The 72089-nt window shown below is 45.2% G+C and overlaps 4 protein-coding genes across 21 annotated transcripts; 1 reads left to right on the forward strand and 3 right to left on the reverse strand.

The window, feature by feature from the left end:
- Positions 1–34207: 34207 nt before the first annotated feature.
- LOC125552700 (pentatricopeptide repeat-containing protein At2g41720-like) lies at positions 34208–36345 on the reverse strand. Its single transcript, XM_048716351.1, has 2 exons — positions 36034–36345; positions 34208–35293 (listed from the first exon to the last, which is right to left on the reverse strand). Exons 1-2 carry the CDS (start codon positions 36343–36345, stop codon positions 34292–34294), a joined length of 1314 nt encoding a protein of 437 aa, XP_048572308.1. The 3' UTR covers positions 34208–34291.
- Positions 36346–36531: 186 nt separating this feature from the next.
- Positions 36532–40863, forward strand: LOC125552702. Of its 18 annotated transcripts, none has more exons than XM_048716356.1 (10): positions 36539–36818; positions 37331–37465; positions 38093–38235; positions 38712–38775; positions 39064–39151; positions 39295–39378; positions 39795–39867; positions 39952–40088; positions 40171–40281; positions 40679–40863. In XM_048716356.1, the coding sequence occupies exons 1-6, from the start codon at positions 36724–36726 to the stop codon at positions 39301–39303; spliced, it is 534 nt and encodes a 177-aa protein (XP_048572313.1). In that variant the 5' UTR covers positions 36539–36723; the 3' UTR covers positions 39304–39378; positions 39795–39867; positions 39952–40088; positions 40171–40281; positions 40679–40863. The 18 variants fall into 18 exon arrangements, 13 of the variants coding, with proteins under 13 accessions (XP_048572318.1, XP_048572321.1, XP_048572316.1 ...); XM_048716358.1 differs by having other exon boundaries at positions 40171–40196; XM_048716362.1 differs by having other exon boundaries at positions 40177–40196.
- A 9242-nt stretch (positions 40864–50105) lies between these two features.
- On the reverse strand, positions 50106–50793 carry LOC125552709 (histone H3.2). The gene has a single exon (XM_048716382.1). The coding sequence runs from the start codon at positions 50708–50710 to the stop codon at positions 50300–50302; it is 411 nt and encodes a 136-aa protein (XP_048572339.1). The 5' UTR covers positions 50711–50793; the 3' UTR covers positions 50106–50299.
- Positions 50794–52952: 2159 nt separating this feature from the next.
- On the reverse strand, positions 52953–53692 carry LOC125552707 (histone H2B.1-like). Its single transcript, XM_048716380.1, has one exon. It carries the CDS (start codon positions 53608–53610, stop codon positions 53146–53148), a length of 465 nt encoding a protein of 154 aa, XP_048572337.1. The 5' UTR covers positions 53611–53692; the 3' UTR covers positions 52953–53145.
- Between the last annotated feature and the right edge of the window lie 18397 nt (positions 53693–72089).

Here is a 72089-nt window from a genome sequence, read left to right on the forward strand (position 1 = left end):
ACTAGTGGTAATGTTAATGATAATGTTCATAATGATGCTCAACCTAGTAATGATAATGATATAGAAATTGAACCTGCTGTTGGTCTTGATAACCCACAATCAAAGAACCAATGTTATGATAAGAAAGACTTTGTTTCTAGGAAACATGGTAAAGAAAGAGAGCCTTGGGTTCAGAAACCCATGCCTTTTCCTCCCAAACCATCCAAGAAAAAGGATGATGAGGATTTTGAGCGCTTTGCTGAAATGATTAGACCTATCTTTTTGCGTATGCGATTAACTGATATGCTCAAAACCAATCCTTATGCTAAGTACATGAAAGATATAATTACAAATAAAATAAAGATATCGGAAGCTGAAATTTCCACCATGCTTGCTAATTATACTTTTAAGGGTGGAATACCAAAGAAACTTGGAGAACCCGGTGTACCAACTATACCATGCTCCATTAAAAGAAACTATGTTAAAACTGCTTTATGTGATCTTGGAGCCGGTGTTAGTGTTATGCCTCTCTCTTTATATCGTAGACTTGATTTGAATAAGTTGACACCTACTGAAATATCTTTGCAAATGGCTGATAAATCAACTGCTATACATGTCGGTATTTGTGAGGATGTGCCTGTTGTAGTTGCAAACGTTACTATTTTAACGGACTTTGTTATTCTTGATATTCGCGAGGACGATAGTATGTCTATTATTCTTGGAAGACCCTTTTTGAACACTGCAGGGGCTGTTATTGATTGCACTAAAGGCAATGTCACTTTTCATGTTAATGGTAATGAGCATACGGTACACTTTCTGAGGAAACAACCTCAAGTTCATAGTATCAACTCTATTGGAAAAAATCCATCGATTATATTTGGAGGTTTTGAATTTCCTCTTCCTACTGTCAAGAAGAAATATGATATTCTTATTATTGGGGATGTGCATATCCCCGTTGAGGTAACATAGTGTTATTCGAAATTTCTCCGATTCCATGTTATTCAGAATGAGTTCGTTAACAAGACTTGATCAACCTTGTTAGTGGATTCCTTTTGATGATCATGAGATGGATGAAACTAGAAGGCACAACCTTCTGTACCCCACTTTTACTTTCTGTTATTTATACTAAATAAAATGAAAATAAATATTTTTCTGTCTGTTATCTGATTATCCGTGCAATATAAAAATACCTCGAAAATAAAAGTTCTCCAAATGCCCTGAAATTTAAATATGATTTTTTTCTTGAATATTTGAGAATATTTGGCACTGAGAACACAACAGGGGGGTCAACCACCTGCCCACGAGGGTGGAGGGCGCGCCCTACCCCCTGGGCGCGCCCCCTGCCTCATGGGCCCACGGTGGCCCTCCTCCACTTATCCTTTCACCCATACACTTCTTCTTCCTCCCACAAACACGAATATCCAGCTCAAGCACGAGTTCTAGCTCATCTTGCTGCCATTTTTGATCTCCTTGCTCAAAGCACCTCTCACAAAACTGCTTGGGGAGATTGTTCCTTGGTATGTGACTCCTCCATTGGTCCAATTAGTTTTTGTTCTAGTGCTTTATTCATTGCAAATTTTTGCTGCTTAGGTGACCCTATTCTTGAGCTTGCATGTCAAATTTATAATGTCAAAAGTAGTTTCGATGCATGATATAGGCTCTAGGCACTTGTAGGAGTAGTTGCTATCAATATTATTGAGTTTGGTTTACTTTTATTTTGAAGTTACTAAAATTTCAGAATTTTTCAGAAAATGATGAGGAGACTTTTAAGGGGCTCATCGAGCCAAAGCTCGAAGGAAAAGGTACTGAAGCCTAAGTATAATCTGTCGCGCACCACGGAGGTTCGGGCATGTGAATGGCCTTCCGAGGATTTCTTGAGAGCAGCCAGGATTTATGAAGATTTTCATGAATTGGCTAAGAATGCAGGCCTCACCGCTTTCCTCCACGACCATTGCGATCAGTATCTCTTACTCACAAATATCTTTGTGCAAAACTTTCATTTCCACTCTAGGAGCGCACCACCTACGGTGGAGTTTTATTTATACGATGAGCATAAGGAGATGTCACTTTATGATTTTTGTCGAATTTGTTTAGTCCCCTTTGAGGGCAAGACAGAAGAACCACATCGTGATGATCTGGAGGGGTTTATTGATACTATCACTGTAGGGGAAACAAGGAAGGTTTCCCATGCACGAATCACTAGCATACATTTTCCTATTTTACGTTACTTTGCATTATTTGCTAGTTGTTGTTTAATTGGTCGCGGAAACTGTGGAAACCTTAGTATCCCTGATATTATTATTTTGCTCCACAGTTTATACGGTGATAACTCTGTTAGTATGGGCGGCATTATTGCCAAACAGTTAAGTCTGAACCGTACAAAGGGGCCCGTCTTTGGAGGCATCTATGCTTCACGCCTAGCTGCACATTTTAACATACCTATTAGGCATTATGAGAAGGAAGAAAAGGTGCTGCCTCGTGTTTATCTTGATTATAAAAGTATGGTGGCACATGATTTTATTGTTAAGAATAGGGAAGGAGAGCTTAAATATCAATTGTTCTTTAATAAACATCATCATGAGACTATTACCCTGCCTGCTCCTTCTTTGTTTGATTTATCTGTAGGCCAATACCTTGTTCCGTTGAAGGCTATTCACGCCTACCGGAACCCTGCACCAACCGTGGAGCCAGAGCCGGAACCACAAGTTGATCCTTCACGACAGTCTAATTACCAGTGGGATCCAGAGATGATTGTCAGCCAGTGGCAATCGGAGTCTTCCTCTTCTTCTTCTCAGTATGACCCCAACTATTATTATGGATATCCGCCAGGCCAGCCGTGGCCATAGACCAACTTAGGCCAAAAGCCTAAGCTTGGGGGAGTACGTATTTCTCACCGACAGTACATTTATGTTCACTCACTCATTGCTAGATGTCGGTGCTCATACTTTTTCATTGTATCATCCATGCTAGTTTAATTTCCTTTTTATGCTTTCTTCTTGTGTGTTTAATAAACCTTAAGAAAAAACAAAAAAATCAGTTGTAGCTTTTAGTTAGTTTAATTTCCATGCTTGTAGTAGTAATTAAAAAGAAAACCCAAAAAGATTTCCTGTTCTTCTTTTGCTTGTTGGGAGCTTTCCCGTGTAAATAGTTTTATTTCTTTTCTTTTCTTTGGGGGTCGATAGGAGAAGACCATGATGAAATTGTTGAAGTGGCTCTTATATGCATAATTGTTGATCTGACAAAAGAGCCCATATTGCCTTGTCTTCTCCTGTTTATTGAATGCCTGCAGATTCCAGCTTAGTCCAATGCACGTGCACTATTATTATTATTCACATCATTCGATCATGCAAGTGAAAGGCAATTATGATGATATATGATGGACTGGCTGAGATGAGAAAAACTGGCATGAACTCGACCTCTTTTGTTTTTGTAAATATGATTAGTTCATCGTTCCTGATTCAGCCTATTATGAATAAACGTGTTTGCAATGACAACTAGAGATCATAGTTTCTTGTGCCATGCTTGATTAGCTATGAGTTATAATGGTTTACCTTGCGTGCCAACATGCTATTGAGATAGTTATGATGTGGTATGATAGGGTGGTATCCTCCTCTGAATGATTTAAGTGACTTGACTTGGCGCATGTTCACGCATGTAGTTGAAACAAAATCAACATAGCCTTCACGATATTTATGTTCATGGTGGATTACATCCTACTCATGCTTGCACTCGGTGTTGATAAATTTTAATGCATGTTAATGACTGTTGTCGCTCTATAGCTGGTCGCTTCCCAGTATTTTGCTAGCCTTCACCTGTACTAAGCGGGAATATTGCTTGTGCATCCAAACTCCTTAAACCCCAAAGTTATTCCATATGAGTCCACCATACCTACCTATATACGGTATCCACCTGCCGTTCCAAGTAAATTTGTATGTGCCAAACTCTAAACCTTCAAATAAATATCCTGTTTTGTATGCTCGAATAGCTCATGTATCAACTAGGGATGTCTGTATCCTCCATGTTAGGCGGGTTATTCTCGAGAGGAGTGGACTCCGCTTCTCACTCACGAGATAAATGGCTGGTCACCGGGATGCCCAGTCCCATGCTTTATGCAAACTAAATCAAAATAATTGCAAACAAAACTCCCCCTGGGACTCTTGTTAGTTGGAGGCACTCGTTGTTTCGAGCAAGTCATGGATTGATGCTTGTTGGTGGAAGGGGGAGTATAAACTTTACCATTCTGTTTGGGAACCGCCTATAATGTGTGTAGCATGGAAGATATCGCCATCTCTTGGTTGTTATGTTGACAATGAAAGTATACCGCTCAAAATATTATTCACCTCTGTTTCAAAACTGAGCTCTGGCACCTCTACAAATCCCTGCTTCCCTCTGCGAAGGGCCTATCTATTTACTTTTATGTTGAGTCATCATCCTCTTATTAAAAAGCACCAGTTGCAGAGCACCGCTGTCATTTGCATTCATTACTGTTAGTTTACATTGAGTATGACTTGACTGGATCACTTTTACCATGAATTACAATGTCTAGTCAGTCCTTGGTCTTTAAAGGTGCTCTGCATTTATGTTTTGCGGTCTCAGAAAGGGCTAGCGAGATACCATCTTGTTGTATCATATTATGATTGTTTTGAGGAAGTGTTGTCATCCGAGATTTATTATTATGGCTCGCTAGTTGATTATGCTATTGATATGAGTAAACTTGAGACCTATGCGTTATTGTGAATGTGGTTAGTTATAATCTTTGCTGAAAACTTGAATGTTGGCTTTACATATTTACAACAACAAGAGCAAACAGAGTTTGTAAAAGTTTTTCTTTATCACTTTCAGTTTATCAACTGAATTGCTTGAGGACAAGCAAAGGTTTAAGCTTGGGGGAGTTGATACGTCTCCGTCGTATCTACTTTTCCAAACACTTTTCCCCTTGTTTTGGACTCTAACTTGCATGATTTGAATGGAACTAACCTGGACTGACGTTGTTTTCAGCAGAATTACCATGGTGTTATTTATGTGCAGAAACAAACGTTCTCGGAATGACCTGAAACTTCACGGAGCAACATTTCAAAAAATATGAAAAATACCTGCAAAAGATGAAGGCCAGGGGGCCCACCACGAGGGTGGGGGCGCGCCTGCCCCCCTAGGGCGCGCCCCCCTACCTCATGGGCCCCCGTTGCCTCTCCGACTCCAACTCCATATATTGTGTTTCGGGAGAAAAAAATCAGAGAGAAGAAATCATCGCGTTTTATGATACGGAGCCGCCACCAAGCCCTAAAACCTCTCGGGAGGGCTGATCTGGAGTCCGTTCGGGGCTCCGGAGAGGGGAATCCATCGCCATCGTCATCATCAACCATCTTCCATCACCAATTTCATGATGCTCACCACCGTGCGTGAGTAATTCCATCGTAGGCTTGCTGGACGGTGATGGGTTGGATGGGATCTATCATGTAATCGAGTTAGTTTTGTTAGGGTTTGATCCCTAGTATCCACTATGTTCTGAGATTGATGTTGCTATGACTTTGCTATGCTTAATGCTTGTCACTAGGGCCCGAGTGCCATGATTTCATATCTGAACCTATTATGTTTTCATCAATATATGAGTGTTCTTGATCCTATCTTGCAAGTCTATAGTCACCTATTATGTGTTATGATCTGTTAACCCCGAAGTGACAATAATCGGGATACTTACCGGTGATGACCGTAGTTTGAGGAGTTCATGTATTCACTATGTGTTAATGCTTTGTCCCGGTTCTCTATTAAAAGGAGGCCTTAATATCCCTTAGTTTCCGTAAGGACCCCACTGCCACGGGAGGGTAGGACAAAAGATGTCATGCAAGTTCTTTTCCATAAGCATGTATGACTATATTCAGAATACATGCCTACATTATATCAATGAACTGGAGCTAGTTCTGTGTCACCCTAGGTTATGACTGTTACATGATGAACCGCATCCGGCATAATTCTCCATCATTGATCCATTGCCTACAAGCTTTCCATATATTGCTCTCCGCTTATTTACTTTTCCGTTACTATTGCTATCTGAAAGCACAAGTGCTCCCTAGGTGGTTTTGATAATTGATGACAACATATCTCTTGTTGGACTAACATTTCAATCTAGCATGTTTCAGATAAGTTCAACAATAGAGTGGCATGGACTAAAGGTTGTGGGAACTCCTTCAAGATGCTAGGGACAAAGGATTGGCTAAAGCCTCAAGCTCAAGACTCCTCATTTTACATTTTAGTGATCCAAGATCACATTGAGTCTTTAGGAAAAGCCAATACTATTAAGGAGGGATGAGGTGTTGCTTAATGAGCCTCTTGCTTCATGTGCTTAGTGATATGCTCCAAAACCCTCAGCTACTTTCCCACTTCCACATTTGACCTAAACCCTAAGCCAAACCCGGTCCTACCGATTTTTCCTATCCGGCGCCACCGAGTTTCACTTGTCATAAGCCACTGCCAAACCCTAATCATTTCGGTCTCACCGATGGGATCTCGGTCTCACCGAGGATGGGCTTGCAAACTCTCTGTTACCCATTGCAATATTCTTGGTCCCACCGAGATATGCAATCGGTCCCACCGAGTTTGCTTGACCAAATCTCAGTTTCACCTATTACCCAAATCGGTCTCACCGAGTTTGAGTAATCGGTCAAACCGAGTTTTGGATTTACCCTAACCCTAGCACATCGGTCCCACCGAGTTGATCCAGTCGGTCCCACCGAAATCTCACTAACGGTCACTAGGTTTACATTTTCGGTCCGACCGAGTTTATTGATTCGGTCCCACCGAGATTGGAAAACTGTGTAACAGTTGGATTTTGTGTGGAGGCTATATATACCCCTCCACCTTCTTCTCATTCGAAGAGAGAGCCATCAGAACACACACATCATTCAAACTCATAAGTTCTGAGAGAGAACCACCTACTCATGTGTTGAGACAAGACATTCCATTCCTACCATATGAATCTTGATCTCTAGCCTTCCCAAGTTGCTTTCCACTCAAATCTTCTTTCCACCAAATCCAAATCCTATGAGAGAGAGTTGAGTGTTGGGGAGACTATCATTTGAAGCACAAGAGCAAGGAGTTCATTACCTACACACCATTTGTTACTTCTTGGAGAGTGGTGTCTCCTAGATTGGCTAGGTGTCACTTGGGAGCCTTCGACAAGATTGTGGAGTTGAACCAAGGAGTTTGTAAGGGCAAGGAGATCACCTACTTCGTGAAGATCTACCGCTAGTGAGGCAAGTCCTGTGTGGGCGATGGCCATGGTGGGATAGACAAGGTTGCTTCTTCGTGGACCCTTTGTGGGTGGTTGCTTCTTCGTGGACCCTTCGTGGGTGGAGCCCTGTGTGGACTCGCGCAACCGTTACCCTTGGGTGGAGCCCTGTGTGGACTCGCGCAACCGTTACCCTTCGTGGGTTGAAGTCTCCATCAACGTGGATGTAGGATAGCACCACCTATCCGAACCACGGGAAAAACATCCGTGTCTCCAATTGCGTTTGAATTCTCCAAACCCTTCTCTTTACATTCTTGCAAGTTGCATGCTTTACATTCCGCTGCTCATATACTCTTTGCATGCTTGCTTGATATGTATTGTGTGTGTTGAAATTGTGCCTAAACTCCACTTAAACCGAAAAAGCTTAAAAATTGCAACTTGAGCATTATGTGTCTAATCACCCCCTCTAGACACATCTACTTCTAGATCCTACAAGTGGTATCAGAGCTTTGGTCTCCATTGCCTTGGTTTAATCACCATTGGAGGAAGATGGATGTGTCTACATTAGGGAGTCTTAGACATAGAATGCCTATTCTTGAGGGAGAGTATTTTCATGAGTGGAAAAATGAGATGCTTGTAATCTTCAATCAATATCATTTGAACAAGTATATTGCTAGCCCTTCTTCACCCCATATTGATCCCTTGCACACTACCCTAGATGAAGATATTGACATGATTCGCAATCTTAGAACTATTGAGCTCATCATTAGAGGATTGCCCAAAAATTTGATTGCTAATCTGCCTACTCACAATTGTGCCTATACCATATGGAAATTTCTTGAGGAACGATTTCCCAATCATTCCTTGAAAACTTTGGATGAAATTCTCCATAAATCTATTGCCTTGAGTAAGATGAACTCTAGTGATCCTAGTTTTGGTAAATGTCTTCTTGAACTTGCCAATCTTAAGCATGCTAAAGGAGATGTTGGAATCATTAATGATATCATATTCAAAGCTATAAGAATTCACAAAAGTAACCACTTTGATCATTTATCTAATGAATTACCCTCTCTAGGAAATGATGAGTCACAAGATCATGATGAACATGAATATTATAATGATGATGATAGTGACTTCGATCTTGATGATGCAATGAGACATTTTGGTCTTATGGCAAATCTTCGGGGATATGAATCAGGAGGAAAGGAATGGGTTCTTGATAGTGGATGTACTGATCATATGACCGGAGATGAAGAGATGTTTCGTGAGCTTACTGAAAACAACGGCCCTCGAAAATATGTCACCTTTGGTGATAATTCAAAGGGTAAAGTGGTTGGCCTTGGTAAGGTGGCCATCTCACATGATAGTTCCATTCAAAATGTCATGCTTGTTGAATCTCTTGGCTACAACTTACTTTCAGTATCTAGACTTGCTGATTTCGGTTTGAATGTCCTATTTACTGAGGTAGATTGCCAAGTATTTCATCGAGACAATCATAAAATGGTCTTTACCGGTATGCGTAGAGGTGATCTTTACATTGTCGATTTCTCTAAAAAGGCACAACCTAAAACTTGCTTTGTTGCTAAATCCTCAAAAGGTTGGTTGTGGCATAGACGACTAGGTCACATTGGCATGAGAAACCTTGACAAGCTTATTAAAGGAAATCATATCCTTGGAGTTAACGATGTCATATTTGATAAGGATAGACTTTGCAGTGCTTGTCAAGCAGGTAAACAGGTTGGAGGAAGACATCCCGTGAAGAACATCATGACCACAAGGAGGCCACTCGAGCTACTTCACATGGATCTTTTTGGTCCCAACGCCTACAAGAGTCTCGGTGGAAATTCTTTTGGTCTAGTTATAGTTGATGATTTTTCAAGATTTACGTGGGTGTTCTTTCTTAATGACAAGTCGCAGGTCCAGAAGATCTTCAGAAACTTCGCTAGGAAAACCCAAAATCAGTTTGATGTGAAGATCAAGAAGGTTCGGAGTGACAACGGAACGGAGTTCAAGAACGCAAATGTGGACACCTTTCTTGACGAAGAAGGGATTTCACACGAGTTCTCGGCTACGTACACACCTCAACAAAATGGAGTTGTTGAGAGGAAGAACCGGACGCTCATCGAAATGGCAAGAACGATGCTTGATGAATACAAGACGCCAAAGCACTTTTGGGCACAAGCGGTTGAGACAGCTTGTCACGCAACAAATCGCTTATATCTTCACAAGCTACTCGACAAGACGGCATATGAGCTCCTCACCGGTAACAAGCCTCAAGTTGGATACTTTCGAGTATTCGGCTCAAAGTGCTACATTCTTGATAAGCATCGTCGTTCAAAGTTTGCTCCTAAATCTCATGAAGGTTTTCTACTTGGTTATGGCTCAAACTCTCACACTTACCGTGTCTACAACAATTTCACCCGAAAGGTTGAAGAGACGATAGATGTGAAGTTTGATGAATCTAATGGCTCGCAAGTAGAGCAATTGCCAATTGATGTAGGAGACAAAGACTCTTCAGAAGCAATTCAAGACTTGTGCATTGGCAAAATTCGTCCAACCGAGTTGAAGGAGAGTACTTCATCCGTCCAAGTGGAAGCTTGTACTTCACGACAAGGTGAACCAAGAATCGACACGGAAGCATCCACAAGTGGGACACATCAAGATGAAGAAAACGAGGAAATACGTCAAGACGAACATCAACAACCTCCTTCTCCACCACGACAAGAGAACGACGACGTCAACAATGAAGAAAGCCAAGAAGAAGAACAAGATGAAGAAGATGTTCAACAAAGACCCAAGCAGAAGCTCTCACGAGTTCGAGCAAGAATTTCCAAAGATCATCCCGTCGAGCAAATCCTCAATGATATACAAACCGGGAGAATCACTCGCTCAAAAACTCGTTTAGCTAACTTTTGTGAAAACTATTCATTCATCTCTAGCATTGAACCAATGAAGGTTGAAGAAGCATTGGAAGATCCGGATTGGATAAACGCTATGCATGAAGAGCTACATAATTTTGAGAGAAACCAAGTTTGGACATTGGTTGAGAAGCCCGACAACAACCACAACATCATTGGTACCAAATGGGTGTTTCGCAACAAGCAAGATGAAGATGGACAAGTGGTTCGCAACAAAGCATGTCTCGTCGCCCAAGGGTACACACAAGTCGAAGGTATGGACTATGGTGAGACGTATGCTCCCGTTGCTAGACTTGAGTCCATTCGCATCTTACTTGCCTATGCTAATCACCATAATATCACCTTGTACCAAATGGACATTAAAAGTGCTTTTCTAAATGGTGAAATAGAGGAGGAAGTTTATGTCAAACAACCTCCCGGCTTTGTCAATCCTAAGAAACCAAATCATGTTTACAAACTTCACAAAGCTCTTTATGGTCTTAAACAAGCTCCTAGAGCATGGTATAAATGCTTGACCAAGTTCCTTACTACAAGTGGTTTTGAAATTGGTAAAATTGATTCTACTCTTTTTACTAAAAGGGTTAATGGAGAACTATTTGTATGCCAAATTTATGTTGATGATATCATATTTGGTTCAACTAACCCTCTCTTTAGTGAAAAGTTTGGAAAGCTAATGTCAGACAAGTTTGAGATGTCTATGATGAGTGAACTCAAATTCTTTCTTGGGTTGCAAATCGAGCAAAGTAAGGAAGGTACATTTGTCTCTCAAACAAAGTACACCAAGGACTTATTCAAGAAGTTCAATATGCAAGAATGCAAAGGTATGTCTACACCCATGCCTACTAGTGGACATAATGATTTGACCAAAGATGGTGAACCTGTTGATCAAAAGGTTTATCGCTCTATGATTGGTTCATTGTTATATCTATGTGCTTCACGTCCCGATATTATGCTAAGTGTGTGCATGTGTGCACGATATCAAGCTACTCCTAAAGATTGTCATCTTAAGGCTGTGAAAAGGATAGTGAGATATTTAATCCATACACCAAATTTTGGCATTTGGTATCCTAAGAGGTCTTCTTTTGATCTTGTTGGCTATTCCGACTCGGATTATGCCGGAGACAAGGTTGATAGAAAGTCCACTTCGGGTACTTGTCAATTTCTTGGTAGATCTCTTGTGTCTTGGTCTTCCAAGAAACAAAACTCGGTATCCTTATCCACCGCCGAAGTTGAATACATTGCCGCTGGTTCATGTTGCGCTCAATTACTTTGGATGACTCAAACTCTTAAAGATTATGGGATTTATGTGAAACATGTTCCACTGCTTTGTGACAATGAAAGTGCTATCAAAATTGGTCATAATCCTGTACAACATTCTCGAACTAAGCATATTGAAGTTCGTCATCATTTCATTCGAGATCATGTTGCTAAGGGTGACATCAATCTTAAGCATGTTCGCACCGATAAGCAATTAGCGGATATATTCACTAAACCGCTTGATGAGAAAGTGTTTTGCAGGTTGAGAGGAGAATTGAACATCATTGATGCTTCGAACTTGGAGTAGAAACTCCATTGGATACATGCAAGACATGAGCTTATGACTAATCCATGATATATCTCTTATGATAACTATCTTATGTCTTGGATATATTTGCACCTTGCATGTTGTCTAACCCATGTAGGTGCTTGGTTGAATCTAATTCCATGAGATTGCGACTCACTCATATCCTGAGCGATCTCTACATCACCAAGACTCTACACAATAGTGGTTGAAGACAAGGAAGCACAAAACCATGAAACATATCCTTTGACAAACTCTATGATTAAGCTTCATGATTGTCATTTTTGGATACACAAGTGCTCTTCCTTGCAAGAACTAACCCATGTAGGTAGATGAACTCAAACTCCAAGTGGTGCTCCCAACTCTTGATGAACTACATCAACCTTAAGCACCCACACAAGTTCAACTACATGAGCAAGAACCACATCACCACCCAAGGTATGTTATTCCATCTTAGAGAAGCTTTACTCCAAGACATGAGTCAAAGCAACTCAACAAGATGTGAATACATCAAGATGCTTAAACGAAAAATGGTAACCCCATTTTGAGCTTAAACGATGAGTATGACCTATGATCAAGTGTTCTAACTTGACTCCTAAGTCAATATACTCTAACATAGGTGACTATGTCACCGCCCAATTCTAGATGAAGTTCTCTTGTGTTCCTTTCTGAGTTATTGCATTTGTCCCTTGCATATTTGTTTCTTTCTTTTTCATTTAAAAAAACTTCATCTAGAAACCTTTTACCCTTTTCTTTTTGATTTTTGTTCTGCATATTTCTGCATCAAATTCCTTGCAAATCTTTCAGCTAATTAATTGCAAATCTTTGTGAGATCTTACTTGACTAGTGAGCTGAGGTGACAAGTGTTTTTCTCTGTGATGAACTCGGTTTCACCGAATAGCCATTTTCGGTCCAACCGAATCCCTTCGGTACTACCGAAACATGCCACTCGGTGCCACCGATTTCGCAACAGGAAAAACAGTTTGCCATATATTCTATATTTCTTCTGATCCAGCTCCACTCAATGAATCTTGTCCTCTACAAGCATCACAGTTTTATTCCCTGCTTTATACTGAATCTCAAGGACCAAACCTATTCGACGGATTCCAGGAACAACCTTCTTGGAAATTGATGTCAAAGGGGGAGAGAGAGATCACATCAAAGCTTATCATCAGGGAGAGAGAGATCACATCAAAAGCTTATCACCTAAGGGGGAGAGAATACTCAAGGATCCCATATATTAAGGGGGGGGAAGAAATCTCCAAGGGTGAGAATACTCAAGGATCCCAGATGCTTGATGTTCAAGAGGAGAGATGCCACATGTCTTTTTGGGGAAAAGACATGTTCATATGAACTCATTTGAATTTAATTCTATTCATATCCTTCAGCTCTGATTTTCTGTTTCCTATCTTCTCCCAATATCCCATGTAAGATTCAGGGGGAGCAAGACACCTAAGGGAAAGAAATCAGTCAAATTCTTTGCATATCTTTATTCTTGGGGACATGTTGAATTCAATATGGTACCTTGTACTCACTCTCTACATGTCATCCCAATCTTGGTATTCTTGTGGTTTCTTTTGTTTGCTCTGGCTAGTGGACATACCTGTGTTATCTAACCTTGTTTGTGCAGGTTCATTCCATCCTAAGCCAACTCAAGACCACAAGGTAAGTATATGCATCAAAATCATGAGTATGAGGAGTTCTTGCTTATGTACATACTGTTTGCAAGAAGGACTCATGAGCATGAAGGTATTTTCCTTGATAATCTTTTGCTCTGATGCATATGGCCAAGATACATGTAACAGTTTGCCTACTCTATCATGGTTATGCTCTCACATGCCTCTCTATTTCATATTTACATGAGTGCATACATGTAGGGGGAGCCTATGCTTGTTACATGTCCTTCCAAAGCTTTACTTGTTGTTCTTTATATCTTTATCTAAAGCTTTGATGTATGTTACCATCAATTACCAAAAAGGGGGAGATTGAAAGCACAAGTGCTCCCTATGTGGTTTTGATAATTGATGACAACATATCTCTTGTTGGACTAACATTTCAATCTAGCATGTTTCAGATAAGTTCAACAATGGAGTGGCATGGACTAAAGGTTGTGGGAACTCCTTCAAGATGCTAGGGACAAAGGATTGGCTAAAGCCTCAAGCTCAAGACTCCTCATTTTACATTTTAGTGATCCAAGATCACATTGAGTCTTTAGGAAAAGCCAATACTATTAAGGAGGGATGAGGTGTTGCTTAATGAGCCTCTTGCTTCATGTGCTTAGTGATATGCTCCAAAACCCTCAGCTACTTTCCCACTTCCACATTTGACCTAAACCCTAAGCCAAACCCGGTCCTACCGATTTTTCCTATCCGGCGCCACCGAGTTTCACTTGTCATAAGCCACTGCCAAACCCTAATCATTTCGGTCTCACCGATGGGATCTCGGTCTCACCGAGATGGGCTTGCAAACTCTCTGTTACCCATTGAAATATTCTCGGTCCCACCGAGATATGCAATCGGTTCCACCGAGTTTGCTTGGTCAAATCTCAGTTTCACTTATTACCCAAATCGGTCCCACCGAGTTTGAGTAATCGGTCAAACCGAGTTTTGGATTTACCCTAACCCTAGCACATCGGTCCCACCGAGTTGATCCAGTCGGTCCCACCGAAATCTCTAACGGTCACTAGGTTTACATTTTCAGTCCGACCGAGTTTATTGATTCGGTCCCATCGAGATTGGAAAACTGTGTAACGGTTGGATTTTGTGTGGAGGCTATATATACCCCTCCACCTTCTTCTCATTCGAAGAGAGAGCCATCAGAACACACACACCATTCCAACTCACATGTTCTGAGAGAGAACTACCTACTCATGTGTTGAGACCAAGACATTCCATTCCTACCATATGAATCTTGATCTCTAGCCTTCCCAAGTTGCTTTCCACTCAAATCTTCTTTCAACCAAATCCAAATCCTATGAGAGAGAGTTGAGTGTTGGGGAGACTATCATTTGAAGCACAAGAGCAAGGAGTTCATTACCTACACACCATTTGTTACTTCTTGGAGAGTGGTGTCTCCTAGATTGGCTAGGTGTCACTTGGGAGCCTCCGACAAGATTGCGGAGTTGAACCAAGGAGTTTGTAAGGGCAAGGAGATCGCCTAGTTCGTGAAGATCTACCGCTAGTGAGGCAAGTCCTGTGTGGGCGATGGCCATGGTGGGATAGACAAGGTTGCTTCTTCGTGGACCCTTTGTGGGTGGTTGCTTCTTCGTGGACCCTTCGTGGGTGGAGCCCTATGTGGACTCGTGCAACCGTTACCCTTGGGTGGAGCCCTGTGTGGACTCGCGCAACCGTTACCCTTCGTGGGTTGAAGTCTCCATCAACGTGGATGTAGGATAGCACCACCTATCCGAACCACGGGAAAAACATCTGTGTCTCCAATTGCGTTTGAATTCTCCAAACCCTTCCCTTTACATTCTTGCAAGTTGCATGCTTTACATTCCGCTGCTCATATACTCTTTGCATGCTTGCTTGATATCTATTGTGTGTATTGAAATTGTGCCTAAACTCCACTTAAACCGTAAAAGCTTAAAAATTGCAACTTTAGCACTAAGTGTCTAATCACCCCCCTCTAGACACATCTACTTTAGATCCTACACTATCATCACTACAAAATACCAAAAATATTACTTTTACTACTGTTACCTTTTACTACCGTTACCACTACTATCATATTACTTTTCTACTAAATACTTTGCTGCAGATACTAAGTTTCCAGGTGTGGTTGAATTGACAACTCAGCTGCTAATACTTGAGAATATTCTTGGGCTCCCCTTGTGTCGAATCAATAAATTTGGGTTGAATACTCTACCCTCGAAAACTGTTGCGATCCCCTATACTTGTGGGTTATCAGTGGTAAATTCTTAACATCTTCAGCTTTATACCTTTTTCTTTCATAGATTTCTTTGCCTCTTGCATATCTTCAGGACTGAGAAATAGAATACCCCTTTTCTTCGGAGTTAGCTTAGGAGTTGGTTCAGGAAGTGTCCAATTATTTTCATTAGTCAACATATTATTCAATAGCAATTCTACTTGATCAATAGTTCTTTCCCTGAAAATACAACCAGCACAACTATCCAGGTAGTCTCTGGAAGCATCAGTTAGTCCATTATAAAATATATCAAGTATTTCATTTTTCTTAAGAGGATGATCAGGCAAAGCATTAAGTAATCGGAGAAGCCTCCCCCAAGCTTGTGGGAGACTCTCTTCTTCAATTTGCACAAAATTATATATTTCCCTTAAAGCAGCTTGTTTCTTATGAGCGGGGAAATATTTAGGAGAGAAGTAATAAATCATATCCTAGGGACTACGCACACAACCAGGATCAAGAGAATTAAACCATGTTTTAGCATCACCCTTTAATGAGAACGGAAACAACTTAAGGATAAAGTAATAGCGAGTTTTCTCATCATGAGTAAACAGGGTGGCTATATCATTTAATTTAGTAAGATGCGCCACAACAGTTCCAGATTCATAGCCGTAAAAAGGATCAGATTCAACCAAAGTAATTAACTCAGGATCGATAGAGAAATCATAATCCTTATCAGTAATAAAGATAGGTGAAGTAGCAAAAGAAGGGTCATATTTCATTCTAGCATTCAAGGACTTTTCTTTAAGCTTAGCTAATAATTTCTTAAGATCAGATCTATCATTGCAAGCTAAGAAGTCTCTAGAAGTTTCTTCATCCATAACATAACCCTCAGGAACAATAGGCAATTCATATCTAGGGGGAGAATCTTCATCATCACTTTCATCAATATTATCAGTTTCAATAATTTTATTCTTCCTAGCCCTAGCAAGTTGTTCATCAAGAAATTCACCAAGTGGCACAGTAGTATCAAGCATAGAAGTAGTTTCATCATAAGTATCATGCATAGCAGAAGTGGCATCATCAATAACATGCGACATATCCGAATGAATAGCAGGTGTAGGTGTCGCAAGTTTAGTCAAAACAGAAGGTGAATCAAGTGCAGAGCTAGATGGCAGTTCCTTACCTCCCCTCGTAGTTGAGGAAAAAATCTTGGTTCTTTGATCTTTCAAGTTCTTCATAATGATAAGCAGATATAAATCCCAAGTGACTCAAAGAATAGAGCCTATGCTCCCCGGCAACGGCGCTAGAAAATAGTCTTGATAACCCACAAGTATAGGGGATCGCAACAGTTTTTGAGGGTAGAGTATTCAACCCAAATTTATTGATTCGACACAAGGGGAGCCAAAGAATATTCTCAAGTATTAGCAGCTGAGTTGTCAATTCAACCACACCTGGAAACTTAATATCTACAGCAAAGTGTTTAGTAGCAAAGTAATATGATAGTAGTGGTAACGGTAGCAAAAGTAATATTTTGGGGTTTTATAGTGATTGTAACAGTAGCAACGGAAAAGTAAATAAGCGAAGAACAATATATGAAAAGCTCGTAGGCAATGGATCAGTGATCGATAATTATGTTGGATGCGATCAATCATGCAACAGTTATAACATAGGGTGACACAGAACTAGCTCCAGTTCATCAATGTAATGTAGGCATGTATTCTGAATATAGTCATACGTGCTTATGGAAAAGAACTTGCATGACATCTTTTGTCCTACCCTCCCGTGGCAGCGGGGTCCTGTTGGAAACTAAGGGATATTAAGGCCTCCTTTTAATAGAGTACGGGACCAAAGCATTAACACGTAGTGAATACATGAACTCCTCAAACTACGGTCATCATCGGTAAGTATCCCGATTATTGTCACTTCGGGGTTAACGGATCATAACACATAATAGGTGACTATAGACTTGCAAGATAGGATCAAGAACTCACATATATTCATGAAAACATAATAGGTTCAGATCTGAAATCATGGCACCCGGGCCCTAGTGACAAGCATTAAGCATAGCAAAGTCATAGAAACATCAATCTCAGAACATAGTGGGTACTAGGGATCAAACCCTAACAAAACTAACTCAATTACATGATAAATCTCATCCAACCCATCACCGTCCAGCAAGCCTACGATGGCATTACCCACGCACAGTGGTGAGCATCATGAAATTGGTGATGGCGGAAGGTTGATGACGACGATGGCGACGGATTCCCCTCTCCGGAGCCTCGAACGGACTCCAGATCAGCCCTCCCGAGAGAGATTAGGGCTTGGCGGCGGCTCCGTATCATAAAACGCGATGAATCCTTCTCTCTTATTTTTTTCTCCCTGAACACGAATATATGGAGTTGGAGCTGAGGTCGATGGAGCATCAAGGGGCCCACGAGGCAGGGGGGTAGGCGCTCCCCCCACCCTCGTGGACAAGGTGTGGTCCCCCTGATGTGGATTCTTCCGCCAGTATTTTTTATATATTCCAAAAATAATCTCTGTTGATTTTCAAGTCATTCCAAGAACTTTTATTTCTGCACAAAAATAACACCATGGCAATTCTGCTGAAAACAGCGTCAGTTCGGGTTAGTTCCATTCAAATCATGCAAGTTAGAGTCCAAAACAAGGGCAAAAGTGTTTGGAAAAGTAGATACGACGGAGAAGTATCAGTGTCCCCAACACACCCAATACAATGGTAAATTGTATAGGTGCACTAGTTTAGCGAAGAGATGGTGATACAAGTGCAGTATGGATGGTAGATATAGGTTTTATAATCTGAAATTATAAAAAGATCAAGGTATCTAATGATAAAAGTGAGCACAAATGGTATTGCAATGCTTTGAAACAAGGCCTAGGGTTCATACTTTCACTAGTGCAAGTTCTCTCAACAAGGATAACATAATTAGATCATATAACTATCCCTCAACATGCAACAAAGAGTCACTCCAAAGTCACTAATAGCAGAGAACAAACGAAGAGATTATTGTAGGGTACGAAACCACCTTAAAGTTATTCTTTCCGAACAATCCATTGGGCCATTCCTATAAGTGTCACAAACAGCCCTAGAGTTCGTAGTAAAATAACACCTTAAGACACAAATCAACCAAAACCCTAATGTCACCTAGATACTCCAATGTCACCACAAGTATCCGCGGGTATGATTATACGATATGCATCACACAATCTCAGATTCATTTGTTCAAACCAACACAAAGAACTTCAAAGAGTGCCCCAACGTTTCTACCGGAGAGCCAAGACGAAAATGTGTTCCAACCCCTATGCATAGATTCCCAAGGTCACGGAACCCGCAAGTTGATCACCAAAACATACAGCAAGTGAATCAATAGAATACCCCATTGTCACCACGAGTATCCCACGCAAGACATACATCAAAGTGTTCTCAAATCCTTAAAGACTCAATCCGATAAGATAACGTCAAAGGGAAAACTCAATCCATTACAAGAGATGGAGGGGGAGAAACATCATATGATCCAACTATAATAGCAAAGCTCGCGATACATAAAGATCATGCCAAATCAACAACACGAGAGAGAGAGAGAGAGAGATCAAACACATAGCTACTGGTACATACCCTCAGCCCCGAGGGTAAACTACTCCCTCCTCGTCATGGAGAGTGTCGGGATGATGAAGATGGCCACCGGTGATGGATCCCACCTCCGGCAGGGTGCCGAAACAGGGTCCCGATTGGTTTTTTGTGGCTATAGAGGCTTCCGGCGGCAGAACTCCTGATCTAGGTTATTTTTTGGAGGTTTGGGGATTTATAGGAGAGGTTGGTGTCGAGAACAAGTCAAGGGGCCCACGGGAAGTCCACGAAACACAGGGGCACACCTTAGGGGGGTGGGCGCACCCTCCACCCTCATGGGGCCCACGGTCCTCCTCTCTGGTAACTCTTCATTCCAGCATTTTTTATATTTTCCAGAAAAATCTCCATTGATTTTGAGCGCATTCCGAGAACTTTTATTTCTGCACAAAAACAACACCACGGTAGTTTTGCTGAAAACAGCGTCAATCCGGGTTAGTTCTAACCAAATCATACCAAAATCATGTAAAAATATTATAAACATGGCATGAATACGTCAAAAATTATAGATACGTTGGAGACGTATCAGCATCCCCAAGCTTAATTCCTGCTCGTCCTCGAGTAGGTAAATGATAAAAACAGAATTTTTGATGTGGAATGCTACCTAACATATTTATCAATGTATTCTTCTTTATTGTGGCAAGAATATTCAGATCCATAAGATTCAAAGCAAAAGTTTAATATTGACATAAAAATAGTAATACTTCAAGCATACTAACAAAGAAATCATGTCTTCTCAAAATAACATGGCCAAAGAAAGCTATCCCTACAAAATTATATAGTCTGGCTATGTTCTATCTTCATCACACAAAATATTTAAATCATGCACAACCCTGATGACAAGCCAAGAAATTGTTTCATACTTTTGATGTTCTCAAACTTTTTCAATCTTCACGCAATACATGAGCGTGAGTCATGGACATAGCACTATAGGTGGAATAGAATATGGTGGTTGCGGAGAAGACAAAAAGGAGGAAGATAGTCTCACATCAACTAGGCGTATCAACGGGCTATGGAGATGCCCATCAATAGATATCAACGTGAGTGAGTAGGGATTGCCATGCAACGGATGCACTAGAGCTATAAGTGTATGAAAGCTCAAAAAGAAACTAAGTGTGTGTGCATCCAACTTGCTTGCTCACGAAGACCTAGGGCATTTTGAGGAAGCCCATCATTGGAATATACAAGCCAAGTTCTTATAATGAAAATTCCCACTAGTAAATGAAAGTGACAACATAGGAGACTCTATCATGAAGATCATGGTGCTACTTTGAAGCACAAGTGTGGTAAAAGGATGGTAGCATTGCCCCTTCTCTCTTTTTCTCTCATTTTTTTGGGGGGGGGGGCTTCATTTGTTTGGGCCTCTTTTTTATATTTTTTCCGGAGCCTCATCCGGAATTTTGTGGGGGGATCATAGTCTCCATCATCCTTGCCTCACTGGGACAATGCTCTAATAATGAAGATCATCACACTTTTATTTACTTACAACTCGATACTTAGAACAAAATATGACTCTATATGAATGCCTCTGGCGGTGTACCGAGATGTGCAATGAATCAAGAGTGACATGTATGTAAGAATTATGAATGGTGGCTTTGCCACAAATACGATGTCAACTACATGATCATGCAAAGCAATATGACAATGATGGAGTGTGTCATAATAAACGGAATGGTGAAAAGTTGCATGGCAATATATCTCGGAATGGCTATGGAAATGCCATAATAGGTAGGTATTGTGGCTGTTTTGAGGAAGGTAATCGTGGGTGTATGGTACCGGCGAAAGTTGCGCGGCACAAGAGAGGCTAGCAATGGTGGAAGGGTGGGAGTGCGTATAATCCATGGACTCAACATTAGTCATAAAGAAATCACATACTTATTGCAAAAATCTATTAGTCATCGAAATGAAGTACTACGCGCATGCTCCTATGGGGATAGATTGTTAGGAAAAGACCATCGCTCGTCCCGGACCGCCAGTCATAAGGAAGACAATCAATAAATAAATCATGCTCCAACTTCATCACATAACAGTTCACCATATGTGCATGCTACAGGAATCACAAACTTTAACACAAGCATATCTCAAATTGACAACTACTCTACTAGCATGACTCTAATATCACCATCCTCATATCTCAAAACAATCATAAGGAATCAAACTTCTCATAGTATTCAATGCACTTTATATGAAAGTTTTTATTATATCCCTCTTGGATGCCCATCATATTAGGACTAAATTTATAACCAAAGCAAATTACCATGATGTTTAAGACTCTCAAAATAATATAAGTGAAGCATGAGAGTTCATTTATTTCTTCAAAATAAAACTACCACTGTGCTCTAAAAAGATATAAGTGAAGCACTAGAGCAAATGACAAACTACTCCAAAAGATATAAGTGAAGATCAATGAGTAGTCAAATAATTATTTAGCTATGTGAGAACTCTCTCTCATTTAAGTATTTCAGATCTTAAGTACTTTATTCAAACAGCAAGCAAAACAAAATAAAATGACATTGCAAGGATAGCACATATCATGTGAATAAGCAAAAACTTAGGCTCAACCAAAACTGATCGATAGTTGTTGAAGAAGAAAGGTGGGATGCCTACCGGGGCATCCCCAAGCTTAGATGCTTGAGACTTCTTGGAATATTCACTTGGGATGCGTTTGGCATCCCCAAGCTTGAGTTTTTGTGTCTCCTTAATTCCTTTCATATCACGGTTTCCCTAAATCTTAAAAGCTTCATCCACACAATACTCAACAAGAACTCGTGAGATAAGTTAGTATAAATCCATGCAAAACCTTATCATTCTCTACTGCAGAAAATCACTAAATTTATAATTTGACATTGCATACTAAATGCCTCTGCATATTTAACACTCCTATCATCAAATAGAATCACTAAACAAGCAAACATATGCAAACAAGGCAGTCATAACAGCAATCTGTCTAAACAGGATAGTCTGTAAAGAATGCAAGAGGAATCATACTTCTTTAACTACAAAAATTATGAAAAATTACCACACTATAGATAATTTTTTTTACTCATTTTGTAAAAATTTCAAGATTTTATCATGTTCTGACTATTCACAAATATTCAAAACATAACAGCAAACTTTCTGTTTTTAAACAGCAACATATAGACTTGCAAAATAAGCATGGTAAAGGCTATACTTGACCTTTTTATTGAACTAAAAGATGCAAAACATTACTCTAAATAACAGAAAGAAAATCCTAATAAAATAAAATGACACTCCAAGCAAAACACATATCATGTGGTGAATAAAAATATAGCTGCAAGTAAAGTTACCGATGAACAAAGACGAAAGAGGGGATGCCATCCGGGGCATCCCCAAGCTTAGGCTCTTGGTTGTCCTTGAATATTACCTTGGGGTGTCTTGGGCATCCCCAAGATTAGTCTCTTTCCACTCTTTATTTCATAGTCCATCAAAACTTTACCCAAAACTTGAAAACTTCACAACACAAAACATAACAGAAAACTCGTAAGCTCCGTTAGTATAAGAAAATAAATCACCACTTTTGGTACTGTTAAGACAGGATTCATATTTTTTTTCTCACTTGATGCCTACTGTACCCTATCATTTCTACAATTTATATTAATCAATATAAGCCACAGAAACTAGAAAACAAGCAAACTATGCATTGAAAACAGAATCTGTCAAAAACAGGACAGTCTGTAGTAATCTGTAACTCTCGAATACTTATGTAACTCCAAAAATTCTGAAAAATAGGAAAACCTAACCAATTTGTTAATTAATCTTATGCAAAAAGAATCAGTATTTTATCATGCTTCTGCTAAAAATAGAATTGTTTTCCTGAGCGCAAAAGTTTCTGTTTTTCAGCAAGATCAAATCAACTATCATCATAGATCATCCCAAAGGTCTTACTTGGCACTTTATTGAAACAAAAGCTATAAAACATGATTACTAAATTAGCCTAATCATGTGAACACACAAAAAAATAGGTATAAATATTGGGTTGTCTCCCTACAAGCGCTTTTCTTTAATGCCTTTATAGCTAGGCATGGTGATTTCAATGATGCTCATATAAAAGATAGGAATTGAAACATAATGAGAGCATCATGAAGCATATGACTAGCACATTTAAGCCTAAAACACTTTCTATGCATAGGGATTTTTTGAGCAATCAACTTATTGGAACAAGAATCAACTTGCATAGGAAGGTAAAGCAAGCAAAACTTCAAGATTTTCAACATGTAGAGAGGAAACTTGATATTATTGAGATACGTAGAAGCATATGTTCCTCTCTAATAATAATTTTCAGTAGCATCATGAATGAATTCAACAATATAACCATCACATAAAGCATTATTTTCATGGTGCACAAGCATAGAAATTTTATTACTCACCACATAAGCAAAATTCTTCTCATTCGGAATAGTGAGAGCAAATTCAACAAAATAACTATCATGGGATTGAAAATTGAAATCAAGATGACTAGTTTCATGGTTATCATTATTCTTTATAGCATACATGTCATCACAATAATCATCATAGATAGGAGGCATTCTTTCATCATAGTAATTTTGCTCATCAAAACTTGGGGGACAAAAAGTATCATCTTCATCAAACATAGCATCCCCAAGCTTATGGCTTTGCATATCATTAGCATCATGCATATTCAAAGAATTCATACTAATAACATTGCAATAATGCTCATCATTCAAAGATTTAGTGCCAAACATTTTAATGCATTCTTCTTCTAGCACTTTGGCACAATTATTGGAATCCTTATTCTCACGAAAGATATTAAAAAGATGAAGCATATGAGGCAACCTGAATTCCATTTTGTTAGTTTTCTTTTATAGACTAAACTAGTGATAAAACAAGAAACTAAAAGATTCGATTGCAAGATCTAAAGATATACCTTAAAGCACTAACCTCCCCAGCAACGGCACCAGAAAAGAGCTTAGCTGATGGGGTGTTAGTGTCGCTTACCTAGCCTCCCCAGCAACGGCGCCAGAAAATAGCTTGATGTCTACTACACAACCTTCTTCTTGTAGACGTTGTTGGGCCTCCAAGTGCAGAGGTTTGTAGGACACTAGCAAATTTCCCTCAAGTGGATGACCTAAGGTTTATCAATCTGTGGGAGGCGTAGGATAAAGATGGTCTCTCTCAAACAACCCTGCAACCAAATAACAAAGAGTCTCTTGTGTCCCCAACACACCCAATACAATGGTAAATTGTATAGGTGCACTAGTTCGGCGAAGAGATGGTGATACAAGTGCAATATGGATGGTAGATATAGGTTTTTATAATCTGAAATTATAAAAACAGCAAGGTAACTAATGATAAAAGTGAGCACAAACGGTATTGCAATGCTTCGAAATAAGGCCTAGGGTTCATACTTTCACTAGTGAAAGTTCTCTCAACAAGGATAACATAATTAGATAATATAACTATCCCTCAACATGCAACAAAGAGTAACTCCAAATTCACTAATAGCGGAGAACAAACAAAGAGATTATTCTAGGGTACGAAACCACCTCAAAGTTATTCTTTCCGATCAATCCATTGGGATATTCCTATAAGTGTCACAAACAGCCCTAGAGTTCGTAGTAAAATAACACCTTAAGGCACAAATCAACCAAAACCCTAATGTCACCTAGATACTCCAATGTCACCACAAGTATCCGCGGGTATGATTATATGATATGCATCACACAATCTCAGATTCATCTATTCAAACCAACACAAAGAACTTCAAAGAGTGCCCCAAAGTTTCTACCGGAGAGTCAAGACAAAAACATGTTCCAACCCCTATGCATAGATTCCCAAGGTCACGGAACCCGCAAGTTGATCACCAAAACATACATCAAGTGAATCAATAGAATACCCCATTGTCACCGCGAGTATCCCACACAAGACATACATCAAGTGTTCTCAAATCCTTAAAGACTCAATCCGATAAGATAACTTCAAAGGGAGAACTCAATCCATTATAAGAGATGGAGGGGGAGAAACATCATATGATCCAACTATAATAGCAAAGCTCGCGATACATTAAGATCGTGCCAAATCAAGAACACGAGAGAGAGAGAGAGAGAGAGAGATCAAACACATAGCTAATGGTAAATACCCTCAGCCCCGAGGGTGAACTACTCCCTCCTCGTCATGGAGAGCGGCAGGATGATGAAGATGGCCACCAGTGATGGATCCCCCCTCCGGCAGGGTGCCGGAACAGGGTCCCGATTGGTTTTTGGTGGCTACAGAGGCTTGCGGCAGTGGAACTCCCGATCTAGGTTATTTTCTGGAGGTTTGGGGATTTATAGGAGAGGTTGGCTTCAAGAACAAGTCAGCGGGCCCCACGGGAAGTCCACGAGGCACAGGGGCGCGCCCTCCACCCTCGTGGGGCCCACGGGCCTCCCCTCCGGTAGCACTTCGTTCCAGTATTTTTTTATATTTTTGCAGAAAAAATCTTCGTTGATTTTGAGCGCATTCCGAGAACTTTTATTTCTGCACAAAAACAACACCACGGTAGTTCTGCTGAAAACAACGTCAGTCCGGGTTAGTTCTAACCAAATCATACCAAAATCATGTAAAAATATTATAAACATGGCATGAATGCATCAAAAATTATAGATACATTGGAGACGTATCACTGCTGCATCACAAGATCTACGGATTTGTCAGTCTTTCTTCGGCATGGCAGGTTCTTTCTCACAATGACATCAACGTGCTTCAGCGCTCTCCGGTGTTCGCTAGGCTTTCAGAATGCAATTTCCCAGATGTCAACTTTGAGATCAATGGCCACCAATACAACAAGAGATACTATCTAGCTGATGGTATCTATCCTCGGTGGTCTATGATTGTGAAGACAATCTCCGATCCCTAAGGAGAGAAGAGGGCTAGGTTTCCAAAGAATAAGAGGGTGCTAGGAAGGATGTGGAGCGTGTTTTTGGTGTGCTCAAATCTAGATGGGCTATTATTCGACACCCTGCTAGAACATGGAGCACTCGGACTATGTGGGAGGTGATGACTGATTCCCATGCACAACATGATCGTAGATGACGAGCGTGATGAGAGCCTCCATGACCAAGGATGGGATTTTCAGGGTGAAAATGTTGAGCCTGAGACTGGAACAACAACATATGCACAGTTCATTCAATTTCATCAAGAAATGTGTAATTAGACAACTCACATTCAACTTCAAAATAATTTGGTTGAGCATATGTAGACTCCATACGGAACCAATAGTTGTATGTACTCTTTTTCTTCCAATGTCTTTGGTACAATTTTAAATTCATTTGGTTGTAAACTATGTGATATTTCTTTATTAGTTGTATAAACTATGTCACTTTTATTTGTTTAATAATTTATAATGTTCCATTCACATGTTATATTTGGTCGTGGAAAATTTGACTAAAAACAGACGGGCGGACCAAATGGGTCGACCAATTGGGCGCACTGCCCAGAAATGCACGAACAAGGGGCGGATGCCACCCCTACTAGTGACCCAAGTGGACAAAAGGTGGACGAAATCCATGTCAATTTGAGTCCGCACGTTGAAGTTGGCCTAAAACTTTTTCTGCAGTTGTTGTAGAATTCAAGTGGGGAATGGGAAGAATGAAGGAAATATGCCCTAGAGGCAATAATAAAGTTGTTGTTTATATTTCCTTATATCATGATAAATGTTTATTATTCATGCTAGAATTGTATTAACCGGAAACTTAGTACATGTGTGAATACATAGACAAACAGAGTGTCCCTAGTATGCCTCTACTAGACTAGTTCGTTGATCAAAGATGGTTAAGTTTCCTAGCCATAGACATGTGTTGTCATTTGATAAACGGGATCACATCAGTTAGCTTAGCACTATGATCGTTTAGTTTATTGTTATTGCTTTGTTCATGACTTATACATGTTCCTATGACTATGAGATTATGCAAATCCCTAATACTGGAGGAACACTTAGTGTGCTATCAAACATCATAACGCAACTGGGTGATTATAAAGATGCTCTACAGGTGTCTCCGATGATGTTTGTTGAGTTGGCATAGATCGAGATTGGGATTTGTCACTCCGATTGTCGGAGAGGTATCTCTGGGCCCCGTCGGTAATGCACATCACTATAAGCCTTGCAAGCAATGTGACTAATGAGTTAGTTACGGGATGATGCATCATGGAACGGGTAAAGAGACTTGCTGGTAACGAGATTGAACTAGGTATGATGATACCGAAGATCGAATCTCAGGCAAGTAACATACCGATGACAAAGGAAACAAACGTATGTTGTTATGCGGTTTGACCGATAAAGATCTTCGTAGAATATGTAGGAACCAATATGAGCATCCATGTTCCGCTGTTGGTTATTGACCAGATATGTGTCTCGGACATGTCTACATAGTTCTCGAACCCGTAGGGTCTGCACGCTTAATGTTTGATGACGATATGTATTATGAGTTATGTGATTTGATGTACTGAAGGTTGTTCGAAGTCCCGGATGTGATCGCGGACATGACGAGGAGTCTCGAAATGGTCGAGACATAAAGAATGATATATTGGACCATGTTATTCGGACACCGAAAGTGTTCTGGGTAGTATTGGATAAAACTGGAGTGTCGGAGGGTTACTGGAACCCCCCCCCCCCGGAAGTTAATGGGCCACCATGGGCCTTAGAGGAGAGAGGGCCGGCCACGAGGTGGCGCCCCTCACCCCCTGTCTGAATTGGACAAGGGGTGGGGGCGGCGCCCCCCTCCTTCCTTCCCTCGTTGGATTAGGAAAGGGGGGAACCTACTCCTAGTAGGAATAGGATTCCCCCCCTTGGGCGCGCCCCTTGAGGCCGGCCGGCCCCCTCCTCCCCTTCTTTATATACGGGGGAGGGGCCACCCCATAGACACACAAGTTGATTTCTTAGTCGTGTGACGTGCCCCCTCTCCACAGATTTCCACCTCAGTCATATTGTCATAGTGCTTAGGCGAAGCCCTGCGTCGGTAACTTCATCATCACCGTCAATACGCTGTCGTGCTGATGGAACTCACAGTCGGGCTCAGCTGGATCAAGAGTACGAGGGACGTCACCGAGCTGAACGTGTGCAGATCGTGAAGGTGTCGTGCGTTCGGTACTTGATCGGTTGGGTCATGAAGACGTTCGACTACATCAACCGTGTTACTTAATGCTTCCGCTTTCGTTCTACGAGGGTACGTGAACATACTCTCCCCTCTCGTTGCTATGCATCTCCTAGATAGATCTTGCATGATCGTAGGAATTTTTTTGAATACTGCGTTCCCCAACAAAGAATAGAGAACACACTACTCCTAATGTCGCGGTGCATGAGATGGGAAGAGCTCCAGTAGGTGAACGTTGGAACAATGGAATAACCTGAACGTTGTGTGTGTTGATTTTGCATGTGGTGAAGAGGAGGATAAACTGATCTGGACGCTCTCTCCTTCAGGGGAGTTCAATGTCAGTTCTTCTATTTGGCGATGCAGAATGTGAAGAGAGTGCCCAAGATCATCCCCATACCCAACTTGAATCCGGCCCAAACGTCCGGACTAACCGGCAGTCCCCATATTTTGTCTATATCTGGGGCGGATATATGGAGGCATTGGACGCGCTCTGCATCGCCGCCACGTCAGACCGGTCCGGTCTAGCCCACGCTGCGCCACCACCGTCCTCACAAAAAACTCATTCGCTCGGACGAACCCTAGTCACTTTCAGTCCTCTCGCCATCTTTGCTCCCCTCTCGTCTCCTCCACTTCCTCTCTCCCAATCCATCCGCCCCTCCATCATGGCCAAGTCCGGCCATGACTCCGGCAGCGAGGAGGACGCCGGCTCCGGCAGCGATGCGTCGCACGAGGAGCTCGCGGTTCCGCGTCGCCATCCAGCACTCGTGGTTGGACACCGGTGGGAGCTCGAGCTCCGTGGCGTCCGCTACCAGCTCCTCCGGGCCCCGCCACCACAATGTGGCCCGCGCTCGCTCGTCCCACTCTGCGCTGCTCCAGATCCGGAGCAGGGCGAACGTCTCCCCTTCCCCTCTGGCGCTAGCACCGCTCGGGCAGCGTTCGGTGGTCGTGCCCGTGGCTCCCCTGCGGGTGCACCGGAGACGGAGGCCAAGGCTGCCCGATGCGAGCTGCGGCGGAACCCGCCTCTTCCCACCAGCACTCCCACTCTGTCCCCCTCGACTCGGAGGAGGCGCTCCTCCGCGAGGTCATGCGCCGATCACTGACCACGGCGGAGTTGGACACCAGGTCCCTACAGTGCAAAAACACGACGACACTCCTGCTCGGGCTCAAAGCATCTGAGCGCCTCGCGAGGGAGAAGAAGCTCTCCACCGCCAAGGTGGCTCGTCACGCGAGCGAGCAGGCCCGCGCCATCAGCCGCCTGTCCGGCTACTTCTCCTTGCCATCGAAGAGCAGCACCACCAACACAGACAAAGACGACGACGATCCTCCTGCCACGAGTGCGTACACGGAGTAGATGGACTACTGCGGAGGTGCCACAAGGGCAAGGGCCCGGTCAAGAAGTGGTGATCACGCCCTCTCCACATCGTTTATGTTTATTTTGTTTGTAGTTTAATCCGGTGAACAATGTGTTTTGGGTCCGATTATGTCTGTCCGATGAACTGTGTAGTTTTATCTCGATGGATGTTGATCTACGTTGTTTTGTTTACGTTGTTGCATGCATTGTATGGATTTCGTGCGGGCATATGGGAACTACGGTTGTGGACAGCGAGAAATGTGATTGTCCGGTCACTGCCAGCGGGCGTGTCATCCGGACGCGTCCGCGGACATATAGGGACTCATATTAGGCAACTCCGCCGATGTATAGGGACTCATATTAGGCAACTATGGTTGTAGATGCTCTTATAGATTCATGCGGTGTGTTAAGATCTCCCTGGTGTGTTAAGACCCACCTGTCTTGTTTATGGATGCGGTGAAAGCATCAATCATCTTTGCCCTTTGGGCAGGTATGTTAGGAATGCAAGGCAGTGATCAGCACTTAAAAACCTGCAGCTGGTGCTCTTTGGGCAATATGGAGAGTCAGGAACTTAGCTTGCTTCCAGCCCCAATGGCCTAGCAACCTGGGTGCTGTTGTTTTTTGGATTTGCCGCCGTATTGAACATTGGAGTGTTTTGTAGGGGAGGGAGCACGCAAGACAAAATGCTGGAACACATCACTGCTGAAATCTTCAATGCTGGGAGATTCCAAGATTGTGCTAAAACCTGTAGCTTTCTCTTCCTGTTGTTGTCGTCCTTGGTTTTTCAGTCCTGTAATGTTACATGGAATGTTTCCTTTTCTCCTCACCCTCCTCCCACCTGGTTGTCTATCCTTTTTCTTCTTATGGTGGTCTTTTGCTGCGTGAGGTAGTTGAATTGATGTGATTGGATGTAAAAACTTGGTTTCTCTTATGGAAATCGGGGGCAATCCTTTTACTAAAAAAACACGTCATGATCATGATCATGACATATCCAAGAGAACTACTTGATCACCATGTTCCCAAGTCAGTAGATGACATTGACTGCAAATGCCTGAACATCACACCTGCATCTTTACATTGTAGCATGGTTTGATAAAAGGAAAGGAACACGGTTTACATTGTAGCAATGCAAATCAACCTACAACTTCATAAAGGCATTGATATTCTTTTGGGACCACACAAATCTGAAAGGAAAATTTGGTTCTGGACAGTGGACACTGCACTTGGTTGGAATTGTTGCCGCATCTGACTAACTGGGCCAACCTGCCTGTTGTCTGTCCCACTTCTCTTCTCTCTTCTAGTTGTTCCCTCATCTCTTTTTGAGGGGATGTAAGACATTTCACACCCCTTTTTCCCTCCTAAAAATGACGATTTTGATAATTCAGTCAACGTGTTGTGCAATGCGCATCTTATCCATCAGCAAACGATAGATCGTTGTTATTAAGGTGTCCCATCTTGGACGCTTGGGTGACAAGCCGCCCTGGCAGCGCCTTACAATTTTGCCCACCTCGCTTAGTCGACGCTTAGGCGTCAAGGAGGTGGGTGCTCACCTTAGTATGCATTACCGCCATGAGCACAATGTGATAGATTATGTGATGATTTAACAGATCCAGTGTGAGGACCCAATTATGCCAAACCTAAAGTATACTTGAGAACCCATACTTCTATGGTTCTATCTAGGAATCATTTGTTTCCTCGAGTGTTATTCGGTTTCTACACGCCATTTACCTCTGTAACTAACCGAGTTGAAGTCAGTTATTGGCTTGTATTCTATAACTACCAGAGCTATTAAATATCTGAATGTCTATCTCACCTAGAGCTTGATGTCTTAGATTATGAGAGGTCAAGAATGTCAGAATTATTTGTCTGAATCTTTAAATTCGAACAGATGCAAAAATATTACTCGGCCAATATCAAATTATTTATCTTCTCATCCAAACGGGGTCCATTTTTGTTTTCTTTGATATTAACCATCTACATACAAAATAATGGCACAAGCAACCATTATTGCGCTCAAGTCTGGAGTTGCATATATACTAATTCTATGTTATTTTTTCTCACAAATTTGCAATGCATTTTTATCCTTTTTGTTCTTCACCAAATTCTGCACCATACTGGTAGTTAATGCATGCTGGATTGCGATTAGTCCTATCCTGCTGCAAAATACGTTCCATGGAAAGGATTAAGATTTAAGGATATAACTAATGTTATATGGATAGATTCTCTCCATTCATCCATTACAAGTATACAAGGCCACCTTGTAATTTGGGTCTAATTTTGTCCATAGATTTTAGCAATAAAATATATGTTTATGCCACAAAAAATATACCATTGGAAACTTCTTTCAAATACGACTCTAATGGTATACTTATTGTGGCATATAACATATATTTTCTTGATCAAATCGATGGTCAAAGTTAGACCCTATGAGATGGTTTGTGTCATCTGTGGTTCCATCGAAAGTGACTGCTTAATACTGAAAATACCCACGAATTAGACCCTAGAAGAGTTAAAACAAGTTAGCGGAACTAAAGACCAGATATTATCTAGTATCCCTTCCTTCAGCATGATACCGAGTATTTAACAAAAAACTATCACAATTCGTGGAACCATGACTACAAACTACCACTTTACAAATTTGTGCGGAAAACTACCATTTTCTCGTTAATCCTTGACTAAAAACTACCATATCTGAAAAGTGTCCGATTTGACTCTTTTAAACGCGTTTCTGACTAGTTGGGCCCACACATAAGCGGGCTAAAAAAGCAATCGGGTCCCTATTTTTTTTCAAAAAAACAATCCAGTCCTGTAGCAGCGGCAGCGGCAGGAGGAGGAGGATGGTGGTGAAGAGCGGAGGCGGCGGCGGCGCGGAGGAGGGGGCCGCGGACACGGGGGTGCGACGGTGGGTGGAGGTCGGCGGCGCGGAGGAGGGGGCCGCGGACACGGCGGTGCGGTGGTGGGTGGAGGCCGGCGGCGGGAGGCTGGTGCTGGACGGCGGGCTGGCCACGAAGCTCGAGGCCCACGGCGCCGACCTCAACGACCCGCTCTGGAGCGTCCAGTGCATCCTCTCCTCCTCGCACCTCATTCGCAAGGCAAACCGCCGCCGCCCAAACACCCCATGTGTGATGTTCGCCGGCCCTCAGCTGTGGCTGTGGCCAGCCATGGCCGCACAGGTTGCCTGCTTCTGCTCCCGCTCCTCACCATCACTACCGCGTCATCGGCGGCGCTCCCGCTGCTCGTGCTTCTCTCTCTCAAGTCCTCCCTGAACGACCCGGCCGGCGCGCTCAGTCCATGGATGTATGCCGCAGTGGCCTCCGCAGGCGCCACCCGGTCGCTCTCCCCTCCGTGGTGCGCATGGCCCAGCGCCGTGTGCGATGCGGCCACTGGCGACGTCGTCGGGGTCGATCTGTCTTGCCACGGGCAGCCATGGCTGGCCACAGCCACGGACGGGGGCCGGACTGGATTGCTTTTTTGAAAAAAAAACTAGGGACCTGATTGCTTTTTTAGCCTGCTTATGTGTGGGCCCAACTAGTCAGAAACGCGTTTAAAAGAGCCAAATCGGACACTTTTCAGACATGGTAGTTTTTAGTCAAGGATTAATGAAAAAATGGTAGTTTTTCGTACGAATTTATAAAGTGGTAGTTTATAGGCACGGTTCCATGAATTGTGGTAGTTTTTTGTTAAATACTCCATGATACCACACAAACAAAGCAACAACGTGGCTTATATACTAGGTCCTGGCTATATAGCAACCTCTTTCGTACGTCTTAATCCACCAATTACCAGCCAACCCATCTAAAGATAACCAGCCGGCCAGCTGGAAACGATACATATTTATTTGACCTTGGCAACTAAGAGAGGCTAGCAAGGAAACTATAGAAATACGGCTTCTTGATGACAAAGGTGTCCCACAAGGAAAAAGAAGAATCTAGCTCACCTCAGATTATCTTCCTAGCTAGTTGATTATGTTACTATGTTTGCTATGTAAGTACATCAGATGGTTTGACAGTAGCAAAGTGTAGTTTATCTTACTGGTTTTAGTAAAAGGGTCTCATTTGGTCAAATGGACCGGTGAAGTACTCCTAAGTATGTTATTACATGAAAAAGAAAAGAATGGAAGTGTATTTATGCAAAATACTTCAGACAAGGGCTATCAAAATCATACTATATGATGCAAAGGCCGGGGTTATCCCCTTTTCGGGGAAAATAAATAAATCATACTATCTATCAGAATATATTTTACAATCAGGAGGGCTGGCTTTAAGAACTTCGAGCCTAACAAGGTGAAATGTGATAACACCTTACAACAAAAAACATGATAATGTTCCTGTAAGATACAACAACTACGTACCTAAATGGCATGTTAGGAAGCAAAAAACCTCTCACTGGTCTGCAGAGTGAGGGTTAAAACCCATCCCCACTACACAAACCGCCACATACTCTATACACTACAGCTTTGTGACATCTTGGTTAAATAGATAAATAATCAACATGATACTGTGCCTGTCGAGAGATCGTTCCTAAACCCAATTAGAGCTAGGAAAAGTGGCACCAAGATCTGATGTTGATAGTTCGATGCACTTTATTTATAACTTCTGGAAATACCAAACAAAGGAAGCCAGTGTACATACTTTTTTGGAACATCATGCAAATCCAGCTTCCCTCATATCTTTTATGGTTGCCTCAAGTGTTTGATGCAAGTCAAACCTCCGAAATCCAGCAACTAATATATCATAGCTAGAGCGGGTGAGCATGTACAAACTTCGGATGCGGTTTAAAAAGATCTCCAACCTATCAAAGGCCCTGTGACGAAAATATGAACAAATAACAGCCTCAACATCCTCTGGGCACAGAAACATCATGCCATCATCCAACATCCGGTCTATTGCATGTTTCATATCTGACAAGAGATCTGCACTAGCATAGAACCTGATAATTCCACAATGCAGTTGAGTTACAGAACTAAAGTGTGCTTCCTTTTGTATTAGGGCGAGCAGCTGCTCCATTACATCAATTTCACCTCCATCCAGGCATAGTCTTGTTAGTCTGTCAACCAGAGCTTTATTCAACTCCCAGTTGCCATCACTGACAAGTTTTATGAAACTTCTGACCCTATTAACCTCTTCTGTTCTATAAAGCACCTCAAGCTTGGCCTCCAAAATAGTACAGGTTGGCTTCATTTCAAATGAAACCATTTCTCCGAAGACCAACTCAGCATCATCTAGCTTGTTCAACAGAATAAATCCCACTATCAAAGATTCGAAAGCTTGAGTACCCGGAATAAACCCTGCATTCTTTGCAGCCAAGTACCAGTTCATCATAGCATCGCCACTTCGGAGTCGCGAAAATGCAGATATGAATGCATCATATGTAGCACGGTCAGGTTTGGAGTCCTCTATTCCTTCCATGGTCTCGTATAAGGTCACTGCAGCAAGGAGATCTCCGACAGACAAGAAAGTGTTAATAAGAGCATTAAAAATGCCAGTGTTCAGTTGAATTCCCTGTGCCTCTGCGCACTCAAAGACTCTCATTGCAAGAGCTGCATTCCTTGTTTCTCCACAGAAACGGATTATTGTCGAGTAGGGTTCACAATTATAACTATTAACCCCTTCCTTTAGTAGCTTCTCTAGCTTCCATTCCAAGACCTGATCCAATGTTAGTCTCATATTAGTTCACCTGATAAAGATCTGTCATTACAAATACAAAGAAGAAATCTCATGAATCTGGAAAAACTATCACACAAAACTCACTGATCATATTGGCTATAGACTAAGCTATATCTGCTATACCTCAGGCCACCACATGCATCGCAGATCTGATTCTAACACGTGGGAGAAGTGGGCAGGGGAGTTTCTCTACCGCTTCTAGTAAATAAAACTATGAACAAAGCTGTCAGCCCTGCATCTCTGAATTCCCCTCTTCGCCTGAACTCTCTATTCTAAGAAACAAGAGCATACCACTTCGACAGGTTAACCAGACGAGTTAAAATCCACGGTGCTGGAGTCACCCTCTTAGCGAGTCGTTGTGTTGGCTGTTAATTGCCTGCATTTAGTTACTTTTATCTTTCAGTTAGGATTGTTACCTCAATAAACCTGTCAGCTATAAAACACAGGGGGTGGGAAAGAGTTGAAATATCCCTTGGTGCCTTGGTTTGCTATTTCTCCAGTGTAAGGAGTAAACCTAGTTGATCTGTTTCTGAATCTGGGGAATTTCTCCTAACTTATCAATACGAAACCGAAAATCCTGCCTGAAATTCCATTTCCTTGTTTGATTTCTGCTGTTGTTCTTGTGAGAGCTTTCGGGATCTCGAATGCTAGTACTAAATAGAACTATGAAGAAATCACAAATGGATTGGAACTGAAAATACAGGGTATGAGGAGCTCACGAGGTGCGCCTTGGCTGGATAGGACGCGCGGAGGAGGGCCGCGGCAAGGGGCTCCCAGAAGGCGCCGTCGCGGTGCGGGACCGAGAAGGTCGCCTCCTCCATGGTGGCCTTCACGCGGCACTCCGGCTCCGCCACCAGGCGCGAGAGCAGGGACGCGTACAGCTCTTCGCCTGACGCGGTGGCGGCGGCTGCGGTTCGCATCGCGCGCCACAGGCGGCGGCGAGCCGCGGCGACAGCCATTGTGGTGAACTCGCGGCAGCTTCTACTTGAGATTAGACGAAAAAGGGTTTGCCGGTATTGAACATTGAACATATAGAGGATAAGCAAGTGCGGCCAACTAGCGGCACCAGTCACGTCTTCTTTTATTCGCGCTATAAATAGTGCGTGATTTCCTGTCCTCTCCCTTTCCCCTCGCTCACTTCCTCCTCCCTCACCACCTCAGCACCCTAGCCGCAGAACCCTAGCCGCCTTCTCCCGCAGCACCTCAGCCCCCCCCCCCCCCCCCCCCCCCCCCCCCCCCCCCCCCCCCCCCCCCCCCGCCCGAGCCGCCGGCGGTGCTCCTCCTGTCGCGCAGAGCAGGGCGGCCGGCGCGCCCCCCTCAGGGACGTTCGGGGAAGGACCAGAGGTGGGGCGCCGGCGGCAGGGAGCTAGGTGAGGCGGAGGGTCCCGTCTCCGGCGACGAAGCCATGGATGTTCAACCAGAACATCATGTTCGCGTTGACCTCTGTGGGCTGCTGCTTCTCCAACATCGTCTGCAAGAAGTGGTACATCGACATGAACAATAGGTGAGAAAATCCTTCTCCGTTCTCATCAGATCTCGTCGTAGTGGGTGGGTTGGGTGTGGTGCTGATCCGTGCTCTTGTGTTCCATGGGGGAGTGCAGAGCTGGAGAGTTCAAGGAGCCGGACTGGTTCTTGAACAGAAAGAAGGGCGGCATGTTCCTGACCAGGAAGGACTACAACTTTATTTGGTTCCCAAATTTTTCATAAGAATCTGCAACCGTATGAGTAGCAAGTAAATTTGGCATAGGTAAACTGAAATACTTCATGTTCTGTAAACATGTGTGCTACTATAGTGAACCATATGGGATGTTTGAAGCAGGATTTAGTTAATTAGTTTGTGCAAAGACGCAGTATGTGGTGCAGTAAATACATCTGCTCTACTAGAATTTATTCACCTCATATTTTGAAGTCGGTTTCATATAAATGCTTTGAGATTTACAGTTCTGGTTGTCGAATGGACAAGCCATCATACTGAATTCCACTCTAAGCATCTCCAATTGGATTTTGCTTTTGCAGCTATTCAATTCAGCGCATCTTGCAGTACAGTACTGCGGTGCACGGAGAAGCGGCGCAACCTGTGGCGCGAGCTGCTGTACATGAGCGGCGGAGGGATGGACCTTTTTGTTGTTCCCCGCTCACGAGCTGTTCTCGGTACGCGCTGTTCTTGGTGCGGTTTAGCTCATGGGGAAAATAAGCAGATGTTTCTTCAAGTAATTTGGGTAGGCGTTTGCGGAGCTTTGGATGTACTTTGGATTTAGATTGATGTTTCCTCATCCAAGTTCATGTGTTCTGTTCTTGTTCGCAGTTTTCTTTTTTATGGGAGTGACGGGGATAGATTCAGAACAAAAGATTTACTCCCTTTTGTTTTTTGATTTCTTTTTCTTGGAAATCTAAGTGAACGAAGCCATCCATTTCTTGAAAGCAACTAACTATTACTGAGTGGTTAATTAGTATTTTAAGATTCAATTTAATTTGAGCCACGGGAGTTGGTGTGTGTGGATTTCCTTTTTTTATTAGTAGTTCTCAGGTTGTCTCAAGCTATTACTTTCTCAAAAAATTACCAGGGTTAGGAGATGATTTCCTGTTTTGATTAGGAATGTTCTAGGGTTTGGAAATAGGATAGTTGGTTCCCAAATACAGTGATATTACTTATAGATGCTGGTTCTTTCCAGTAATGCCGCAATTTGGGTGTAGTATGGTATTTGAAATGATGCGATGAGCTATTGTTTGCCACATTTTTTCTATTCTCTGACTTCATACACATCCTCTCTTACACAGGATTTGGTCTTTAAGCTACGATTCCACACCAAGATTATGTTCTCTGGAGCTAACCGTGCTGCTGTGCTGGACAGGCAGACGAGGGCCGGCCTGCTGCCGATACAAGCCGTCGAGGTGGACGGCCAGCGCTAAATCATTTGCAGGTGCACGATGATGGCTGCATCTGTTTTGTTAGCATGTTCCTATTAGTTTTTAATCAGCAGGCTACGAATGGTTTCCCCATCCAACTACGCTATCATTATAGTAGTGGTGAAACTATTACTTGATAATGCGCAGAGTAAAAAAACAATGATAGCCATTTTGTTGTTCCCCATCTCAAATGCCGATTTTGTTTAATGATGCTGAGATGATTCAACTTTGGAGATTTTGACACAGTTTCTATACTCAATGAATTTTCTGAATGGATAGTACATATTTTGTTGACCGGTGATATTTCTTGCTGTGCAGGTATCTAGAGTTACATTCCGGTGGCTGAGATGCATATAGTTGTTGGCTGTAGTTCCTTCCATTTGTCCGCTCGACGTGGAGATTGACCCTCTATGTAGCATGCAACACTCAGCTGGGAAATGCACTTATAGGAACTAATCAATCACTTTGCTGAACTCAGTCTGTTGTCCAGTTTCCGCAGACATTTGTCAGCTGGCAAGAAGGTTGAAGGCACATCGACTTGCTTCGATTAATTGGTACTTAATCTGTCAGTTAATCTTGCTTGCATTTTAGTGTCTGCATACGTTTGATTATCTTCCTTGTATCAAGCATGAAGATTTCGATGCTGGATTTCTGCCTATGTTCCTTTATGTCCCATTTTGTGGGTGCTTTTTTTTGTTGAATTTGTACCTCGGTATTTAGACTCCTAGTTATGTGTTCTGACTATTGAATATTGATAACCATAAGTAGTCTGACTGGAGTTGGGAAGAAACTCCTGTAAATATTTAGAAGGAGTTAGGTTTTCTAAATATTTCTAATTTCAGGTGGTGCGGGCTGGACGACGCCGAAGTAGTCATCTTCGCCGGCCCCGTCACTGCGTACGCATACTCCTTCAATTTTTCCCTCCTACTGGTACATATTCTTCCCAAGTTCCCCTCAATTGCTAATTCTGAATTTTTTTTTGCTTAATTCGAATCTGAATTTATTTTTCCTTGATTGGATATCTAACATTGCATTCTAATTATTTCATGTTGCTGCTTGCATCACCTTTTCAGGTGTTGTGATCTGGAGAAGCTCAAGTAGTCATCTTCGTCCATCACGTCACTGCATACGCATACGCCTCTGATTTTTGGCTCCTGGTACATACTCTTCCCAAGTTCCCCTTGGTGGCTAATTCTGTATTTTTTTTGCTTAATTCAAATCTGAATTAATAATTCAGATTTTTTGTTTCCTTGATTGAATTCTGAATTAAATTTTGCTTCATTGCTATGTAACACTGCCTTCTAATCCGAAAAATCTGACAGATATCACAACACTCATATGCTTATGAAGCACATGTTTCATAATAACTAGATGAACTACATACATGCTCTCCTTTTTATTGATTAGTTGGTTTAGCCCCTAAACTATCTTATATTATCTAAAAGAAGGCAGGCATAATTAGTTTTCCTGCAATTTTTGTTAGTTATCTGTATTGTTTTCGTTGATTTTTTATCTATTCTTCTATATCCACTCATACAGTAGCAGTACGTATGTACAATATTTTGGAATGCAGCTCAAAGGAATAGGAACGTTTCCCGCAAAAAAAAGTAATAGGAATGTGCTCCTCCCAAAAGACAAAAGCAAGAGTAAGTCGCATCCTATAGAAAATAATCTCACAAATCAATTTTTCCCTTGAAATATTTATGGTTGCAAATATTCATCTTATGCAGCAATGCAGACAATAAAAATCCAGCACCAACAATGAATAGCCGGAGTAAACAAAACAAGCAGACCAAATCGTGTCGGCCCTCGAGGAAGGGTTGCAGTGTCGAGGAGCAGCAGGCATGTAAATCTGACTGCAATTCATGTATGTCTCTTCCTATTTATCTGTTGTTCAACTGTGTTATTTGTGTATTACGACAGATTTGAGTAATTGTTAGCTAATGTAGGTGCAGCTTCATGAACGTCTGCCAAGGTTCTCAGTGAGGGCTTCCTCTAAGATGCTTTCAGATTTTTGATTATCTAGCATATATATGCAGTGAAGATGTCTCTCCTTTTTGGTACCGCTCTGAATAGGATACATGGTGTTCATGTTCTGTTAGATAATTTTACTCTTGTGTAGTTTGATTTAAAAGATGATAGGTCAGAATGACAGAATGTGATTAGTTTTGCTTTTGCTGCTGCTACACATGATTTTACTTTTGTTTTTGATTGTTTCTTTTTCAGTTTCTTAAGGCTAGAACACTACAGTGATTGATTATGCACCTGAAGGCTTAATGAAGCTGCTTGGACTGAATTTCTCTTTAAAATACATGGTGCTTGTTTGGGATGTTTGGGCAAAAATAGTTGGGAATTGGTTTTTTATTATATGCAAAGCTTCAAGCCTTGGGGTCTTGCTGACATTAGTTGTTTCAAGTTCAGACCTTATTCATCGCTGACTATACTCTCTCAAGTCAGGTCACGGTGGATGGTTTGAGAGGAGGGAGGCAGAGCAGAGACAAACGGCGCATTCCGCCATGCATGTGTATGGATTTGTATCATCCTACTACTGTGTTGCTTTGTTTTACAGTAATAAATAAAGAGATGAATCAGATTTTCTTTGGTTCGTTAGCAAAATTTTACACATCAAGTATTTGATCTCAGATCCTCTATTTCGGTTTGGTATATGAGTCTTTTGCCCATAGACTAACATGTCCCTTAACCTTTCTGCTTGGTGATACTTTTCTGTATCAGCAAGTAGTTACGGATTGAACAACCAGTTACTGATTACGCCTTATCTCAGTGCATACTAACTTCCTATGAGTACCTGGTATGCTGCAGCCCTTTGCGCCATTGGCGCAACGGGTCATCTAGTATATTATAACAACCACACCAAGCATCCAACCACGAGTCCACGACAAGGCTTGGCTCAAATGTTTAAACGGAAAACCAAAGAAAGTGCAACAGGGATCAAATAAGTCAAGCTGGGCATAGCATAACTTTTTTTTGAGCATCAGTACAGACACAAGTGCTCATATACACGCGCATACATTCATCCCTATGAATGCACACAGCACCAGAATTTGAATCCTGGTGGGTTCCAACTCAACCACAGGTTGATTCGCGGCACAGCATAACTGTTAGTGATATATTTGGTAGTTAGAGATTGCCCGGGATTAGATAGAAATTGTTTTCATCTTATCTTTAGAAGGCGGCTTGCAGTCTTGTATTCAATATATACTCACCCTCAAGCCTCAATAATACATTCAGCGCTTTACGCCAATCATTCATTCATGTCCCTTCTAATATGATATCAGCCTAACCAATTAAACCCTAGCGTCGCGTCCGCAACGTGACACCGTCCACGACGCTCCCGCTGCGACTGCGGGGATGTCAGCCCGAGGCTGCTATTCTCTCCAGCCTAACCATCCGCGACGCTCCTGTTGTTCGCAACGCTACCGCTACAACTGCAGGGGTGTTAGAGATATATTTGGTAGTTAAAATTGTCCGAGATTAGATAGAAATTATTTCATCTTATCTCTAAAAGGCGTCTTGCCCTATTGTACTCAATATATACTCGCCCCTAAGGCTAAATAATACATCCAACGTATTACGTCAATCGTCCCTTCCTATCCTTTCTAACAATAACAAACCCCTGTAAGTAACCGATAATTGCTAGCTAATCCGGCTCAGGTGGAGGTGGTGAAAGTGATCCTTGAACTGTTCCACTTGTTGTGCTTGGCCTTCCCACTTGGTGAAGAGATTGCTGATCTTCTGTTGATTCAAATCGAGCGCGTCAAAACGGTCCGACAGGAACTTGATCTCGGCGAGCAGCTTCTCTTCTATGCTTCCAATCCCAGCAACGATGTATTGTGACTAGGCACTGGGCTTGAACCTGTGGCGATCAGACGAACTCAGGATTCCCTCATTTCCTCGCTTCCCTCGCTCGACATGTATTTCTTCAGTTTCGTCAGTTAGAGCATCTCCAACCGCGTCCTCAACAGATCCTTTTTAGACATTTTTGTCACGCCGGCGTCGAAAAAATGGCTCAGTCGCGTCCCCAGAAGCCCGTTTTTTGTCGGGTCGGGTCGAAACTGGTGCCGACGGACCCAGGCCGAACCCGGCGCCTGGCACAAGCGAAAAGGACGCGTGGGTCCGCCCTGTTAGCGAGGCGGGCGCCTCTTCCCGCCGTTTCTTCCCGCTTTTTTCCACTTCCCTCCCATACTCTTTCTTTCTCCCGCCAATCTCCCTCCCGCTCGCCTCCCAGCCGGCTACCATGCCACCGAAGAAGTATGTCGCCCCCCGCGCGGCGGCAACCGCGACCGCCTCCGTCGCCCAGCCGAAGCAGAGGAAGCCGAAGGCGCCGCCGATCAAGCCACCCGGCATGTCAAACGCCGAGTGGAGGACGGAAGTTTAGCGGCGGGAGGTTGTCACAGCCGACCGACAAAACAAGGCCATCGCCAAGAAGGCTCGTGACAACGCGGCGCGCGCGGCTGCGGCTGCCTCATCGGCGGACCAAGCCGAGGCCGAGGCGACTCGCGCAGGGGGAATCCACCCGGAAGCCACGCCCAATACGCGCCCTGGGGCCAGCAAGGCGTCGGCTCTCCGCAGCCATGGGGATCGCCCTCGCCGGGCTACGCCAATAGGGACGCGCACGATGGGTGCAACCCAAACGTCACCTTCCCCCATGGATACTCGGCCCGGCGCACGCCCTCTCCCGCCTTCGCCGGCGTGCAGTACCCTCCATACAACTACTCGCCGCCCGCCTACGCTTCCTCCCCGACGCCCCCGCTACGCCGTGGCCCGCTGCCCTTCTCGCACCTCGGCGACACCGACGAGACCGAGGCTGACATGGACGACATCATCGCGGCAGGTTCGGCCGCGGCCTCCGCGTCTCCCTGGTTCGCCACGCAGGACGAGGTGGTGGATCACAGCGGCGGCATGGACGGCGAGCTCAGCTACGTCTACGGCGAGGACGAGCAGAAGGAGCAGGAGGAGGAGGACGATGAGGAGGAGGAGGAGGAGGAGGAGCCGACGCCTGTTTCGGCGAAGGGGCGCAAGAAGAAGAAGCGGGCGGCCAGGTCAGGCGAGCCGCGCATCAAATGGGCGTCCAAGGAGGAGGAATGCCTCGCCGAAGCATGGAAAGTCGTCTGCCTCGACCCGACGACCGACACGAACCAGAGCATCGACACGTACTGGGACCGCATCAAGGTCGAATTCGACGAGCGCAAGCTCGTCGACCCCTACTTCAAAGGGTCTACATGCAGCGCGGCTCCAAGGCGATGGCGAACCATTGGGGGCGTATCCAGGGGGCGTGCAGCAAATGGCATGGGGTCGTCGAGGAGGTCGCGGCTCGCCCGGAGAGCGGTGCTAGCGTTGAGGATCAGGTATGCCACGCCGGTCTCCCGCCTCTCTTCGCCGTGTACGCGCGCCAACTGTTTGTTCCTTCGCGCAGTTGCTGCGCATGTTCGCCCTGTACCGGCAGAGCAACAGCGATGCCGAATTCAAGTACCTCCAAATTTACAAGCGCATTGACAAGTGCGAGAAGTGGGCGGAAATCCGGCGCACCCTCGACAAGGCCAAGGAGACCTACAAGCCGGACGCGCCGACTCCTGGCGCATCGGAAGGGCGGCTGGACGGCAACAAAGTTGCCAAGAAGGGGAAATACGCCGACGCGGCCACCGCTCGAGTGCAGGAGTCCATCGAGCACTGCCTCGCCGATGCGCAGGCCCGGGCCGTCCTTCGTGAAGAGAAGACCGAGGCACGGTGGTCGGCGTTGATGTCGAGCAGCGCCGTCAAGCTTGACCTGCTCCGGACGAACGTCGTCGCGAAGAAGAGAAACACCGACCTGGCTTTCCTGCTGGGCGGGGCGGACATGCTCCAGAGCACCGACGAGGCGGTCAAGGCGTGGTACTTGGCGGAGTGCGGCCTCATCCTGAACCAGCTTCCCTCGACAAGGTCGCCGACGCCGACGCACACGCCGACGCCGACGCCAAGCCCGCGTGATGACGCCTTCACGACGCCCAGCACCACCGAAGCCGCGCCGACACCACCCAGCGCAGAAGCAGCTCCGACACCGCCAAGCCCGCGCACGCCAACTCCGCCGACGCCTAGGGCAGAGCCCGCCGAGTGATGTGCTGCGCACGCGAACTTCTGCCGCTCTGTTTTTTTGTACGCCGAACTGTGGCTTGCGATCGCCCGACTTGTGGCGTCTTTTGTGACCGAGAACGACTAAGTTCGAATTTTCCGCGTCCTCGGGGCGGCGTCTGGGGGCATGACTGGGAGCTAGGTCGCCTTCAGAGGCCGAACTAGCGCCGGTTCGCCTTCAGACCTGTAACGCCCGGATAATTTGGCTACAGTAAAACTCTCCTAATGATGCCATGTCATCTGCGATTACTATTACTAATCTCGGGATAATTCGAAAACGCGTCAAATTCAAACTTAAAATTAAGGTCGACAATAAAAGTTTTCAAAATTGAAACAAAAATGTTCGGTGGACGCCAAATATTACAAAGGTAATTATGGTGCAGAAAACACATTTTTAGTAAAAGACTAAATACTTTAAAATGAAATAAAACAAAAAAAAGAAAGAGAAAGGAAAACCCCCCAAACCCCCCTGGGCCATCTGGCCCAGCTAACCCACCTGGCCCATCCGGCCGAACCGGCCCGCCTCTCCCTGCCGCCTCCCTTCCCTGTTCCCCCGACCCGGGTCGGAACAGGGGCGCGTCCCCGCCTCACCCTCTCGCCGGTGACGACGAGGGGATAAGGTCGCCACGCCGCGCCCCCTCGGTCTCTCCTCCCACTCGCCCCACTCTCCCCTCGGTCCCCGCGCCTTCCCCCTTTGATCCACCGCGCTCCCCCCTCATTCCCCTCCGTAACCGAGCGCCACCGCCGCCATGGCTCCGGCCTAGCCACGGCCACCGTGCCCACCTCGCGGCCCCACGGTGTCTCCAAGGGCCGCCGTCGTCCGCTGCTTCGACTGGTGCTCCCCGTTGGAGACCGGAGCCACCGCAACGCCCCGACGCCGCCTTCGTCTTCCTCTGCTCCGACAAACTCCGCTGCCGTTCTTCACCGACTCCGGCCGCGCCCCTGCAGCTACTAAACCCCCAAGGGCCACCGTGTGCGCCGCTCGGTGAGCCCCTGCTCCCTCCTCTCTCTCTCTCTCTCTCGTGCGCCCTAGCCAGCTGCCGCCGAAGTACCCGAGAGCCCGTCGCCGCGGATCGCCTCGCCGCCGTGGCCGTACTCTCCGTCGTGCTCGCCTGAGCACGGCATCTTGTTCCTGGTGCCCCCAGGAACCCAACGCACCCGCTCGCGCACTGCTCCGTGGCCGCTAGCCCCTAGCTCGATGAACGCCCGAACGCATCGCCGCACGCGCCCGTCGCCGGCAGCCGTCCGGTGACCATTTGGTCCCGGGCTCATGCCTGTCGTGCTCGCACGCGCCCGTAGAGGCCTCCTGGCCGTTTAGGGTACTTGCTGCCGTGCCGCAGCGCCGTTTCCCTCTCGCGGCCGAACGCCGGCGTCCGCCCCGCTCGTCAGCGGTGACGCTGCGGCCCTCCTCCGGCCACGCCACCGCCCCCACTAGATGCGCCTCTGCGCACTCGTCCGAACGAGCCCAGGCGCACGCGGATCTGTGCCCTGTGCGCAATTTCCGGCGAACTCCGGCGGGTCTGCGCCGTGCTTTTGGTCGCCGGCGGCGAGGGCCGGCCCTGCTGACCTGGCACCGCGGGTCCCACCACCTGGGCCTCTGACTGGTGGGCCCAGGGCCCCCTGTTGACCTGTTGACTGGATCAACTGCTGAATGGGCCGCCCCTATCTCACTGACCTATAGGCCCCACTTCAATAAACGAAATAAATAAAAAGAATAATTGGTTAACTAAATAGTTAGCTAATTAAAACCCTATTCTCTCACTAACTGCTGGGTCCCACCCTCTAATTAACCTGTTTAGTTAGTCTAAACCCCCTGTTAATGCCCCTGACAATGACATGTGGGTCCCACTGGACCCACCTGTCTGGTTTGACTGGTCAACCGACCAGTTGACCTGCTGACATCACTCTGATGTCATGCCTACGTCACCACACACTGTTTTGGATAATGTTGGAATTAAATATATAATTAAAATCAGAAAATGATTTAAATCTTTAGAAAATCATATCTTTTAATCCGTAACTCGGATGAAAATACTTTGTACATGAAAGTTGCTCAGAACGATGAGACGATTCCGGATACGCAACCCGTTCGTCCGCCACACCTCCCTAACCTATCGAACTCGTAACTTTCCCCCTCCGACTACTCTGCCCAAAAACGCGAAACACCGGGGATACTTTCCCGGATGTTTTCCCCCTTCACCGGTACCACCTCGTACCGCGTTAGGGCACACCTAGCACCACGCTATGTCATGTCATGCATCGTCATGCATTTGTTTGCATTATATTTATTGTTTCTTCCCCCTCTTCTCTCGCTAGACACCGAGACCGACGCCGCTGCTACCCAGTACGACTACGGTGTTGACGACCCCTCTCTCTTGCCAGAGCAACCAGGCAAGCCCCCCCCCCTTTGATCACCAGATATCGCCTACTCTTCTCTATACTGCTTGCATTAGAGTAGTGTAGCATGTTACTGCTTTCCGTTCATCCTATCCTGATGCATAGCCTGTCCTTGCTACTACTGTTGTTACCTTTACCTGCAATCCTAATGCTTAGTATAGGATGCTAGTTTATCATCAGTGGCCCTACATTCTTGTCCGTCTGCCATGCTATACTATCAGGTCGTGATCACTCGGGAGGTGATCACGGATATATACTATATACTTTATACATGATACATGTGATGACCAAAGTCGGGTTGGCTCGAGGAGTACCCGCAGTTGATTCACGAATTGGGGGCTGGAAGGACATACTTTCCCGACGGCCCTCTGTGTGGATCTTTGTGGCGAAGCGACAGGGCAGGTTGAGACCACCTAGTAGAGAGGTAGGCCTGGCCCTGGTCGGCGTTCGCGGTTATTTCAAAATAACACGCTTAACGAGATCTTGGTATTTGATCTGAGTCTGGCCACTGGCCTATACGCACTAACCATCTACGCGGGGACAGTTATGGGCACTCGACGTCGTGGTATCAGCCGAAGCCTTCGTGACGTCAGCGACTGAGTGGCGTGCGCTGGATTGGACTGGAACGCCTACTAGGCTAGGTCTGCTTCCGGCCGCGTTCGCAACGTGCAGGTGTGCAAAGGGCGATGGGCCCAGACCCCTGCGCCATAGGATTTAGACCGGCGTGCTGACCTCTCTGTTGTGCCTAGGTAGGGTTGCGACGTGTTGATCTTTCGAGGCCAGGCATGACCCAGGAAAGTGTGTCCGGCCAAATGGGATCAAGCGTGTTGGGTTATGTGGTGCACCCCTGCAGGGAAGTTAATCTATTCGAATAGCCGTGATCTTCGGTAACAGGACGACTTGGAGTTGTACCTTGACCTTATGACAACTAGAACCGGATACTTAATAAAACACACCCTTCCAAGTGCCAGATACAACCGGTGATCGCTCTCTCACAGGGCGACGAGGGGAGGATCATCGGTTAGGGTTATGCTATGCGATGCTACTTGGAGGACTTCAGTCTACTCTCTTCTACATGCTGCAAGATGGAGGTGGCCAGAAGCGTAGTCTTCGACAGGATTAGCTATCCTCCCTCTTATTCTGGCTTTCTGCAGTTATGCATATGTAGTGTAGCTCCTTGCTTGCGAGTACTTTGGATGAGTACTCACGGTTGTTTTCTCCCTCTTTTCCCCCTATCCCTTCTACCTGGTTGTCGCAACCAGATGTTGGAGCCCAGGATCCAGACGCCACCGCCGACGACGACTCCTACTACACCGGAGGTGCCTACTACTACGTGCTGCCCGCTGACGACGACCAGGAGTAGTTTAGGAGGATCCCAGGCAGGGGGCCTGCGCCTCTTTCGATCTGTATCCCAGTTTGTGCTAGCCTTCTTAAGGCAAACTTGTTTAACTTATGTCTATACTCAGATATTGTTGCTTCCGCTGACTCGTCTATGATCGAGCTCTTGTATTCGAGTCCTCGAGGCCCCTGGCTTGTAATATGATGCTTGTATGACTTATTTTATTTGTAGAGTTGTGTTGTGATATCTACCCGTGAGTCCTTGGTCTTGATCGTACACATTTGCGTGCATGATTAGTGTACGGTCAAATCGGGGGCGCCACAAGACCGCTCTCTTTTAACACCTTGGGGGGCCGAACGGCTGGAGATGCTCTTAGCGACTGAACTTCTTAGCCTGCATCTCTACTGCTCTCTGCCATGCTCTTCTCCATCCCCTCTACATCTTGTGCCCTTGTCACGCTACGAGAGCTAGCTAGGAGTGTGACAATTGAACTGAGCTGGAGCATTTGAACATCATGCTCGTCAGATACAATGGCACCATCTCCAGCAAACAAAGTGCTGAAAATTGACATAACCAAGACATCATTGAAGCTGAAACCGGAGCAGTTTTGAAGAATTTTTCAGCAAGAAATCTAACCAGTGGGATAAGCCACACCGTTTGCTGAAATCGTACAAACACGCAGTGGTTTAAGATCAGTTTGATCACCTCCCATGTTCCCACTGATGATGGTAATAAGGTTAACATTAGTCACTGCATCACGGCACCGGCGAGAAAACTAGTTATAAGCCAGCGAGAAACAACAAAAAGGATGCGCGAATTAGGCCCTCTCACCACAGATCATCTCTACACCTTCAGATCACAAACTAGGAAGCAACAAGCAACTAAGCCCTCTCACAACACATGGCACAAAGTTGTGCGTCCCTGAAGAGAACAACGAGGTAGCCCTCGGCGCCCTCCTGGAGTGTAGACGGCAGAGCTCCGGATAATGCGGTTTTCACAATGAATTTGCATTAAAGAGATAAGAGAACAGAAACAGAAAACCTTGGAGCAATGAGAAGCAGAACGGCGGCAGTTGAGCTGATCTTTGCTAGTAACCATCGCTCGTCAGCCATACTTTTTTTTGAGATAGCTTACCAGGTGTGGGCTTGACGCCTGGTTCGTCAGCCATACATGATGCAACAGCTGCTATGTACTGTTAAATAGGAAAATGCTTGCTAAAAAAATAGGGAAATGGCATCATCACTTTAGTATAGGTTTGGTTCTGAAATGACACAAATATATAGGTTTGGAAAGACTTGTATAGAGGGCTGATTTGAATGGCTATTAGTTTAGTCAACGCATAATACTGTCGTAAGACTAGCTTCAGAAGTGGTTAAAAATATGTCAATCACACTGCTTTATAGTCAAGAAAATGAAGCCGTAATCTTACTTTTGCTAGTTCAGGAGAGGGAAATAGGGACTTCCAAAGATTAGATGACATAAGCATACAAATTGGCAGGCCTTGCTTTGCCAAGTTGCCATGTCACTCATAGGTTAAAGATGATCTCAGTAGAAATGCAACAAGCAAGTAATATCAATAAGAAGCTGCCCAGTACAGCTACTGACCAAGGCACTAAGCCATCAATGAATTGAATGATTGTGGTAGATACAGCAAATGCAATGGTTCAAACTAACAGTACTCAACTTCAACAAAAAAAACTAACAGTACACTAACCTGGGACAGATTTTAGACAATTCAGATGTTTCAGTAACAAGATCAAATCATTTAGATCGGTGCACTAGCGTTCAAAGTATACAAGATTCGTTCCAAAGCGCACACTAAACATGAGAGGGAACAAACTGAAAACTGGAGGAACAAAGCGCCACTTCATTGGGGCTTCAGGCTTAAAATCCAGGAAATACCAATCAACGCCATGGATAAAGCTAAGAAACCCCATTCGTTGATATTTGAGGTTTGAATCACGAAGCACGAAATTAAGATCTGAGGTCTGGAAACAGCAAAGGGCATCACGAAGCACGAGATTAAGATCTGAGAGCCAACTTTCACATTGCTGATGGCAACAAGAGGGTAACATCAGACAGTACACTAGAACATAACACAGCCATACTGGCACGAACGAGGGATCTTCCTACCACGATGCAAGATCAGACACATGCTAATGAGACGAAGCTAACATCTCTACACCAGTCTCCAGATCAGACAACTACGAGGCAACCTAGGCCCTCTCGCCACGGATGCGGCGGGCGAGCTGAATGTCCTTGGGCATGATGGTGACGCGCTTGGCGTGGATGGCGCAGAGGTTGGTGTCCTCGAACAGCCCCACGAGGTAGGCCTCGGCGGCCTCCTGGAGCGCGGACACGGCGGAGCTCTGGAAGCGGAGGTCGGTCTTGAAGTCCTGCGCGATCTCCCGCACCAGGCGCTGGAAGGGCAGCTTGCGGATGAGCAGCTCGGTGCTCTTCTGGTACTTGCGGATCTCCCGGAGCGCGACGGTGCCGGGGCGGAAGCGGTGCGGCTTCTTCACGCCGCCGGTGGCCGGGGCCGACTTGCGCGCCGCCTTGGTCGCCAGCTGCTTCCGCGGCGCCTTGCCGCCGGTGGACTTCCTCGCCGTCTGCTTCGTGCGGGCCATCGGGGCTGGCGGGTGGGCGCGGCGGACTCTCGTGGGTTGAGGAGGGGAACTGCTTGGGGGCTGGGATGAGGATGAGCAAGACGGGGAGGGGATCCGGTGGTTTTAAGGAGCGGGAGGCGGCCGGTGGGCGCGAGTCTGGGGAAAATTTCGCGTTTCTGGGCGCGGTGTGCTTTGGGAGGGCGGAGGAGTTCCGAGCGTTGGATCTGCGGGAAATGGGTGGTGAGGATTTAGTTTCAGATGAGTCACGCGGATCGTGGGGGAGCGATCCGTGGCGCGCTGGTTTCTCGATTCTGATTGGCTGCGTAGACCCCTCTTTGGTTCTCTTTTTTTTTAGGTGTTCTTCGGTTCTCTGATGAGTGGTTTGATGGAGCACGGGCGGAAGCTGGGATATGTGACGCTGCATTTCTCCCTTTTCCAGTTTTACGCCAGAATTCAGACTGTGTTCTTGTGGTTTGCGATAGGAGCAAAATTTATCCATAGTATACTTGAACTTGAGTCGGCGTTTGACTTTGGTCATTGGATTTCACTATACTTTAAATACGGTCACTACACATGCTCTCGGTATTGTACATAGTCACTGTATAAGTTTCTGATACATTTCTATATGTTTTTCTTGCTTACGTGACCTTAATTTCCCAGTCAAGCCGATGACTGCTTTCGCAAAAAAAAACCGATGACTACGCAGATAAGACCAGTGGACGGTGACCGAGGGGTCAACGGTATCGTCATCTAAATTACTAGGCCAAGTAGCAAACGATGACCTCGCACCGCCATCATCGTCCATGTTGTCGTGGTCGGCTTTGTCTGAGCCGTCATCGTCGCCGCCACACCGCTTGAGGATGGTGTCATGGTGTCCCTCATCGGTCGCGGTGTCGCGCTCGCGGTGCAGACGTATTTCTTCCTCCACCTTGCATCACCTCTCACCGACTTGTTGACGGACCGTGCGCTCAAACTCGACCATCCCAGCTTGGATGAGCTCGGCAACCCCACAATGGTCTTGGACGGATCAAGAGCCCAAGCCTCCGCAAGCACGGGGTCCACAAGCAAGCAGGTCGGCAGTAATTGGGTTTTCACGAACGCTATCGAACGATGCGCCCGGCCGCTCCCAGCGCGCCTCCACCTCGAACAGACATTTATTGTGTTGCATGAACTGCAAACTTAGAGGTAGTGGACATGGCTCTGCGAGAGCGGAGCCACCTCATACTTAACGGGCGGCGGGCGCGGTTGACCATGAGGCCGGATGCAACAAGCGTGAGCGCGTAAGGTGGTTGGCAGCACTTTGTCGGGAGGAAGAGGGAGAGGTGGCTGGGAGCGTGGGATTCCTCTTCATTGCGGATTTTAGTGAGGCTGACATGTGGGTCCCACCGATTATAAAAACAGTCAAACTTAATTGTTCGATATAGTTTCCCCAGTCGTGTCCACTACCTCATCAGTGTTTTTTGAAACGGGAAACCAAGTTTGTGGTAGTCTTCGTCGAATTTTAAAAATAGATAGTTTTTAGAACCCTTGTCCTAATACTGATAGATTTATCTTTTATGCTATATACTCTCCCCTCCCTGACTCCACCATGCCACCTCAATATTCATATGTAAAAAAGATCAGTTGCATATTCCTTAATTCAGTGTTATAGACTCCACTTGAACTTCATATTTGTTGCAAAAGCAGTAATGCAATTTCTACGAAACTTAATAGAGAGTACAATATTTTTTTTTCTCTAGGAGTGTCTATGATGATCTATGTTCACCGAACAATTGTTAGCCAATGGATAGATGCATAACCAAATTGAACTATCTAAAATGAACTGTGCATATCTTGCTACCCATACTTAATTGTTTATCATGGATATGAAATTTTAGCACGATTATCATTAAAAAAATGCGCAATTTCTTTTAATGTGGCTATAACAATTGCCGCGGTTAAACAGGCGTGCCAGTACTTCTGAAGTGATGATGGAGGTGCACAGATTAGTTCGTTACTGCTATCCCAGATGCAGAACTGTACATAATACTGCCGTCTCAGGTCACAAACTTCTGAATTATTCAGTTCTGTGCGGATATTTCACATTCCATTTGAAGTCCAAACCCTACAAGCAGAACAGTCGCTAGATAAAAAATTAGAACTAGTCCATGATACCGGCACGCCAGGTCAACAACTACAGGTAGCAGACCATTGCTTGAATGGATTCACTAACAGTCCATAAAATTCAGAATTGTAACTTATGTTCGATAAACAGCAAGGGTACTAGAGATAACCAAATTTGCTTATAGGAACCAACTTCTGGATGATACTGATGCTGCAAATTACAGCAACTGTCAAACTTCCATCTGGTACTAGCACTAGCACTAGCACTACTTCCATCCAGCACTAGCACTACTTCTACTTGGCGATAACCAGAGTGAACAACCACATCTGGTACTAGATACAGGCAACGGAATCTAAGAGGAGGTGAACTTGGTGACGGCCTTGGTGCCCTCGGAGACGGCGTGCTTGGCGAGCTCCCCGGGGAGGACGAGGCGGACGGAGGTCTGGATCTCCCGGGAGGTGATGGTGGGCTTCTTGTTGTAGCGGGCGAGCTTGGCGGCCTCGCCGGCGAGCTTCTCGAAGATGTCGTTGATGAAGGAGTTCATGATGGACATGGCCTTGGAGGAGATGCCGATGTCGGGGTGCACCTGCTTCAGCACCTTGAAGATGTAGATCTTGTAGGTCTCCACGCTCTTCTTGCCCTTCTTCCGGCCCCTCTTCTCGCCGCCGCCCTCCTTGGAGGCGGTCTTCTTGCCCGCCGGCAGCCGCTTCTCGGCCTTGGGCTTCTTCCCGGCAGGGGTCTTCTCGGCCTTCTCCGCCGCGGGCTCCTCCTCCGCGGGCTTCTTCGCCGCCGGCTTCTTCTCCGCCTTGGGGGCCATCGCTGCTCCGGGAAGATGGGTGGGGATTGGGGGCTACGGTGGAGAGTTGTGTGCAGGGGAAGGTGGGTGGCGGATATGGAATTGGGGAAAGACGGAGCATGGTGCTGGGTTTATAGTGGAGAGACCTCGGCTCTGATTGGTGGAATTGTGGGTGCCGCGGATCGCTGACATGGCATAGTATGAACCGTCCGATGCTGCTTGCAACGATCCAGATTTGCTGCGGTGCGTCTATGGCTGTGGTGGCAAAAACCGTGTACGGCATTTCTTTTGTTTTGTTTTGAAAAAGACAAGCAAAGGATATCGGAACGGCAGAATAGGATTTCGGAGAACGGATGGGTCGGATGATATATTTTTCCATATACGCATACTCATGTTGTTTAGATGTATTTTTTATTTGAATTTTATGCATTTGAGTACTTTTTTAAATATAATTTTTAAACTATTTTATCTAAAATGACAAAAGGAGTTTGTGGCACAAAATTGAAAAAACTGTGGGGACACCATGAACTTGAGCTTCCCCCATAAAAAGTAAATACGAAGAATCTACATAGCTGTCCATTTAATTATTGAAAATTGTTACTATTAAAACTGAAAGGAAATGGAGTGCCATGAACAAGAAGGCGAGAGAGGTGGATATTAAAAGCTCCCGCTCCTTATAAACTTTATACTTAGAAGATGGTTAATAGTATAGTCAGCTGCGAAAAATTGCTTATGGAGCTCGGCTTTCATGGAGGCCGGTTTCTAAAAAATTCAAAATCAAACAAAACTCATATATTTCCAATTTCAAAAAATACTGAAAAATACCGACATACATGAAGGCATAACACATGTGTGTGTAGATTTCAGGACGAAATACGTTGAAATGATGGTTGTGCAAAAAAAATGGCTTTTCAACACATGATACTATTCATCTCAAAAGGTCGTGAATTTGTTCTTTTTGCACAGATCGCATCTCAAGGTATTTTATTATGAAGTTTTACACACATATACATCACATCCTTGTGTGCTTGTATAGAAAAATTTAGATTTTTCCGAAGCTAAAATGTATGAAATTTGTTTTTTTAATTCGGCCTCCATGAAGGCCGGCTCCAAAGTGTCGTTCTCAATTAGTTGTTGGCTATATGATATTGCCACATCATCTATAACAAACCTTATAGCCGGCAAAATATAATAGTCAGATGTAAGGGCATCTTCAGCACCGACCCTCAGACCGCTTGTATACATTCGGACCGCGCGGTTCAGACCGTGGAAGCCATCCAACGCGGGCCTGTATCGCTCCGCTGAGCGGTCTGACGTGTTTTCTCCCGCATATTGGAAACAAAGGGGGGTTGCGGGAGTCCGAAGAACAACCACGTAGGACCCCCCACACACACACCTCCCCCTTGCTTTGCATCCGCCCCTCCACCTTCGCCGATGTACGTCTCCGGCTGCCAAAGAGGCATTGTCGGACTTCCACAACCGACACTGACGTGCCTGCTCGCCTTTACGACAACGTTGTCCACCCCGTTGCCGTTTGCACCCTGGTACACTTTGCCCCCCTATCGACGACCTCCATGACGGACACCACGCTCGGCCCGGCAGGTGTTTGGTTAAATGCCATTGAGCTTATTTTCGAACATTATGTCGTTTTTAGAGTATGAAGGATGGCGAGCTACTCGACCATGGAGGATGAGTTGTTGTGCAATGTGTGGTTGGCCGTATCCATGGCTTTTGTAGGTAGGAGCAAATGGGGGACCTTCTGGCAGCAAGTGCATGAATCATTTCACGCACAAAAGCATATTGCGCCCTACGACATGTATGCCATTTAATAACGTAATGTGAGGTCGTTATCGTATTGCCGGTATACTATCCAGACCAGCGTCTCCAAGTTTTGTAACGTGGTTCGTCCGCTGGAGATAAGGTGGTCACTGCACGCGGCTGTGGACGAGGTCTCAAGTTTTGCTTCCTCTTGCTCAACTTGTTGATGGATTCGTCCACTCAATGTTGGTCTACACATTATCACTACTAGGGAAAAGCTTATAGGCAGACGCTTACTAGTAACGAGGGTTTATACCCCTCGCTACTGCTACTTACTAGTAGCGCGGGTTTTTGCCCATCGCAACTACTAAGTTGATAGTAGTAGCGCGGGTTTTTATGAAGGAAATATGCCCTAGAGGCAATAATAAAGGTGCTATTTTATATTTCCTTATTCATGATAAATGTTTATTATTCATGCTAGAATTGTATTGACCGAAAACCTTAATACATGTGTGAATACATAGACAAAACACCGAGTCCCTAGTGAGCCTCTACTTGACTAGCTCGTTGATCAAAGATGGTTAAGGTTTTCTAACCATGGACATGAATTGTCATTTGATAACGGGATCACATCATTAGGAGAATTATGTGATGGACATGACCCATCTGTTAGCTTAGCATTTTGATTGTTCAGTTTTATTGCTTTCTTCATGTCGAATACATATTCCTTCGACTATGAGATTATGCAACTCTCGGATACCGGAGGAATACCTTGTGTGCTATCAAACTTCACAACATAACTCAGTGATTATAAAGATGCTCTACAGGTATCTCCAAAGGTGTTTGTTGGGTTGGCATAGATCGACATTAGGACTTGTCACTCCGAATATCGGAGAGGTATCTCTGGGCCCTCTCGGTAATGCACATCATAATAAGCCTTGCAATCAATGTGACTAATGAGTTAGTTGCAGGATAATGTATTACGGAATGAGTAAAGAGACTTGCCGGTAACGAAATTGAACTAGGTATGAAGATACCGACGATCGAATCTCGGGCAAGTAACATACCGATGACAAAGGGAATAACGTATGTTGTCATTACGGTACGACCAATAAAGATCTTCGTAGAATATGCGGGAACCAATATGAGGCTCCAGGTTTCGCTGTTGTTTATTGACGGGAGAGGTGTCTCGGTCATGTCTACATAGTTCTCGAACCCGTAGGGTCCTCACGCTTAACGTTCGATGACGATTTTGTATTATATGAGTTATGTGATTTGGTGACCGGATGTTGTTAGGAGTCCCAGATGAGATCACGAACATGACGAGGAGTCTCAAAATGGCTGAGAGGTAAAGATTCATATATTGGACGATGATATTCGGACACCAAAAGTGTTCCGAGGGTACTGGGTACATATCAGGTCACCGGAAGGGGTTCCGGGCATCCCCCCGGCAACTACATGGGCCTAATGGGCCAAGAAGGGGACAGACCAACCCCTAGGGGGATGGTGCGCCCCATGTAGGCCAAAATAAGGGGGAAGGAAAGAGAGGAAGAGAGAAAGGAAGGGGAGCAATTGGGCCTCCCCCTTCCTTCTTTCCTCCCTCCTCCTTCCTTCCCCCTCCGGATGAATATGGAAGGGGGGAGGCCGAATTGGGAGGCGCCCAAGTAGGATTCCTCCTACTTGGGGCGCCCCCTTGGCCGCCTCTCCTCCCCTCCAAACTGTGGAGGGGGGCGCCGCACATGGCTAACAATCGTTGTTGTGTGTTCTAGCGGTGCCCCCCTCCACAGTTTACTCCTTCGGTCATATTGTCGTAGTGCTTAGGCGAAGCCTTGCGCGGATCACAGATAATCCACAAGTATAGAGGATTGCAAAACTTTTCGAGGGTAGAGTATTCAACCCAAATTTATTGACTCGACACAAGGGGAGCCAAAGAATATTCTCAAGTATTAACAATTGAGTTGTCAATTCAATCGCACCTGAAAAGACTTAATATCGACAGCAAAGTATTTAGTAGCAAAGTAATATGGAAGTAACGGTAACGGTGGCAAAAGTAATAGTATTAGTTTTGTAGTGATTGTAACAGTGGCAACGGAAAAGTAACTAAGCAAAGATCAATATGTGACAAGCTCATAGGCAATGGATCAGTGATGGATAATTATGTCGGATGCGATTCCTCATGCAACAGTTATAACATAGGGTGACACAGAACTAGCTCCAGTTCGTCAATGTAATATAGGCATGTATTCTGAATATAGTCATACGTTCTTATGGAAAAGAACTTGCATGACATCTTTTGTCTTACCCTCCCATGGCAGCGGGTCCTATTGGAAACTAAGGGATATTAAGGCCTCCTTTTAATAGAGTACCGGACCAAAGCATTAAAACTTAGTGAATACATGAACTCCTCAAACTATAGTCATCACCTGGAGTGGTCCCGATTATTGTCACTTCGGGGCTACCGAATCATAACACATAGTAGGTGACTATTGACTTGCAAAATAGGATCAAGAACTCACATATATTCATGGAAACATAATAGGTTCAGATCTGAAATCATGACACTCGGGCCCTAGTGACAAGCATTAAGCATGGCAAAGGCATAGCAACATCAATCTCAGAACATAATGGATACTAGGGATCAAACCCTAACAAAACTAACTCGATTACATGATAAATCTCATCCAACCCATCACCGTCCAGCAAGCCTACGATGGAATTACTCACGCACGGCGGTGAGCATCATGAAATTGGTGATGGAGGAAGGTTGATGATGACGATGGCGATGGATTCCCCTCTTCGGAGCCCCGAACGGACTCCGGATCAGCCCTCCCAAGAGAGATTAGGGCATGACGGCGGCTCCGTATCGTAAAACGCGATGAATCCTTCTCTTTGTTTTTTTCTCCCCGAACGTGAATATATAGAGTTGGAGTTGAGGTCGATGGAGCATCAGGGGGCCCACGAGGCAGCCCCCCCTCGTGGACAGGGTGTGGGCCCCCTGACGTTGATTCTTTCGCCAGTATTTTTTATATATTCCAAAATACTCTCTGTTGATTTTCAGGTCATTTCGAGAACTTTTATTCCTGCACAAAAATAACACCATGGCAATTCTGTTGAAAATAGCGTCAGTCTGGGTTAGTTCCATTCAAATCATGCAAGTTAGAGTCCAAAACAAGGTCAAAAGTGTTTGAAAAAGTAGATATGATGGAGACGTATCAACTCCCCAAAGCTTAAACCCTTGCTTGTCCTCAAGCAATTCAGTTGACAAACTAAAAGTGATAAAGAAAAACTTTCACATACTCTGTTTCATCTTGTTGTTGTAAATATGTAAAGCCAGCATTCAAGTTTTCAACAAAGATTATGAACTAACCATATTCACAATAATATTTAGGTCTCATGTTTACTCATATCAATGGCATAATCAACTAGCGAGCAATATTAGTAAATCTCGGATGACAACACTTTCTCAAAACAATCATAATATGATATAACAAGATGGTATCTCGCTAGCCCTTTCTCAGACCACAAAACATAAATGCAGAGCACCTCTGAAGATCAAGGACCGACTAAACATTGTAATTCATGGTAAAAGAGATCCAGACACAGTCATACGCAATGTAAACTAATAGTAATACATGCAAATGACAGCGGTGCTCTCCAACTGGTGCTTTTTAATAAGAGGATGACGACTCAACATAAAAGTAAATAGATAGGCCCTTCGCAGAGGGAAACAGGGATTTGTAAAGGTGCCAGAGCTCGATTTTTGAAACATAGATGAATAATATTTTGAGTTGTATACTTTCATTGTCAACATAACAACCGAGAGATCTCGATATCTTCCATGCTACACACATCATAGGCGGTTCCCAAACAAAATGGTAAAGTTTATACTCCCCCTACCACCAACAAACATCAATCCATGGATTGTCCAAAACAACGGGTGCCTCCAACTAACAAAAATCCTGGGGGAGTTTTGTTTGCAATTATTTAAATTTAAGCATGGGACTGGGCATCCCAGTTACCAGCCATTTTCTTGTGAGTGAGGAGCGGAGTCCACTCCTCTTGAGAATAACCCGCCTAGCATGGAAGATATAGACAACCCTAGTTGATACATGAGCTATTCGAGCATACAAAGCAGAATTTCATTTGAAGGTTTAGAGTTTGGCACATACAAATTTACTTGGAACGGTAGGTAGATACCGCATATAGGAAGGTATGGTGGACTCATATGGAATAACTTTTGGGGTTTATGGAAGTGGATGCACAAGCAGTATACCCGCTTAGTACAAGTGAAGGCTAGAAAGAGATTGGGAAGCGACTAGCTACAGAGCGACAATAGTCATGAACATGCATTAAAATTAATCAACACTGAGTGCAAGCACGAGTAGGATATAATTCACCATGAACATAAATATCGTGGAGGCTATGTTGATTTTGTTTCAACTACATGCGTGAACATGTGCCAAGTCAAGCCACTCGAATCGCTCAAAGGAGGATACCACCCTATCATACCACATCACAACCATTTTAATAGCATGTTGGCACACAAGGTAAACCATTATAAACTCATATCTAATTAAGCATGTCATGAGCAACTATAATCTCTAATTGTCATTGCAAACATGTTTCATTCATAATAGGCTGAATCAAGAACGACGAACTAATCATATTTACAAAAACAAGATAGGTCGAGTTCATACCATCTTCTCTCATCTCAATCAGTTCATCATATATCGTCATTATTGCCTTTCACTTGCACGACCGAACGGTGTGGATAATAATAATAATGCACGTGCATTGGACTAAGATGGAATCTGCAAGCATTCAACACAAGGGAGAAGACAAGGTAATATGGGCTCTTTGTTGCATATGAGAGCCACTCAACATTTTCATCATGGTCTTCTCCTCTCGACCCCCAAAGAAAAGAAAAGAAACAAAACTATTTACACGAGAAAGCTCCCAACAAGCAAAAGAAGAACGAGAAATCTTTTTGGGTTTTCTTTAATTTACTACTACTACAGGCATGGAAAGTAAACTAGCTAAAAGCTACAACTATTTTTTGGGTTTTCTTAAGGTTTTTCAAACACACAAGAAGAATGCTGGAAAAGAAAATAAACTATCATGGATAGTCCAATGAAAAAGTATGAGCACTAACAAATGGCATGAGTGTGTGAACATGAATGTAATGTCGGTGAGAAATACGTACTTCCCCAAGCTTAGGCTTTTGGCCTAAGTTGGTCTATGCCCACGCATAGCCTGGTGGATATCCAAAGTTGTAGCTGGGGTCGTACTGAGATGCAGCGGCTATTGCTTGATGAGCTGCATCTTGGAGGCGAGCTGCCTCCATCCTCCTCTCATACTCGTTCGCCTCCTCCCTGGTTATAACATATCTCCCTTTTGTCTGAAAGTCAAAGAAAGCAGGAGCAGGGAGAGCAACATGGACAGTGCGACGTCTGTCAAAGATTAGTCGGTATTGGAGGAACTGTTCGTTCCTCTCAACAAACTGATGACGAACCATAGCATTATAATCTAGATAAGCAGGAGGCAATTCCATATCATTCTCATGTATGGGTATCTCAAGATAATTAGCTACACGGGTTGCATAAATTCCACCAAACAAGTCTCCACTTAAACTATTAAGATGCAACCTTCGTGCAAAAATAGCCCCCAAGTTATATTGTCTATCACCTAATACCGCACTCTTGAGGACACTAAGATCTGGAACGCACATGTGGCAAGCCTCATCTTTACCGTTAATGCATCTACCCACGAAGAGAGCAAAAAAATGTATGGCAGGAAAATGAATGCTCCCTATGGTAGCTTGTGTGATTTTTCTAGATTCCCCCACAGTGATACTAGCAAGAAAGTCTTTGGCCCTGTTTGGTTCGGCTGTGGATTTCTAAAAGCAGCTGTGAAAAATCTGTTGTGGAAAAACAGCTGTGGAAAATTTGATGTGAAAAAGATGTAGGTCATTTGAAAAACTAGCTGATACAGCATTTTCACATTTTGGCCCGCAACGGAATCAGATTTTGGAAAGCACATCCTGGGCTGCTTCCACTTTTGGTTCAGATTTTGACAGCAGATTTCTGGAATCAGATTTTGCTGGGTTCGTCCTTTGGTTCAGATTCTGCTACGCGGCAGCGGAATCTGTCGATAAAAGCTGAACCAAACAGGGCCTTTATATTCAGATTTGCGAGGTTCACTAACATTGCCCCAGTGCGGGAGTTTACAAGCAGTATTAAAATCTTCTAGGTCCATGGTATATGATTTACCATAAAGATCAAATAAAACAGTGTGAGAATTGCGCGAGGATGTAAATTTAAACCTTCTCACAAATGAATCAGTTAGGTAACGGTATTGCGGGCACTTATCTGACACGAAGCCCTCAAGGTTAGCATTACACACATACGCGTCAAATTCATCCTTAATACCCGCTCCGACCATAAAATCTTCTAACGTCAAGTTCATAGTCTGGCTCACGTATCGTGAGCCTAGGTGCCTGCTTCCTTGAGGAACCACCTTGGTACATTTTCCTAAACATATTTCTTCCTTTGAAAAATTTCTGAAATTTTTAGTGACTCAAAATAAAAGTGAATCCAACTCAACAAGATTGATAGCAACTACTCCTACAAGTGCCTAGAGGCCATATCATGCATTAAAACTACTTTTGACCACATAAATTTGACTTGCAAGCTCAAGAACAGGGTCACCTAAGCAGCAAAAATTTGCAATAAATAAAACACTAGAACAAAAACTAATTGGACCATTGGAGGAGTCACATACCAAGAACAATCCCCCAAAGCAGTTTTGTGAATGGAGCTTTGAGCAAGGAGATCGAAAATGGCAGCAAGATGAGCTAGAACACGGGTTTGAGCTATGGGTGAATTTTTTCTGGAGGAAGACGAAGTGTGTGGGTGCAAGAATAAGTGGAGGGGACCCACGTGGGGTCCATGCGGCAGGGGGCGCGCCCCAGGGGGGTGGGTGCCCCCTCCACCCTTGTGGGCACATGGTGGGTCCCCCTGGTGTGTTATCAGTGCCAAATATTCTTAAATAATTTAGAAAAAAATCATATAAAATTTTCAGGGCATTTGGAGAACTTTTATTTTTTGGGTATTTTTTAATGCAAGGATAATTCAGAAAACAGACAAAAAATACTATTTTTGCTTTATTTAATCTAAATAACAGAAAGTAAAAAGGGGGTACAGAGAGTTGTGCTTTCTAACTTCATCCATCTCATGCTCATCAAAAGGAATCCACTAACAAGGTTGATCAAGTCTTGTTAACAAACTCTTTCCGAATCGCATGAAACCGAAGAATTTTCGAATAACACTAGGTTACCTCAACGGGGATGTGCACATCCCCAACAATAAGAATATCATATTTCTTCTTGACAGCAGGAAGAGGGAATTCAAAACCTCCAATAGTAATTGTTGAAGTTTTTCCAATAGAATTTATACTGTGGACTTGAGGTTGTTTCCTCGGAAAGTGTACCGTATGCTCATTACCATTAACATGAAAAGTGACATTGTCTTTGTTGCAATCAATAACAGCCCCTGTAATATTCAAAAAGGGTCTACCAAGAATAATAGACATACTATCGTCCTCGGGAATATCAAGAATAACAAAGTCCGTTAAAATAGTAACGTTTGCTACCACAACAGGCACATCATCACAAATACCGACAGGTATAGCAGTTGATCTATCAGCCATTTGCAAAGATATTTCAGTAGGTGTCAACTTATTCAAATCAAGTCTACAATATAAACAGAGAGGAATAACACTAACACCGGCTCCAAGATCACATAAAACAGTTTTAACATAGTTTCTTTTAATGGAGCATGGTATAGTTGGTACTCATGGATCTCCAAGTTTCTTTGGTATTCTACCCTTAAAAGTATAATTAGCAAGCATGGTGGAAATTTAAGCTTCCGGTATCTTTCTTTTATTTGTAACAATATCTTTCATGTACTTAGCCTAAGGATTTATTTTAAGCATATCAGTCAAACGCCTTCTCTTGGCGGGCGGCTTCACGCTCCCGGTCGGGTTTGCCGCGCGCTTCAAGGCCTGGGCCCGTGGCACAACATTGTCCTTCACATGCGGCTGACTGGCCGCTGGTGCTCCCCGAGACAACCCAGCTCTTGCCGCGCTGCCTCCTCCGCCCGGTGCTGCTACATCAACAATTCGCATCAGCACTCCTAGTGCTGCCTCATGACCGATAGTTCAAGAAACAAGGACGAAACTTACCCGCACGGCATCCCGCACCAATGTCGCCAGCCGCCTCCACCCCTCTGCTATGGGCTGCGGGTTCCTCTGAGACGGCCCGCACCACCTGCTTCGGCGCCCGGTCGTAAGGATGCCGGATGGCGTTCAGAAGCACTTCCCGCGTCGCGTCGGGGCAAACAAGAAGATGAGCAGTGGAAAAATACGAAGACCAAGGACTCACCATGGGTGCCAGGTTCGCCTGGCTATACGGAGGTTTGCCAAACACCCAGTCGTCCCACAGCCCGGCCTTGGAGATATCGTTGACCCAGCGCGTGACCTGGTCCGCCGCCAACCGCAAATTCGACATGCGGTCAGGGTCTTGAAGCCCGGCCATCTGACCGATGAGGTGGCTACGCTGCTGCAGCGGCAGCACGCGGCGCTTGATGAAGGCGATGATGAGATCGGTGCCAGTGAGCCCCTCCCGCTCCCTCATCTCCGACACCCGCGCGCACAGGTTCAGCACCTCCTGTGATGGGTGCTTGGGGTAGTAACCCCACTTCTGCTTCGCTCGCGGCGGCGCGTCGACAAAGGGCGGCAGATTGATACGGTCCACACCGAGGTTGCGAACGTAGAAGAAAGAATTCTGCCACTTCTTGGCAGAATCCTCCAACAGCATCTTGGGGCAGTCGGTGCCCGACTGCTACGTCTTGAGCTTGCGTTGGTTTTCCCCGAAGAGGAAGGGATGATGCAGCAGAGTAGCGTAAGTATTTCCCTCGGTTTTTGAGAACCAAGGTATCAATCCAGTAGGAGGCCACACTCAAGTCCCTCGTACCTGCACAAAGCGATAGCTACTCGCAACCAACGCGATTAGGGGTTGTCAATCCCTTCACGGTCACTTACGAGAGTGAGATCTGATAGATATAATATTTCTGGTATTTTTGGTATAAAGATGCAAAGTAAAAAGTAAAAGCAAAGTAAAAAAGCAAAGCAAGATTAAAGTGATGGAGATTGATATGATGAGAATAGACCCGGGGGCCATAGGTTTCACTAGTGGCTTCTCTCAAGAGCATAAGTATTCTACGGTGGGTGAACAAATTACTGTTGAGCAATTGTCAGAATTGAGCATAGTTATGAGAATATCTAGGCATGATAATGTATATAGGCATCACGTCCGTGACAAGTAGATCAAAACGATTCTGCATCTACTACTATTACTCCACTCATCGACCGCTATCCAGCATGCTTCTAGAGTATTAAGTTAAAAACAGAGTAACGCCTTAAGCAAGATGACATGATGTAGAGAGATAAATTCATGCAATATGAAATAAACCCCATCTTGTTATCCTCGATGGCAACGATACAATACGTGCCTTGATGCCCCTTCTGTCACTAGGTAAGGACACCGCAAGATCGAACCCAAAGCTAAGCACTTCTCCCATGGAAAGAACTACCAATCTAGTTGGCCAAACCAAACGGATAATTCGAAGAGACTTGCAAAGATAACCAATCATACATAAAAGAATTCAGAGAAGATTCAAATATTATTCATAGATAGACTTGATCATAAACCCACAATTCATCGGTCTCAACAAACACACCACAAAAAGAAGATTACATCGAATAGATATCCACAAGAGTGGGGGAGAACTTTGTATTGAGATTCAAAGAGAGAGAAGAAGCCATCTAGCTACTAACTATGGACCCGAAGGTCTGAGGTAAACTACTCACACTTCATCGGAGAGGCTATGATGATGTAGAAGCCCTCTGTGATGACGGCCCTCTTCCGGCGGAGCTCCGGAACAGGCCCCAAGATGGGATCTCGTGGATACAGAAAGTTGCGGCGGTGGAATTAGGTTTTTGGCTCCTGTTCTGATCGTTTGGGGGTACGTGTGTATATATAGGAGGAAGAAGTACGCCAGAGGAGCAACGAGGGGCCCACGAGGTAGGGGGCGCGCCCTAGGGGGGGGCCCACCCTCGTGACCGCCTCTTTTGTTCCTTGGAGCAGGGTCCAAGTCTCCTGGATCACGTTCGGTGAGTGAGGGAGTCCTGGATTAGGGGGTGTCCGGATAGCCGGACTATACCTTCGGCTGGACTCCTGGACTGTGAAGATACAAGATTGAAGACTTCGTCCCGTGTCCGGAAGGGACTTTCCTTGGCGTGGAAGGCAAGCTTGGCGATACGGATATGTAGATCTCCTACCATTGTAACCGACTCCGTGTAACCCTAGCCCTCTCCGGTGTCTATATAAACCGGAGGGTTTTAGTCCGTAGGACGAACATACAATCATACCATAGGCTAGCTTCTAGGGTTTAGCCTCCTTGATCTCATGGTAGATCTACTCTTGTACTACCCATATCATCAATATTAATCAAGTAGGAGTAGGGTTTTACCTCCATCGAGAGGGCCCGAACCTGGGTAAAAACATCGTGTCCCTTGTCTCCTATTACCATCCGCCTAGACACACAGTTCGGGACCCCCTACCCGAGATCCGCCGGTTTTGACACCGACATTGGTGCTTTCATTGAGAGTTCCTCTGTGTCGTCACTTTTAGGCCCGATGGCTTCTCCGATCATCAACAGCGATGCAATCCAGGGTGAGACCTTTCTGCCCGGCCAGATCTTCGTATTCAGCGGCTTTGCACTGCGGGCCAATTCGCTTGGTCATCTGGAGTAGATCGAAAGCTACGCCCCTGGCCATTAGGTCAGATTTGGAAGTTTGAGCTACACGGCCGACCTCCGCGGAGACTTGATCTTCGACAGATTCGAGCCGCAGCCGAGCGCGCCGCACTGTCACGATGGGCATGATCTAGCTCTGCCACCGAACAGTGCCCTGGAGGCCGCACCCGCATCAGCTCCGACCCTTAATTCGGAGCCAACTACGCTAATCGAGGATGGGTGGTTGGACACCGCCTCGGGGGCTGCAATCTCCATGGCGATCGAGCCGAACACCAGCCCTATTCTCTGCGAAGCCCGTGACTCCAAGGAGCCGGACTCCTCTCCAGACTCCGAGCCCTCCGCGCCCCTACCGATCGAACCCGATTGGGCACCGATCATGGAGTTCACCGCCGCGGACATCTTTCAGCACTCGCCCTTCGCCGATATTCTGAATTCACTAAAGTCTCTCTCTTTATCAGGAGAGCCCTGGCCGGACTATGGTCAGCAAGGTTGGGATGCGGATGATGAAGAAATTCAAAGCCCACCCACCACCCACTTCGTAGCCACTGTCGATGATTTAACCGACATGCTCGACTTCGACTCCGAAGACATCGACGGTATGGATGCCGATGCAGGAGACGATCAAGAACCAGCGCCTATAGGGCACTGGAAAGCCACCTCGTCATATGATATATACATGGTGGACACCCCAAAAGAAGGCAATGGTGATGGAAGAGTGGAGGATGACCCCTCCAAGAAGCAGCCTAAGCGCCGGCGTCAACGGCGCCGCTCTAAATCCCGCCAAAGCATAAACGGTGATTCCGGCACGGGAGATAATAACACCCCGGACAGTGCCGAAGACAACCACCTCCAGCAAGATTCAGCACAGGAGGATGGAGAAGCCAGCCCTCATGAGAGAGCGGCAGACAGAGAGGTCGAGGACGATAATTATATGTGAGGGAGTCCTGGATTAGGGGGTGTTCGGATAGCCGGACGATACCTTCAGCCAGACTCCTGGACTATGAAGATACAAGATTGAAGACTCCGTCCCATGTCCGGAAGGGACTTTCCTTGGCGTGGAAGGCAAGCTTGGCGATACGGATATGAAGATCTCCTACCATTGTAACCGACTCCATGTAACCCTAACCCTATCCGGTGTCTATATAAACCGGAGGGTTTTAGTCCGTAGGATAACATACACATCAACAATCATACCATAGGCTAGCTTCTAGGGTTTAGCCTCCTCGATCTCGTGGTAGATCTACTCTTGTACTACCCATATCATCAATATTAATCAAGCAGGACATAGGGTTTTACCTCCATCGAGAGGGCCCGAACATGGGTAAAACTTCATGTCCCTTGCCTCCTGTTACCATCCGGCCTAGACGCACAGTTTGGGACCCCCTACCCGAGATCCGCCGGTTTTGACACCGACATTGGTGCTTTCATTGAGAGTTCCTCTATGTCGTCGCCATCAGGAAGGATGCCTCGCCCCGTCTTTAAATACAACACCATTGCTAAGGGAGCTTTGGCTGTCGGCCAAACCCTCCGGTTAGGTGGCTTTCTTATGACCGCCTGTTCGGCTTCTGCGCCGACGATGACCTCTCGAGCTATCGAAAACAATCTTCATGTCAACTCGGAGCTCGCCGAGCAGTTAGATCCAATAGAGCTTTCCTCCATAAACGAGCTCTTGGATCGCTTCACCGTCCTGGGAGTCGCTACGGATTACGACCAGATTGGGCCTAAAACCGATCTGAGAGAGATTAACTCTCCCCAAGTCACCCATCACGTTGCCGTGGTAGAGGGACAGTGCGGCGATCCTTCATCTATCTTAAGGACTAGCTACGTCCGGATTCCCGATCCCTCCAAGCCGGATACCCGTGGAGGGGAGGATATCACTCAAGACCTGAACTTAGAGTCAGGCGATGGGCTGGATTCATTAGACAACATCCAGGAATCCAAATTTTCAAGTTCAGAAATTCCTCGGCCTCTGAGCCTTAGATGGGGTGAGGCTTCGGATTTAATTCCACCCACCCACCCCAACATAAGCGATCTATCCAAAATCAGGCAAGAACCCGATGAAATAGTACATCATTACTGGGCCAGATTCCTCCTGGTTAAGAACAGGCTAAGGGACTGCCGCGAGGAAGACGCAATCTCAATCTTCTGCAATAACTGCACGGACAAGGGAATACTCAACGCCGTAAGTCGCCGTGATATTACACGCTTCGCTGACTTGGCGTCCATTGTACGAAAGTACTGTGCGATGGAAAGCGCCTGGAAAACCGAAATAAAATTTTGGGACAATCCGGCCCTGAATACAAACCCAGTCCGGAATAAAAGGGTGCATCATCACCAGTCACCCTGGTCAAGCACTAAAAAGAAAAAACCCTCTACAGGGCATGGAACCGTACTGGAAGGGTGGCTTAATGGACCCTGTAAAATTCACAGTACAGAGGACGCCACACCAACTCACAGCCTCAGAGCATGTTGGATACTCCGGCAGGTGGCCAAAATTGGCGAAAATCTCCTAATTCCGGAGGCCACAGAAAGCCACCCCAGTGACACCAATACGGTATTAACAGTCTTCAAGACTTTCGCATCAAATAATATGCGAAAAAGGACACTCCGCAGCCTTGCCGAAGTCTACCAAGTAGCAACAATAAACCCATGGAGTGACACAGCCATTACCTTTAACGCTAGTGATGAACCTAAATTCCGAACAGCCCGAGCACCAGCCGCATTGGTCCTCAGTCCAATAGTGGACAACTTTCGTCTTACCAAGGTACTCATGGACGGCGGCAGCGGATTGAACCTCATTTACGAGGAGACTCTTCAAAAAATGGAAATAGACTGGAACCACATTGAGCGAAGCAGCACAACCTTTAGAGGAATAATCCCCAGTCGGGAAGCGCGCTGTATAGGAAAAATCACACTAGATGTGGTGTTCGGTATACCCAATAATTACAGGTCCGAAGAGGTCTCCAGGTGGCTCCGTTCAGCAGTGGTTATCACGCTCTACTAGGGCGGGAAGCGTTTACAATCTTCCAAGCAATACCCCATTACGGGTACATGAAGCTCAAGATGCCCGGGCCTAATGGGATCATCACTCTCGCTAGTGATCCGGACATAGCACTCCGCGCCGAAAACAAGACAGCCGCACTGGCCCTCGAGGCACTATCCGAAGCCCTAGCGGCTGAGGAGCTGACTGTGCTGCGCTCTACGGTGAATAGGGACGATGTGGTACTCGACAAAAGATCCAAGTCCACCTCCTTTAAACCGGCGGACGAAATAGTCAAATTCCAAGTCCATCCAACGGACCCCAATAAAACAGCTTCCATCGGGGCATAGTTAAACCCTGATGTCGACGCTGCATTGCGAGAGTTCCTACGAGAGAACTGTGACATTTTCTCCTGGCACCCTTCAGACATGCCAGGAATCCCACGTAGGCTGGCCGAGCATAGCTTAAATATCCAAACAGGATTCAAACCTGTCAAACAGGCTCTTTGGCGTTTTTCTGAACCTAAGAGACAGGCCATGGGAGAGGAGCTAGCAAAGCTATTGGAGGCCGGATTCATCAGAGATATAAAACATCCGGACTGGCTAGCAAACCTGGTGATGGTACCAAAGAAGGACAAATCCTGGCGCCTGTGTGTTGATTTTAAAGACCTTAACAAGGCTTGCCCAAAGGACCCCTTTCCCCTCCCCCGCATCGATCAAATTATCGACGCTACCGCAGGACACGATTCGTTGTGTTTCCTCGACGCATATTCTGGCTACCATCAAATTAAGATGGCAGAACCAGACCAAGCCACAACGGCATTTATCACACCATACGGGCCATTCTGCTTCAACACGATGCCCTTCGGGCTCAAAAACGCCGGCGCAACATATCAGCGCATGATTCAGACATGTCTAGCAAGCCAGATCGCCAAAATAGTGGAGGCATATGTAGATGATGTGGTCGCCAAAACAAGACATGTTGAATCTCTAGTAGATGACTTGAGGCTCACATTTGATAACCTCCGAACATACGGCATCAAGCTCAACCCGGAAAAATGCGTTTTCGGCGTTCCAGCCGGAAAGCTCTTGGGCTTCATTGTATCCGGTAGAGGAATTGATGAAAATCCAGCCAAGATCCGAGCTCTGTCGCAACTGGATATCCCAAAGGACCTCAAACAAATACATAAGTTAACCGGATGCGTGGCGGCTCTAAGCCGCTTTATCTCCCGCTTGGGAGAAAAGGCCCTACACCTTTACCGCCTCCTTCGGCGCACCGAACACTTCAAATGGACGGACGCAGCCACGGCCGGACTCGACGAAATAAAAGCCATACTGGCAACAAACCCAGTCCTGGCCGCGCCAAACATTAGCGAACCAATGCTATTATACATTGCAGCAACACATCAGGTTGTAAGCGCAGTGCTCGTTGTCGAACGAGAAGCGGACGGACACAAATTCCCCCTTCAAAAGCTGGTCTATTATGTGTCCACTGTCCTCACTCCCTGCAAATCACGGTACCCGCATTATCAAAAGATTGCATACGCAGTATTCATGGCATCCCAGAAGCTACGACACTACTTTCAAGAGTGTTCAATAACAGTAGCCTCGGAAGTACCACTTAACGATATTATAAACAACCGTGACGCAACGGGCCGGATTGCGAAATGGGCCATCGAGGTCCTCCCGTTCGACATAACTTATAAGCCACGACGAGCCATCAAGTCACAAGTCTTGGCCGACTTCGTCGCAGAATGGACGGAGGCCGAACTCCCTAAAGAGTACGGCACATATTCAAATTGGATCATGCATTTCGACGGCTCCAAGATGTTGGCTGGACTGGGGGCTGGCGTCGTTTTGACATCCCCCACAGGAGACACAGTTCAATACGTACTACAGATTATGTACACGGACTCCAACGATGCAGCCGAATATGAGGCCCTTTTACATGGTCTCCGGATGGCAGTATCCATGGGCATCCAACGCCTAGAGGTGCGCGGGGACTCGAACCTCGCAATATCCCAAATAAATGGAGACTTTGATGCTAAGGATCCAAAAATGGCAACTTACCGCAACGCCATCCTAAAAATGTCAGCTCGGTCCGAGGGGCTTGAATTTCACCATATAGCCCGGGAAAATAATCAGGCGGCAGATGTCCTGGCACGCATCGGCGCAAAACGCAATGTAGTCCCCCAACATCTTCTTGGAAAGGCTGTTCAAGCCATCCGTAGCATGGGAAGGGGAGCCGAACAATAACAGTCCGGACCCAACCGCACTGCCCGACACCGAACATTCTGACACAATCGGAGGCTCTGCCAATGAAATAACACCTTCAGCCCATGTAATAATGGCCGTCATCGCCCCGTGGACAGAACCATTCCTCGCCTACCTTACTAGGCAGGAACTCCCCGAGGACCAAAATGAGGCACGCCGCATAGTGCGGCGATCCAAAGCCTACAGAGTCCACGAGGGAGAGCTTTATAAGAAAAGCACTACCGGAGTCCTTCAAAGGTGCATCTCCGAAGAGGAGGGGCGGAATCTCCTGGCTGAAATTCATGCCGGACTCGGCGGTCATCACGCTGCAGCCCGGTCCCTTGTAAGCAAGGCCTTTCGTACAGGCTTTTATTGGCCGACGGCCCAGGAAGACGCTCAGGACTTAGTCCAACGATGCACCGGTTGCCAGCTCTTTGCAAAACAAAGCCATATGCCACCCACCGCCCTCCAAACCATCCCCATTGCTTGGCCCTTCGCGGTCTGGGGGCTTGACATGGTTGGACCCCTTAAAGGCGGAACCCACAAGCAAAAATACTTACTGGTCATGGTGGATAAGTTCACCAAATGGATAGAAGCCAAGCCTGTTAAGACGGCCGAATCTGGACCGGTGATAGA

The sequence above is a fragment of the Triticum urartu genome, chromosome 4 (assembly GCF_003073215.2).
Source record: "Triticum urartu cultivar G1812 chromosome 4, Tu2.1, whole genome shotgun sequence".
In the NCBI taxonomy this organism is placed as follows: domain Eukaryota; kingdom Viridiplantae; phylum Streptophyta; class Magnoliopsida; order Poales; family Poaceae; genus Triticum; species Triticum urartu.

Excerpts from the sequence above, each read along its gene's own strand:
- LOC125552707 (XM_048716380.1), bottom strand. The coding sequence starts at position 53,610 with ATGGCCCCCAAGGCGGAGAAGAAGCCGGCGGCGAAGAAGCCCGCGGAG.
- LOC125552709 (XM_048716382.1), bottom strand. The coding sequence starts at position 50,710 with ATGGCCCGCACGAAGCAGACGGCGAGGAAGTCCACCGGCGGCAAGGCG.
- LOC125552702 (XM_048716361.1), top strand. The coding sequence starts at position 36,724 with ATGTTCAACCAGAACATCATGTTCGCGTTGACCTCTGTGGGCTGCTGC. Across the intron at positions 36,819-37,330 it reads TACATCGACATGAACAATAG|CTATTCAATTCAGCGCATCT; the intron begins GTGAGAAAATCC and ends TTGCTTTTGCAG. Across the intron at positions 38,236-38,711 it reads CAGCGCTAAATCATTTGCAG|TTTCCGCAGACATTTGTCAG; the intron begins GTGCACGATGAT and ends TCTGTTGTCCAG.
- LOC125552700 (XM_048716351.1), bottom strand. The coding sequence starts at position 36,345 with ATGTTCAATGTTCAATACCGGCAAACCCTTTTTCGTCTAATCTCAAGT. Across the intron at positions 35,294-36,033 it reads ATCCAGCCAAGGCGCACCTC|GTCTTGGAATGGAAGCTAGA; the intron begins GTGAGCTCCTCA and ends ACATTGGATCAG.